The sequence below is a fragment of the Octopus bimaculoides genome, chromosome 6, assembly GCF_046866305.1.
Source record: "Octopus bimaculoides isolate indiv1 chromosome 6, ASM4686630v1, whole genome shotgun sequence".
In the NCBI taxonomy this organism is placed as follows: Eukaryota; Metazoa; Mollusca; class Cephalopoda; order Octopoda; family Octopodidae; genus Octopus; species Octopus bimaculoides.
The window spans coordinates 65807821-65879909 of NC_142933.1; the positions used below are offsets into that span (position 1 = coordinate 65807821).

General features: G+C 36.2%; 3 protein-coding genes across 6 annotated transcripts in view; 2 read left to right on the plus strand and 1 right to left on the minus strand.

Moving 5' to 3' along the window:
• Positions 1-2022, plus strand: part of LOC106882044 (uncharacterized) — a 46271-nt gene extending 44249 nt beyond the window's left edge. For all 3 annotated transcript variants that reach the window (XM_089354014.1, XM_089354010.1, XM_089354015.1), the window contains exon 5: positions 1485-2022. In XM_089354014.1, coding sequence (XP_089210140.1) covers positions 1485-1831 — 347 coding nt within the window. In that variant the 3' untranslated portion in view covers positions 1832-2022. The remainder of the gene's footprint in view (positions 1-1484) is intronic.
• A 22858-nt stretch (positions 2023-24880) lies between these two features.
• On the plus strand, positions 24881-38207 carry LOC106880144 (uncharacterized). Its single transcript, XM_014929979.3, has 4 exons — positions 24881-25021; positions 30829-31235; positions 31891-32021; positions 34617-38207. Exons 2-4 carry the CDS (start codon positions 31214-31216, stop codon positions 35559-35561), a joined length of 1098 nt encoding a protein of 365 aa, XP_014785465.1. The 5' UTR covers positions 24881-25021; positions 30829-31213; the 3' UTR covers positions 35562-38207.
• Positions 38208-50606: 12399 nt separating this feature from the next.
• Positions 50607-72089, minus strand: part of LOC106880143 (NADH dehydrogenase (ubiquinone) complex I, assembly factor 6) — a 31875-nt gene continuing 10392 nt past the window's right edge. For both annotated transcript variants that reach the window (XM_014929977.3, XM_014929978.3), the window contains exons 4-10: positions 70987-71028; positions 66521-66577; positions 65505-65607; positions 62686-62819; positions 55896-55997; positions 52679-52735; positions 50607-50785 (exon numbers count right to left, since the gene is read on the minus strand). In XM_014929977.3, coding sequence (XP_014785463.1) covers positions 50657-50785; positions 52679-52735; positions 55896-55997; positions 62686-62819; positions 65505-65607; positions 66521-66577; positions 70987-71028 — 624 coding nt within the window. In that variant the 3' untranslated portion in view covers positions 50607-50656. The remainder of the gene's footprint in view (positions 50786-52678; positions 52736-55895; positions 55998-62685; positions 62820-65504; positions 65608-66520; positions 66578-70986; positions 71029-72089) is intronic.

Genomic DNA, 72089 nt, shown 5'->3' on the forward strand with positions numbered 1-72089 from the left:
TAGCATGGGTTGGACGTTTTCACTGAGGACTGGTGAACCAGATGGCTACACTAGGCTCCAATCTGATTTCGCAGAGTTTCTACAGCTGGATGCCCTTCCTAACGCCAACCACTCCAAGCGTGTAGTGGGTGCTTTTACGTGCCACCGGCACGACGGCCAGTCAGGCGGTACTGGCAACGGCCACGCTCAAAATGGTGTATTTTACGTGCTACCTGCACAGGATCCAGTCCAGCAGCACTGGCAACAATCTTGCTCGAATGTCTTTACACGTACCACTGGCACAAGTGCCAGGAAGGCAACGCTGGGCACAGGTGCCATCATGATTTCGCTTTCGCTTGCCCCAACAGGTCTTCGCAAGCCGAGTTTCGTGTCCAATGAAACATACATACGTACGTTATACACACATACATATAAATCTCTCGCAACACAATATGAACTGCTATCTGCTAATTTTCCCTCCTGACAAAGGAAACCATTCTTATGCTAATGTCTCTATACATCCATTTATTGGTTCCATATTCATGATTTCTTTCCCATTCCCTATGCTAATTATGAACTTTACAACTATTACATTATTCTCAGCTCCCAGAAATAGCTGTTGAGTTAGAAGACTATGGATTCTTCCCATAGTTTTCTGTATTGTTTATACCCCATGTAAAAATAAATTTATTTGTCAATATATATATATATATATAAATATTTATATGCTTATACATACATGTTTATCTTGTGAATATATTTAGTTTTTGCATCTTTATATGCCCCTACATATATCTATCTGTGTATATGTATGTATATTTGTATATACTAAGCCTAATCTTGTTTATCTGCATCACTATCTCCATATCACCTCACCTGGATTTCTCTTGTAGCCACCCTTTACCCCCATGGACCTAGTCCTTGATAAAGATTTTACAGCTTAAGTTCAAATCATTTGAGCACTCTGATGCGTTTTCTATATTGAGCATCTCTAGATTTCACCTGTTGACTGTGTACTATATATATATTTTATTATATGTATTTATTTTCTCGAACAAAATAAATTGGTTAATAGATACCAGGGTAGCAAAGATCACAAAATAATTGTGGTGTAACTCCTGTTTATGAGGTAGAAACTCCTTGTTATTTTGAGTACTTGAGTATATATAAATTTAATGAATGGAGTAAAACGCATATGTTAACTGCATACTTTTATTAACATATGCGTTTTGCTCCATTCATTAAATATATATATATATATATATATATATATATATACATACATACATACATACATACATACATACATACATACATACATACATATATATATATACATACATACATATATATATGTATGTGTGTATATATATATATATATATATATATATATATATATATATATATATATATATATATATATATATACATATATACATGCATATAGGTATGTATACATATGTATACATACATATATATATATAACTTTTTTTTATTATTTTCAGTGACATCCACCACAGGACGCAATAAAAAGTCTGTTCCTGCTGTTCTTAGTTCAAGCAAACTTTCCAGCAATTCAAATAATACCAGAGGAAAGCTTATCTGCCAGACATGTGGAAAAATTTTCAGATGTCTCTCATCTTTGTCACGGCATAAGTGGCTTCATAGAGAGAAAAGACATCGATGTTTTGTCTGTAAGAGAGCTTTTCACCGCAAAGATCACTTATATCTGCATCTGGATCGGCAACATGCAAAATCTAATGAAATCCCTTGCCCCATATGTGCTATGAAAAGTAATGACCTTCATTCTATTTATGAACACATTAGACAATGTCATCAGAATATTTCATGAATAGTTCAAATTTTAAAGTGTACATGATTTTGTGTATGTGTGAAAAAGTGAGGAAAAAGTGTTTTTATTCATTATTCATATGTAAAATAAAATATAATATTTCATTTTCATTTGAAACAAGTCTGAATATTTTCTGATATATTTTATTACAGTAAAAAAATAAATAAATAAATAAAATTATGAACACATTATTCAAAGTCTACATGTTTATTTTGTAATGTTCAGCTTCCTGAGTGATCAAGAAATTTACTCTATAATCATGTCATTTCTGATTTGATCTTAATATGCGCCACCTTGAAAAACTGTCTTTTACTATAGCTTTTGGGTCAACCCAAGCCTTCTGATTGAAATTTATTTGAGAGAAACTGTATGCTAAATGGCTTGTAATTGTTAAATGGTGGACATAGTTAATTGCCCTTTTTGACACCAGTCCCTGAACCTTGGATATCTTTAGCAGAGTTCACTCTTTTGTAAACATTTGGATTAGGTTTCCTAGATTCTCACTCCAGTTTCAGAAACCCTTCAGAAGAGGTCATGATTACTGTTTTCCCTTTTATATATGTGTATATAGTACATGTAATGTTTGTTGGGGATGTGTCAGTACTGCTCATAGAATAAAGTTATTAGTTCATTAGTATTCTGAAAGTCTCTGATTATTGACACTTTAGCACTTAAAGCAACCATATCAGACTCAAATATTTCTAGCTGTTCTATGTTCAAACCAGCCAGATCCAGCCTCTCACAACTACCCTAAATATAAACAGTTATGCCATCGAAATCTCAAAGCTACAAGATAATGCATGATTAACTCAAAAACAATGTGAATATATAAGTATTACATATGACAGTATAGCTCCCAGTAAGTTATATTTAACATTTTAAATCCACTTTCCATGCTGGTAATAGTTGGATAGGTTGTTATTGTCCTAGTCAGTTCTTTTTCATAGTTATTGCTCTCCTAGATGGATTGGAGGATTACATCTCACATGTATATATGTACATTATATTTTTGACTTTGGTTCTATAGCTGGATCCTCTTCCTAACATCAGCCAGTTTACAGAGTGTACTGGGTGTATTTTATCATAGCAATAGCACAACTGAGGTTGTAATGTCCTCAACAAGACAAGCCTAAAAGATCCTCTCAATCTTACATTTTTCTCTTCTTATTCTATGTCCTCTTTATAGAGTATATTGAGTACATTTTATCATGGCACCAGCACTAACAAGGCTGCTCTAAGCTCCACACAACAAAAGGGTCCTCATTGCTCAATGTTGTCACCTTTTTTCCCAGAATAGAATGGGTAGAAAAGAAGGCAATCACAAAAGATGAAATAGGGTGAAATGGAGAAAGAGGTATGAATACATAGGGAAAACTGAATTTTGTCCATTGCATGGAATAGGAGAGAGAAGATGAATGAGGATGAGCTGAAGAAAAGAATCACATATGGAAGGGGAAACAGTGTTTGGATTGATAATATAAAAAGAGAGGGAGAATTGGGAGAAACAGTAATGCAGTACTATAATGGTTGTAATGGTTGCCCATGCAGGAAACTTCCCTCTTCTTGCCACCAGTATTGTCCAAATGAAAGAAAACGGCTGATACTGCATGGTATCAATGGATTGCAGGCAAACTCAGAATGTATATCTTCAAAAGTCACCTACTTTCTAAACTGGATGAAAATGGCAGAAATTTCACATTTCTAACACATCGAAGAAGTTGAAATGTTTTTATTTGAAGGGATGCAAATAATCTTGTGAGAATTATTACTCTGCCTCTTTTATAACAACTAGGTCAATAACCATGAAGATGGCAAGAGTAGAAATGATGACTTTTTCATTAAAAACTTGAAAATATAAATTCAAGCAAATGTTAGTGAACTATCTAAGCATGTTTGGATGAAATAAAAAATGAATACTGTCTAAGTTTGATGAAAATGACTAAATTTCATATTTCAGACATATATATGTATATTTGTTGTGAAGTGTAGCTGCTAGAATAAGAATAGCCTGGGCAAAGTTTAGAGAGCTCTTACCCATGCTGGCGACAAAGGGACTCTCACTCAGAGTAATAGGCAGACTGTATGGCGCATGTGTACGAACAGCCATGCTACATGGCAGTGAAACATGGGCTGTAACTGCTGAGGACATACGTAAGCTCGCAAGGAATGAAGCCAGTATGCTCCGTTGGATGTGTAATGTCAATGTGAATACCCGTCAGAGTGTAAGTATCTTGAGAGAAAAGCTGAACATTAGAAGCATCAGATGTGGTGTACAAGAGAGACGATTGCGCTGGTATGGACATGTGGTGAGAATGGATGAGGATAGCTGCCTGAAAAAGTGCCACACCCTAACAGTTGAGGGAACCCGTGGAAGAGGTAGGCCCAGGAAGATCTGGGCTGAGGTGGTGAGGCAAGACCTTCGTACATTGGGCCTCACCGAGGCGATGACTACTGACCGAGACCTTTGGAAGTGTGCTGTGCGTGAGAAGACCCGGCAAGCCAAGTAAGATCGTTGCCAGTGCCCCTGGATTGGCTCTTGTGCGGGTGGCACATAAGATGTACCATTTTGAGCGTGGCCATTGCCAGTACCGCCTGACTGGCTCCCGTAGGATTTTCGAGCGAGATCGTTGCCAGTGCCCCTGGACTGGCTTGTGCGGGTGGCACATAAAAGACACCATTTCGAGCGTGGCCGTTGCCAGTATCGCCTGACTGGCCTTCATGCAGGTGACACGTAAAAGCACCTACTACACTCTCTGAGTGGTTGGCGTTAGGAAGGGCATCCAGCTGTAGAAACTCTGTCAAATTTAGATTGGAGCCTGGTGTTGCCATCCGATTTCACCAGTCCTCAGTCAAATCGTCCAACCCATGCTAGCATGGAAAGCGGACGTTAAACGATGATAATGATGATGATGATAACCAAGGTTAATTCTGATCAAGCATCTGTGATAAAAGGCTTTCCACTAGTAATCATTTGGTCTATTTATATATATATTGGGAACTAGATTGTTCAATGTGTCTTTTTTCAGATGGTAGAGTATAATGTGAAGGATATTTGGTTGATGTATTTTTCAGGTTGTGTGACCATATACAAGCTCCCTAATTATGCTTGTGTGTTTTATATATAAAAATATATATATCAATACGTAAGTATGATCCAGGGATCCAAGTGTAGGAAGTTAGTAAGCTTCAAGCAATTAGGTGGCTAGCATAGATGACAAAAAGTGGACAATATGCAAGAAATATACTTATTAAGATCATAAGTTACATACTTCTCATATTGAAGTTAAACGGAATTTCAATAAGCTGATTGTCTCCATGCAACTCATGATTTAGCAACTCACACCGCTAAAAATGTGAATAAAATCCCCCAAAAATAGAGAATACAACAGGTAGAATATCCACTAAAAATCGTTTCATACCTAGTTGAAGTTTGTTATGTAAGTAATAATGAACATAATGCAGCTTAGCTGATCCTCAGGCTGTAGCTAGCTCACATAAAGTTTACACTGTTCCAGGAAGTAAACAAATGGATCTACAAGCTGTCCACTGAAAAAATGTCCAGTCAAAAAAAAAACATAAATAAATAACAAGGTAAAATAATACATAAAAAATAGAACCAAATGACCAATGAAAATGTTAGTGCAAAGGATGCCTTAGATAGAAATAAACTTCGGATAATTATAAAATGATTGTAGCCAATATTCTACCTTACACACACACACACACACACACACACATATTAATATTTGCAGAAGCAACAGAGTGACTCAAGGTCTGAGAGTTTTGTGCATTTGCACTTATCAAACTACTTTGATAAGTGTGAATCTCCCAGACCATGAGTCACTCTGTTGCTTCTGCTAAATATTAATAACAATATACGTCTACTCATATTCTGAGTTCAGTTTTTCCTGTTTGCACCAACATACCTATATAAATATATATTCTTTTATTTGTTTCAGTCATTTGACTGCAGCCATACTGGAACACTGCCTTTAGTCAAAGAAATCGACCCCAGGACTTATTCTTTGTAAGTCTAGTACTTATTCTATCGGTCTCTTTTGCTGAACCACTGAGTTACGGGAACATAAACACACCAACATCGGTTGTCAAGCAATGGTGGGGGGGACAAACACAGACACACAAACATGTACAAACACACACACACACACACACACATGCACACATATATGTAAGTATGTATGTATTACACACACACATACACATATATGTAAGTATGTATGTATGTATGTGTGTACCGATCTATCTATCTATATATATATATATATATACACGTACATTAATGTTTTTTTTTTTTGTAAGATTCCTGGCGTGAATTTGTGTGTTGAAACAGGTATTGTTATACTTGGGGATCGTCATATTTTACCAATTAAACACATGCACTTATATGTTTGGTCTTCACTACAGCTTTCTTATTATTATTTTAGTTTCTCTGTCATAGTTCTTTTATCATACATCCTGTGACATCTTTAGCGAGCAAGAGGAGACATGTGGGATAGAAAGTCAATGAAGAAGTCATAAGGGATATGATGAAAGAACTTTGAAAAAGAAACTGAAATAATAATAAAGCTCAAGTGATATATTGTGCTTATTTAATTGGCAAAATATGACCATCCTCAAGTACAATAATGTATATGTGTCTGTGTGTTTGGAATTAAAAAAATTCACTTGGGTTTCATTCAACTATGTGCAACTTAAGAAAGTATTGGGTCATCCCATAAATAATGCGGTTTTTTCAATTGCATGAACTAAAAGTCAGAGGGGGATGGGATAAACTACCTGCATCCACTTGCTATAAAAACAGGTAGTAATTTTACCTTGTATTTATTCTTAGTGCAAGTTTTGTAGAGTGCAGTTTGATTTTAGCAGTTAATTTTTCAAATCTATAATGGAAGTAACAAAGGAGCATGTTTTGCTTTAAGAGTTCAATAAAGACAACAACGCAATGGAAAGTGCAAGGAATATTAATGCAGTATACAAGTATTGGACAATAATAAGGTAAGTCAGTGTTAATGATGGTTCCAGAAATTCTAAGCCGGAAACTACAGCCTAGAAGATGTTTTGTCCAGGAAGATCTGTAGAGCTTGACAAGAATGTCCTGCAAACCCTGGTGGAACAAGTTCCCATCATAACTGCTGAAGAACTAGCAGTGAAGCTTGGATTTGGTCATTCAACCATTCATCGACACCTGCACACCATCAGAAAAGTCAGCAAATTGGGTCACAAACTTTCTGAGTCTAATCGCGCGCAGCGAGTGAATGTCTGTTCTTCTTTGCTGTCACATCTAACGAATGAAATTTTTGTGGACTGAATAGTGACTGGTGATGAGAAATGGGTTCTCTATAAAAATGTCAAGTGTCAAAAACAGTGGATAGGGAAAGGAGAAACGCTGCCAACCTAGGCTAAAGAAGGTTTTCACCCACCTAAGGTGTTGTAATCTGTTTGGTGGGATATGAAAGGTTTAGTCCGCTTTGAACTTTTAAACCCAAACTAAACAATAACAAAGGAGATCTACTGTGAGCAGCTTGATCAGCTTAAGTCAGCGATAGAAGAAAAACGACCATCTTTGGTTTCAAGACCGAAGGTGTTCTTCCATCAGGATTATGCTCAGCCACATAAAGTGAGAATGACATTCCAAAGGCTGGAGTAGTTTGAATGAGAACCAATGCCCCACCCACCATATTTGCCAGACATTACCCTATCTAATTATCAGTCTACAAAATCATTTGGACAGAAAATATATGAATTCTGTAGATAAGATCAGAAAGGAGTATTTTTCATCATAGACAGGTGAATTTTGGAAGAGGGGCCTTACAAGTCTACTAGATAGATGGAAGAGCAATGTAGAAAATGAAGGAGAGTATATTCTAGATTAAAAAAGAACTTTATCTTAATTTTGAAAAATAAGATTAAAAAGTGTTAAAAAACTGCATTATTTATGGGATGACCCAATATTTTTACCAAGCAACTCAGATATGTATTTTTTACTCAAACTTTAGGGGCAAAATTGGGTAGACAGAACCAGTTACAGTTTATAAGTTTGTTGGTTGGATTGTACCTAGAATCTGAATGCCCTGCCTTGTCACACAATATCGTGCTGAGTTTCCCTGAGAATTACATTAAGAGTACACACATCAATGAAATAGACTACCACTTCATGTGCTAATTCAATAAATTAGGCCATTCAGCTTATCGAACAACTTGATGTCAAACATTGAAATTGATGGGAAAGCCATAATCATTTCTATACGTAAACATCAGCCATAAGAAGAAAGGTGAATGAATAATCTAATCACTCTCTCATGCACACACACACACACACACACATTCATACATACACACATGATATGTATATGCATACGTACAATATATATATATATGTATATATATATATATATATATATATATATACACAACACACATACATTACAAATGTATATATATATGTGTGTGTTTGTATATATATATATATGTGTGTGTGTGTGTGTGTGTATATATATATATATATATATATATAATACAATAATATGAGTATATGCATATACACGTACATATATGTACATACCTACATCTACATGTACATATAGATGCATATCTGGGTACAGGACGTTGCAAAGAAACGTGGACAAAATGATAAACGGAATACAGAAAACACACAGGCCACGATGGGTTTAGTTCACTGGTGATCTAAACGAATAGGTATGCTGAGTAAGTGTTATAATTGGTCATCTGTTAGGTTCCAAGCTCACAGCTGAGGCTGGAACTAGGGATCTGTATTAGGCTTCCCTGTTAGCAGATATATATTAGAGGAAAAGACAACAAAACCCATATAGATAGATAGATAGGTATGTAGATAGATAGATAGATAGATAGACAGACAGACAGATAGATAGATACATACATACATACGTACATAGAGAGAAAGAAAGAGAGAGATGCACTCTTACTCACTCTTTCTTATGGCTGATTCATATGTGTGTGTATTAATTTATAATGTACACAGACACACAAACAAGCTCATACCTAAAGATGTATGTACACACATACAAATACAAACATAAGTATGTATAAATGTTTACATGTGTAGTTGTAGCAAAAGCAATGTATTTGTATGTTTCTGTAATCCATTCCATTGTGACTGACAATGAAGTCTCTATTTTGTTTCCATGGCTTGTTAAACTCTATGTATGTATGTATGTATGTATTAATCTGTTATTGATTTTGGTCTCACATACTAGATTGTCAACTTCTTTGGATCCCTTACACTCCCTTCCTCTCTCTCCTCCCTTCCTCTCTCTCCTCCCTTCCTCTCTCTCCTCCCTTCCTCTCTCTCCTCCCTTCCTCTCTCTCCTCCCTTCCTCTCTCTCCTCCCTTCTTCTCTCTCCTCCCTTCCTCTCTCTCCTCCCTTCCTCTCTCTCCTCCCTTCCTCTCTCTCTCTCCTCCCTTCCTCTCTCTCCTCCCTCCTCTCTCACTCTCTCTCTCTTCTTCTTCTTCTTCTTCTTCTTCTTCTTCCCTATCCCTTCCTTCTCACTCAATCTCTTATTCATCAGATAAGAGAATATCTTAATATTTAGGAGAAATTGGTGCTATATAAATGACCGGAATTTGTTGCATCAAACAATAAATAGATCCTCTACCAGTTCTGATAATAATATTCCAGTTGTTTAACCTACCCAACTACTTATTTATTGAATTATAGTGCAAGTGGCTGAGTATTCCATAGTGGTATCCTAACATAATCCTTATGCAGAATTGATGTACTACTGTGTAAAAAAGTGTACACATACAGGGGTTGGACAAAATAATGGAAACACCTTAAAATTTCAAACAAATTTATTTTAATATGGGGTATGACAGCCTTTGGCAGTAATAACAGCTTGAATTCTATGAGGTATGGACTCGTACAAAGTTTGAATTGTTTCCAAAGGAATTTTTGTCCATTCTTCAGTTAAAACAGTCTCCAGTTCTTGTAGTGATGATGGTGGAGGATATCGACTCCTTACTTGTTTTTCTAAAATGCACCATAAATGTTCAATAATATTGAGATCTGGGGACTGTGGTGGTCAGATAAGATGTTCAACTTCACTAGAATGTTCCTCATGCCATTCAGTAACAACTTTAGCTTTGTGAATTGGTACATTATCACCCTGAAAGATTGTTTCCTTCCAGAAATAGTTCTGCAGCCATAGAATGAATTTGATCAGATAAAATGCTTAAATAATCTTGACTATTAATTCTGCCATGAAAGGAAACCATTGGGCAGGCGGATTTCCAAGATATAGCCCCCAAGATCATCACAGATCTTCCTCCATGTTTAACAGTTGGAAGAAGACAGTCTGGGTCAAATGCTTCTTTTGGCTGTCTCCTCACGTATACTCGACCAGTGGTCAGAAATAAGGTAAAGGATGGCTCGTCTGAGAAAATAACATTCTTCCACTGCTCTAGGGACCAATTCTGTAGATTTTTACTTCACTCTGAATGCTTTGCAACGATTGCAGCCCTCCCATAAAATCCAGCTTTGTGCAGCTCCCAGTGAACAGTTTTTGTGGAAACTGGGTTCTCAATGTGGTCATTAAGCTCTGCAGTAATTTTGGGAGCTGCACTTTTGTGACCCTTTCTAACAATTCGCATAAGAGTCCAACGGTCCTTATTTTAAAGTTTTGATTTTCTTCCGGGGTTTTGTTTCAACGAGGAGGTTTTTCTCTCTTTCTCAAAGGCTGTCATTACTTTTGAGACATTACTTCTTGATACACCAAATATTTTGGCTGTTTTCGTTACACTAACGCCTGCCATACGAGCACTAACAATTTGACCTCTTTGAAAGTCCAATAGATCTGTCATTTCAATGAATTTTAATTACCTTTTTCTGATGATATCTGGAAAGAAACAGCAATATTAGCAAAAGACCATAAAAATAAACAAGCTTTTGATGGTTTTATAGATATTTCAAAATTATGATGTCAGGTGTTTCCATTATTTTGTCCAACCCCTGTACATATATATATATATATATATATATATATATATATATATATCCATCTGTCATTATTTTTATATATATATGATGGCTGTCCACTCGTAACCAAAGAAGACCATTGCTGACTTTCAGGAACATTGTGTGCTCTAGGACTAATTTATATTTTGCATCTTTGGCTCTGTTGGTGGCTAATGAGCCCTGCTCTTCACAAGCATACATGACTGCAAACATTGCAAACCAATCTTTCCTCATTCACTACACCAGCAGTGTGCTTTCAAGCAGCACACATAAGTTCTTCATGCAGAATACGTGCTCTCTCAGAAGTGTTGACCCCCTTCCTTAACCCACTTCCTCCATCTGTGATGATGACAGGCATTGCTCTCCCAGTCAATCTCCTGCATATCACAGGCCTTTAATGAGGACTTGACACAGTCCTTAAATCGCAGCCTTGGTTTCTGCCAGGGTCTCTTTCCATTCACAACTTCCCCATATAGCATCTGTTTAGGGATCCTTCCATCCTTCATTCTAATAAGGTGTCCAGTCCAATGTAACTGGTGCTTGTGCACCATCACCTCAATACTCAAGATATCAGCTGTCCTAAGGACCTGTGTGTCTGGAGTTTTTAAGGTCCAGCCAACATTCAGAATGTGTCTGAGACATCTCTGATGAAAGCGTTCAAGGACCCTTACATGATGTTTGTAAAGGGTCCACATGCACGGTACACAGAAATTTTTGTTTACTTTGTGATGCCATGCTGGGACCAGACATGAGACTGAAGAGACTGGAAGGAATCAGTTGCTCTCTGTAGCCTGAAACATTTTGTCATCCAGGGAGTAAGAACGGCTGAGTGTGCTGCCCAGGTAGACAAACTTGTCTACCACTTTCAGAATTGTTCCTTCAACCAAGATAGCTGGTTCCACATATAGATTTTCTGGTGCAGGCTGGAACATTACAACAGTCTTGTCCAGGATAATGCTGAGTCCAAATGTCTTGCAAGAAGCAGAAATACAATTCATAAGTATTTGCATGTCATCCACTGTATGAGTGACTAAGTCACAGCCATCTGCATAAAGGAGGTCACAAATAAGAGACTGGAAAACTTTTGAATTGGCAGTAAATCAGCACAGATTAAAGAGGCGATCAGATCAATACCTGACATATATTCCCAAAGAGCTAACCTTCGCAAAAGCATGAGTAAAGGCAGCAGCAAAGTACAAAGAAAAGAGAATTTGGGCAAGGATGTCACCCTGCTTGACACTATTCTCTACAGGAATGGGTCCTGTCATGCCACCACTGACATTGACCCAAGCCTCCATCCCATCATAAAATGATTTAATTATAGATACAAAGTGATCTGGACATTCATGTTTGCCAAGTATTTTCATAGCAAGGCCCTATTCACAGTATCAAAGGCCTTTTATTTTCTTTTATTCTTTTACCTGCTTCAGTCATTAGGCTGCAGCCATGCTGGGGCACAGCCATGCTGGGGTACAGCCTTACTGGGGCACAGCCTTGAAGAATTTTAGTCAAACAAATCAACCCCAGTACTTATTTTGTTAAACCGGGTACTTATTTTATTGATACTTTTGCCAAACTACTTAGTTGTAGGGATGTGAATACACTAATACCAATAAAAGAGGACAAACACACACACATACAGACACACACACAGACGCGTGCACACACACACATGTACACACACACAGTCACACACACACACACAGACACACACACACACACACACACACACACACACACACACACACACACACACACACACACACCCAACACATATGACAGGCTTTTTTCAGTTTCCATTTACAAAATCCAAAGAGATATTCACATCAACAGGACAGCTTACCTCTTTGACAGTACATACTTTTCTGTCTGTCTGTCTCTGTGCGTATGAGTGTGTATAAAATTATATATAATAGAATAAAGGTTTGAACATGCAGACAGCTGGTATTTGGTCAGATGCTGACATTTATATATTTACATATCAACACAACTTGATGGCAGAAAAGAATGTTTCAGATTTTTAGATCACAAGAGATCAGTAAAAGATTGTTTGAGGAATGTTCATAATGGTTGTGATATATGATGGTATTCTCCCAGAATAGCTACAAGGTAAGTCTATATTATTATTATATCAAGATAGTTGGTTAAGTCAGGTCATTATGGGTAAAATCCTAAGCTTGATGAGAAGGAGGAAGGTGTATGAGTGTGTGTATCTATAGCTATATATCTTTATATATATAAATACACACACACACACACACACACACACATATATATATGTAATATATATTGGTAATCTAAAGAAAATAAAGGAAATTTTTGAAAGCAGGAAGGCTGTCAGGACAGCTTATAGAATCGTGTAAATACCATTTAGAAGATGCTAAAAAAAGTGGCCAGTAAGCCTCCACAGGGAAATGAACTCTGCACCTCTCAAATTCCAGCTTTTCTATTGAATCTAATTGCAATTAGATTAATAATATTAAACTACCTATAAATCTCATTACCTTTTGGATACACCCTTTTTATATACATCACTACTGACTTTCTCCCTATTAACACCTTCCCTATATATTGCATAAATGTAATTCTGTTTCCCTAAATAAATTGCACTTCATATTCATGGCTCCAACGAAGCCATAGGATGTTATTCAGGCACCTAACTATGGGTCCACTGCTTCTTATAGCAGAAACAGCCTTAAGCTAACAAAGTTCATAACAACCATCTTTCATTCTGAAGCATACTTATATTGAGTTCTGCACCAGGTTACTAGTCTCACAATGCCTAATTGAAATATTAAAATATATATATATATATATATATATATATATATATATATATATATCTTTATTATATAAAATAGACTTGCGTGTGTGTTTAATTTTCATGCAAAAACGGCTGTGCAAATTGCTTCCATACTTGGGATGCATGAACAATTTGACCTCAGATACATATTAGGCTCTTCAGTTTATTTTTTATTAAAAATAAATAATATTGCTTTATATATATGATTCACTTCTTTAAAAATGTTTCGCAATGTCAGCTTCCAGTATCGACATAACACTGGCGAAATTTTCCGTTTTCATTTGCGAAATCTCTCACTCTCTGTTTTAATGTTTTCATTTCAAGTTTTTAATTCGCTATTTGCAAACAACTATGATAAATTACTGAAAGCAATATATACTAAGTTCACAAATTTCACTTGAACCTGCACATTTCATTAATTTCTGTAAAAAGTTTTTATTTATTTACTTTTTGAGTGCTGTGTTTAGCTCTATGTATTTGTTGTCAGTCACATACACATGTGTTTTTTGTATGTATGTTTGTATACATTTATGTATGTTTGTATACATTTATGTATGTGTGTGTGTGTTTTTGTGTACATGTATGTGTGTGTGTGAGAGAGAGAGAGAGAGAGAAAGAGAGAGAGAGAGAAAGAGAGAGAGAGAGAAAGAGAGAGAGAGAGAAAGAGAGAGAGAGAGTGAAGGGATGTGTTATCATGTCAACATAAATACATATACATATATATTTTTGTATGTATGTGTGCATTGTGTGATAGAGAGTGAATGGATGTGTTGTCATGCATACGTACATACATAAATACATATCCATACATCTTTTTTTATATGTATGTGTGTGTGCACTTGTGTGTGTCTGTGTGTGTGTGAGAGAGAGAGAGAGAGATTGATATCTATGTGGCACACACTTTCTCTCTCTCACACGCACACACACGCACGCACACACACACACACACACACACACACATACATACAAAAAGATGTATGTATATTTATTTATACTAAACAGTGTCAATTTGGCAGTCCCCTATAGCTTTGGATGAAACATTGTGAGGACATGTCTGAGGACTTAAAGTATGCAGTTTAACAGGCAAACCCAGATATCAATATTCAGTTCTCTGAAACAATTTTTAAACAAGCACTGATTGAAATTGAGGATCAAGTTTTGGGCACGAGAGGCAAAAATTTGCAAGAGTCTGGCTTTGGACTCCCCAAAATAAACCATCAAATTAATGATTTAACTTCAAGAGACATAGCAAGAGAGACAAATTATGATATCAGAATTGGCTGCATTTATGAATGAAAATGAACCTAAACTTCTTCCAGAACAATGCTGTGCATATGATAAAATTATTTCGTCAGTCAGAGAAAAAAAAAATGGAGGCATTTTCTTTCTTGATGCTTCTGGTGGCACAGGTAAAACATTTGTAACATCATTGCTTCTCTCCAAAGTAAGGCAACAAAAAAGAATTGCAGTTGCTGTAGCATCATCTGGCATTCCTGCCACCATTCTCCCAGGAGGACAAACAGCTCATTCTGCTTTTAAATTACTGCTAAACCTGGTCACGAATGACAGTCCAATTAGTAACATGACCAAAGGTTTAGGTTCAGCAGAGGTGTTGCGTCAATGCCACCTGATCATTTGAGATGAATGCACCATGTTACATAGAGGTGCAATGGAAGCTCTTCGTAAAACCTTACAAGACATAAGAGACAACAATAAATCTATGGGAGGAGTTACATTAGTTTTATCAGGAGACCTCAGACAGACATTACCAGTCATTCCAAGATGAACAAGATCCGATGAAATAAAAGCATCATTTGAGCATCATTTAAAAGCATCATTTGAGCGCGATCGATGCCAAGGCCGCTGACTGGCTCCTGTGCCGGTGGCACATAAAAGACACCATTCGAGTGTGGTCGTTGCCAGTGCCATCAGACTGGTTCCTGTGCAGGTGGCACATAAAAGGCATCATTTGAGCATGGTTGATGCCAGTACTGCCTCACTGGCCCTCGTGCCGGTGGCACATAAAAGCACCCACTACACTTTTGGAGTGGTTGGTGTTAGGAAGTGCATCCAGCTGTAGAAACTTTGCCAGATCAGATTGTAGCCTTCTGGCTTGCCAGCCTTCAGTCAAACCATCCAACCCATGCCAGCATGGAAAGTAGATGTTAAATAACGATGATGATGATGATGATGAATTCAAAATTGATTTCTCAATTGAAGAATATATCGTATCCCAAATGAAGAATAAACTGAATTTCTATACAACATATTTTGTTTTTTTCTTCCAATATATAAGGAACAATTTCATCCCCAGGCAACACCAGGTGTCTCTGCTAGTATATTATGTATGTGTGCATGTGTGTGTATACATATATTGATATAGATGTACATACATTTAAATATATATACACATATACAATTATATATAAAATGATATCATATACATATATATATATATATATATATATATATCTTTTATCTTTTGCTTGATTCATTTATTGGACTGTGGTCATGTTGGAGCATTCCTTTAGGGGTTTAATCAAACTAATTGACACATCTAATTTTTTTCCTTCTAAGCCTTCTGCTGGTCTCTTTTACCAAATTGCTAAGTTACAGGGTTATAAACACCAGTTGCTAAGAGGGCTGGGGAAAAATGCATATGCAAATACATGCACTTATAGATATGTAGACGTATATATATATGATGGGTTTCTTTCAGCTTCCATTTTCCAAATTCCCTAACAAAGCTTTGGTCAGCCTGGAGCTATAGAAGACACATGCCCAAGGTGCCATGCAGTGGGACTGAACCCAGAACCATGTGGCTGGAAAGCAAACATTTTACCACAAAGCCTTCTTAATGCCAACCAATTTACAGAGTGTAGTGAGTGCTTTTTCCCATTGTACTGGCACTAGTGATGTCACCAAGTAACTTGCCAGTCAAAACTCCTCAGTTGAGTGGAGGTGCAGCATTGAGTTGGGCAGCTCAGTGTCATGTGTTGAAAAACTAAATTATGATAGAGAGACAGGAACAGGTGTCTTGCTGTAGAGGAGTTACATGGATACCTCAGTTGGAAAGGGAGAAAGGATGGTAGCAATAAGGTGTCAAGGCATACCCTCAGGAAGGTGGATGTAGAAAAGAATAGTAACAGATCAAGAATTGTTGAATGGGTAAGTTCACAAAAGTGTGAAAGGTGGTTAGAGAGAGGGACTGAGATGAATGCAGTGAATGGTGAACAGAAGTAGAAGCATGATCAATGGTGGAAGGTAGCAGTTCATAAAGGGGGTGTAGAGAACAAGAGTACAGGAAAACAATAGCTAGGTAAGAAATAGGATGATGATGTGATGTGGAGGAAAGATGGATGCACAGTGACTGAGACTGAGGTCAGAGGTACATAGGAGTGGATATAGTTAGTGACAAACAAAGGTGGAGTGTTGCTAATGGCAGATATGAGAGTGTTCAAGGAAAAGGGATGTTCAGAGGAAAATAAAATAAGGGATGATGTTGAGAATAGAGGTTGGATGACAATGGAAGTGGTTTGAAGTAGAAGGATAGCACATAGCATAAAAAAAATGGATGAAATATATGCAGCTCTGCTCTCATATAATAAGAGCAACTGACTAAATAGCACCTGCAGTTAGAAAAGTGATGGAGGAATGGGTATTAAGAACATGAGTCGAGGGAAAGGCTTAAGATTGTACAGATTGAGTGAAGAGCATAGACATAAATGATATGTTACTAGGACTTCATTTTTACTGAGATGAACAGGTCTTCTCAAGCACTGCAAATTGCTACTCATCTCAGTCTTTTATGATCTCAGACTGATTAGCCTCCTCATTAGCTTGAAGCTACAATTTCAACAGCAAATAACAGATCTCTATGAAATGTGAAGCTTCAAAAACCTTTCAAAATCTATTTGATTGTATTAGCAAGGAACTGGCATCCAGCTCATCAACTAGAAGTTATAAACCCCGAAGTTAAAGGATGAGTAAAAAGGTAAATACAAAAGTGAAAATTTGATTGACTTTTAGAAATGCAACCCAGACTTTATTTATATATTTTATTAATCTTTTGCTGGAGAATGGATTTCAGTATTTGGGACAATTTATATATCTTTTTTTAAATTTCAAAGATGAAGTATATTAAATGGGTTATTAGGTCAGTATTAACTAATTGCCCTTTGCAATCAGTTTTGATTACAAGTACTACAAAATTTTAACTACCCTTTGACAACATTCTAACCTCTCCTCTCAAAAATAGAATTTATAGATTTATTGATTAATGATACATAAAAATTAGATATATACTCGTATAAACAAAGAAACATTAAAGCAAATTATACTTCCACAGTTTTGTGTGTTCATGGTTACACATTTTGCCTTGATTCACATGACATCAAAAATTTATACCATCTGGGCTGCCTTCGAAAGCATTTGCCAATCCCATACCTACCAAACCTCAGTGACACTGAAAGCATCAAGTTTTGGTGGGAAAATAATTCTCTGATTAGATCATTTTAAATAATGAACTAACAAGACTGATCTCTTTTTCTGACCAGAGAGAAAAACATGGAAGTTTAACTATGATATTCACACATGCTTGTATGTTCACCAGGTATATGTCTCTCTCTCTCTCTCTCCAATTTATGTGTGTGTGTATGTGTGTGTTTGTGTGTGTGTGTGTGTGTGTGTGTGTGTGTGTGTGTATGTGTGTGTGTATGCGTGTGTGTGTGTGTGTATGTGTGTGTTACATACATATAATTTTTAAAGAGAGAGAGACGGAGAAAGAGAGAAAGACATGTCCCTGGTGAACATACAAGCATGTGTGAATATCATAGATAAACTTCCATGTTCTTCTCCATGCTTGACTGATGTTTTTTTTTTTTCCTGAAGTAGATATATATTCAGTTCTAACACCAGGTTATTTAGTATCACTATGCTGAAACAAAATAATGACATGCATACACACACGCATGCACGCACGCACACACACGCACATACACAGAGTACATACATACATACAGATTGAAATCATCACTGGAACTGTAAAAATCTGTAGAACTTTCCAGAAGTTTATCATTTAAGTAATATATAAACATGTCTAGATGTGCAAGTATATGCATGAGAAGGCATGCATAAAACGAAACATACAAATCTGCACGTATACATACATGCAAAAATACACTGTTGATGTTGCTGAAATTCTAGGTTAGAAACCAACTCTTTCACTATTATCAAAGAATATTGAAAAAAACTACATACATACATACACACACACACACACACACATATGCACACACATATACATATATGTATATATGTATATATATATATATATATATTCATTTAAAATATAGAGATGCCTGTAATAGGACATCTAACCCGCTAGAAATAGTAGCAAGACTACATACCACAAAAAGTAGGGATAATTTCGAAAGGGAATGAAAAATAAATTTACCAATCTATATTCTGTACCATGGTTTCAAGTCAATTTTAGTAAGATAAAAATTATATATCTCACAAAGGTCGGACTATCATCGGCAGAATGACCGAATCTCGAATGTTGTCTGGTCATTCTGCCGATGATAGTCCGACCTTTGTGAGATATATAATTTTTATCTTACTAAAATTGACTTGAAACCATGGTACAGAATATAGATTGGTAAATGTTTTTATTTTTCATTCCCTTTCGAAATTATCCCTACTTTTTGTGGTATGTAGTCTTGCTACTATTTCTAGCGGGTTAGATGCCCTATTACAGGCATCTCTGTATTTTAAATGAATAATACATAGTCTATTGACTGTTTTTTACCCTCGCTAGACCACTGGTGGTAAATAAAATTTCTAAAATTTTTTTGCTACCCTGTATTTTATTAATAATGATAAAAAAATTTTTATATATATATATATATATATATATATATATGTACATATAATTACACACATCATCATCATCATCATCATCATATATATATATATATATATATATATATATATATATATATATGGATATGTGTGTATGTATGTGTGTTTGTGTGTGAATGTATACATACATGATGACTGCAAATCAATCTCAAGCATGCCATCACTTGATAATAGTTGTTTTAAACATTAGCAGCAGAGATGTGGCTTTTCAGTCCTGCTAGGAATCTACACCCTTTTGCCCAAGTGTGACAACAATGATTGCCTCTTGCAGCAGGTGTTCAGAGAACTCATTGCTCATACTGACACATGCTTTCATTCCATCATGGAACTTTTCATTGTTTTTGGGGGTTTTTTTCAGTCACAGCCAACTGTGGTATGAAACATACATGAAGGGGTGCTGAAAAGTTCTTGGCTTTAAGGATATCACAGAAGATCTGGTTGGAGGCCCAACTGTCTGAATTCTTTTACTGGGTTAAGAAAAACTGAAGGACTACTGCAATAAGTGTGTGAATCGATGGGGGGAATATATAAAATCATAATTAACTGATCCTCCTGTATTTTCTTTTACCCAAAGCCAGGAACTTTTCAGTACCCCCTCATAATAGAGTTGTTAATGGAGATGTTAAAAATCAAGCAATGCCTGTGCTTGAAGCATTTTAAAGTGAGGAAACACTTTGCACATGGCTAATCCCATTCTCTAGACAACATATGTACTTGCACAAGAAGAACTAGTCTACATCATTAAATGCAAACAAAGTGTTACATCAGAGTTTTCTTTTCCAAGAGAGACATCTAAACAAAAAGTAGTGGGTCTCTCACTACCCTGAACCTAAGCTATTAGTTGTCCATCATCCGTACTGAGTAGTAGCATAGGTGGGGGGAAGTCAAAGGGTGGTCTATCCAGGTGACACTACTACTACTGAGGTCATCTGCCTTTTGATGAGTTTTGTTTCTTGTCCTACAGGGCTCCCATGAAAACCATCCTTCACACCAAACAGGCTTGGTGTAGTTGATGCCTTGGTCACCAAGCTCAACCATGTGTCAGGCTGTATTGGGCTACATGTTTCCAGTAGTACTAAACAGTGACCAGGTATACAGTTTCCTTCCTTCCTGCCATCCTTCCTTCCATCTGTCCACTCATGCATGCATGGATATATCCTATCTTATCTAAACTAACTATTGCTTAACCAGCCTCTCACACCATCTCTGATGAAGGGATATAATAAATATCCTAGAAACAGCTGTAATACCTTCTATTTATAAATGTTCTATATTATACACACCCTTGGTTTTTTTTTTTATCTCATTACGAAAAGTAAATCCTTATATATATATATATATATATATATATATATATATATATATATATATATATATTTGGCAGGAATGGCAACAAAAGAAAGAAAGAGACCTCAATATTATGCAAATAGAGGAATGCATCTGTAAAAATATGTGACACTTATTCAGTAGCCATGATAAAACTTATGTTTATGGTTGCTTATTTTCCTTTGTTTTTGTTTCCATAATGGTTGTTTTTCAAATAGAATCTCCGGTGGCTGGATAACTGAAGAGATGGTTGGAGCGGAACACCACCCGGGCATCGGAAACTCGGAGTTTTATCATGGCTACTGAATAAGTGTCACATATTTTTACAGATATATATATATATATATATACACACACAAACAATTAAAGGTTACAAACTTCTTTCAGGGATAGCAAAATCCTAAGAAAGTAACTGGCTAGTTATTGATACAAAGAATATTGAACGTTATATTTAATATTCAACTGCAAGGTAACCATGGTTTATAAATATTTATATATCATAATAATAAGGTGAGAAAATAGAGAGGTAATTAATAAATTAATATTTATTAATTAAAAAATTGACAAACATTCCTTACAGCTGTTTCAATCCAGACCCTCAGAAAATTAATTAATTAAATTAAAAATTATTTGAAAGTTGAATCTCTTCAGAGGTAGATAAAGATATACAAAATAGGTGTTCAATTCCTGCATGTTGAGTTAAAGGCTGCAAACCATTAACAATATACATATACATGCATACATACATGTGTGTTATGTATAAGTTCATCTGAGATAGAATTTTGTCGGTTAATAAGCTGAATTAAATAAAAAATACAAATTCATATTCAGTTTAAATACACATGTAGTTACATGTATGCGCCTGTGTGTAAGTATGTATGTCATAGAGGCAAGCATGCTTGACCAAATCAAAATGATTGTCCCATAATTGTGAGGTTTGAGGTTTGATTTCACTTTGTAGCATCATTATTAGGTGTCTTATATCATAGCTTTGGATCAATGCAATATTTGAGAATGAAGCCAGCATTGGATACATTGTCATATCTGTATTGATATCATCAAATTCTTAGAAAGTTTAGTGTATGTGTGTGTGTGTGTGTGTAAATAGACACAAGGTTGTAAACTTTTATATATTTATTTCATATTAACATTCAAATATAATATAGTTTAATATAAGATAATAACATACAGAATTTAAAATGAATTTAGATGTATGTATATGATACATATAAAATACAAAGCCACATCAAAAATCCAAATCCAAAATCTGGAGAAAAAAATGGAAAAAGAAGAACAAGGAAAGAATAAGAAAGAAAAAAAGGAGAGTAAAAAAATAAAGAAAAAGGAAAACATCAATCCAAAACAAAGTGCCTCATTTGGTCGCAAACTACAAGGTTCAATGGAACCTACTGAAGCAGTCCAACATACTCGTGGCATTACCACAGGTGATGGCGAAGATAAGGCATTGAAACAGCCAAGCACTCTTACAGGCATCACCTGACATCTTGGTAAGGTAAGCCACCAACAATGTCGAGAACTTGCCCAACCCCACCAAACGTCTCAAATGCAACAGGCTGGAATAGATAGTTCACTGACAGGTCCTGATACATAAAGATTTTGTTCTGTTCAGCAATGGAAGCAGTGACCCTCCCATTCACCACAGCATCCAGGATGTGGTGGGAAGAAGTGGAGTCATAGACTGTGATGTCCCAGTTGAATCACTTATTTCTTACTTAGGGATAAATGGTAAGGCCATCTGGTCTCTTCCCATCACTTCTGGATAATTCTGCTGGCTCCAGAACTGAGGAGATATTAACCTGAGCCAGGGCCTGCTTAATGATTAAGTTTAGCTTGGTGTAATGAGCGAAACAACCAGCATTTAGGTGACAAGACAAACCATGAAGACCTATGAAGTTGAGGGGCCTACCACAGCAACATTTCAGTCTCTGATAGATGTTGTCTCCCACTCTGAGTGTGATGGAGATGCAGAGCTCATCTAGACTGAGTAGACCACCAATGTTGGCTGCAGGCAAGGCATCAACCCAGTCCCCCAAGAATTTTACACTAGTAGAAAGTAGGCAACATCTTGGAAATTGATCAGATTGATCAAGGAGTTGAAAGTTGCACTTGAGCGCAGATTGTCCTATACTCTCTGCCTCCATCTATCTTCAATTGTAACAGGAACTAACAAACTCAGTTCTCTCCATTGTAAGAGAGCTTTATCCATCTTCCTGTTGGAACTAGTCTATGTTGGAGAGGAGAAGATGTTACCTTCTAAAGGGGAGCAAGCATGGATGGGAGAAAGAAAACAAGGAAGAAATAGAGACAAGCACTTATGTAGACTTGGGTCCTCAAACCATTTGGGTAAAGCCTGTCACAGGACTCTAGAGTCTGACATTTGAGTTAGAAAAATGACAAGAATCTATAAGAAGGACTAACTCTGAGAAAATACAATAACTTAGAAATTGTCAAGTAATTCCTAAGTATAAAAAGCCTTGGTGGGGCTCAATTATCTCAAGGTTTTTTTAAAAGTTGTTCAATTACCTCAAGGCTTTATAAAAGTTAGCCATCTTGAATTGAAAGATTGACTTGAAAGCTCAGTCAGTAACTGGGGCTTCAAGAGAGCAACATGCTGATAAAGGAGGAACTGCAAGTGAGGGGAAAGAGTCTGTAAACAGGTTTACAGTCTGCTGATGTGAAGCTGGATAGTTGAGGAGCCAGAGCTCGCATTTGGAACTGTTAACACTAAGGCTCCTATGACCAAGTTCCTGAATCATTGTCCTTGCAGTTGCAAGGACTTTATCAGGAGGGATCCCCAAACAAGCAACATCAAGATACCAGACATTCAAGTCCAGGCCAGCTTCCATCTGGGTAACATCATTAATACCCAGTGCAAACGGAGCAGGTCTAAATGGGTCACCCTGTTGGACAGCAGAGGCAGATGAGATGGTTACCAAAGGAGAGGTAGGAGGGCTCCCAGTAAGCTTGCCAAGCAAAATGATAGAGCTGTAGGACATTCTCCTTTACTGCAGTGTGGATGAATCCCCAGGATTAGTACAGATGTTTACATCAGTTTAAGTACTTGACTGACACTCACCATTTTGGCAGCTTAGGGATAAATGGCAAAGTCGACCTAAGTGCTGTTTGAACTTAAAACATAAATAATCACAGACACGCATGCTTGTGTGTGTGTGTGTGTGTGTGTGTGTATGTATATATTTCTGTATGTATGAATGTTATATATATATATATATATCATGTATGTGTGTGTGGGGAGAATGTATACAATTGGTACTTTCCTATCACTGACAGCAATTTTTTTACTAAAGGATTTGTAAATAAACTATTAAGCAATTTCATATATACATATATATACTATGTGTATGTGTGTGTGCGTATATATATGTATATATATATATATATATATATATATATATATATATATATATATATATACATATATATATACATATATATATATATATATATGGCGTACACGACATGGGAATTCAGCCGGGGCATCGGTTCAGGGCCTGGAGCCCTAAGGACGGGTCCGGGCATTCAAGAAGGGTCCTTCTGAATATTTGACAAGAAGTGGAGAGGCCCCACCCGCTTCCAGGATAAAGCCCAACGGCAACTTCGGCCTACTCAGAAAAATTTCACTTTCTCATATATATTATATATAATGTGCTACGATACGATATGATGTAACTTTGGAGACGGTTGCTGTCCGCTTGGACCGAGAAGGCTTATGACGAAAGACACTTAAGTATTACCATCCGTTTTTTTATTATTATTATTACTTAAGAGAATAGTGTACCCTTGTCAATCTTTACCAATGTTTAAATTATATTTTTTATTATTTGTTTGTTTTTGCTTAAGATGTTAAAATATGGTTTGAGGGAGATTTGACGATGATCATGAATGTGACAATGTGACTGAGATAGACAAAAAGTAAAGTGAGAGAGAAAGAGTAAAAGAAAGAGAGTGAGAGACAAAAAAACTGAGTGACAGACAGAGACTTGTGTAATTGGACAGAAATGACGTCAAAATTTTAAAATAACTCACGATTGCACCACATCCGTGTTTGTATTTTTACTGTTTAGAAGTATAAGAACTACCGAAGGTAACACACGTTTTTCCATTTTCTCCCCGTTTTTCATTATTATTTTCTTATTATTTTGGGGGTTTCGATCTAATTGGATTAGCATTTTAGCAATATTGTTTAATGACACATAACTTCACCCGCCCCGAAAAAGAAAACTTTTTTTTTTTCGTATTGTTATTGAATTTACTGATATGTTTCCAAACACTTGAAATTATATACTTCGTTCATTCGCCTATATTTTCCTCATTTTCCTTCTCTTTCATGCCATTTAGTCTATACTCCGTTTACTCGATGTAGTAATTCTAAATTGTCATTTCAAAAAAAAAAAAAAAAAAGATCGCCATGTGTGTATATATATGTATGGAGAGAATTGGATGTATGAAAAATTTATTTGTATGTTAAAAAATGTTGAAAAATTTCTTTTTAAAACATTACAATGCAAATAAATTGATTATAAGTTATAAAGCTCGAAAAGAATTTTAAAATGAATCTACATATGCTTCTCTGCTATCCCCTAGTTAAATAGAAATTATAAGTATTTGGTCATGATTTTTTATAGCATTTAACCAAATGCTTAGAATTTCTAATTAACTAGGGAATATCACAGAAACATATGTAGGTATTTTCTTTTTAATTCTTTTTGAGCTTTACAACTTATGATCAATTTATTTGTATTGTAATGTTTTAAAAAGAAATTTTTCATCATTTTTTTAGCACAAATAAATTTTTCATACATCCAATTCTCTCCATTTTCTTAACTTCAATATTAACAATATATATAATTACAATAATCCGTAACACATACAAGTGACTTTCGCATTATATGATAGAGATTAACCAGTGGAATTTCTTGGATTACATGATCCCTAAGGAGGTTATAACTCCCTCGAATTGATTATATATATATATATATATATATATATATATATATATATATATATATATATATGAGCAGGTGGTCACGGTTGTTACAGCGTTTGATGATTAGATCAGACCATAACTCTGTGTGTGTGTGTGTGTACTTATTTTGTGAAAAGGTTTTGTTAACCATTTTTGAGAAATATAGAAACATGCAGTTTTTTTTTTATTCACTTGTTTATTTAAACACCGAAATCACTAATCCGCCTCCCGGCCGCCCGATCAACATCTAACTTCGTCTAAAACCTATGTTAGTTGTTCCTCAAAGGCTTCAAATAATGGAACAGTGTCATTAACCAAATCGTAAATGCGCGACGAATTTCTTTTGACGCATTTCAGTACTCACCAAAAGTGTAAGTGGGTGTAATTGTTATGACTTTTCCATGCTGTCATTGTAACAGCTTCAACACACGATCTCTCAAGCAAGTTGTGTAAAAAATACAACTCCAAAATTATAGATAATAATCGTTTTTATTAAGTACATTTATTTCTTGTTTCACCACCCACTTTTTTTGTTGTTGTCATTGCCCGCATCGTCTTGCTTGCTCGCTCACCGACAGCGAAAACCGGTCAACTTACTGTTGTGTATATTGTACAGTTGTAGAACGGGGGCATTTTATCTTGCCGTCGCTCTATATAAGCTATCCCGTGCGTGAAGAACTACACACACACACGAATTATTAGCTGTGAAGCAACATAAGTAACTGAAGTGTTCCAAAACATTTGTCAAGCCAAAATTTCACAAGTTCTTTTTTTGTCTGAAACTCTGTTTTTTTGAGTCTCTTATATAGCTTCACAGTTTATACACACACACACACACACACACACACACACACACACATACATATATAGATTCACTCGCACATGCATGCGCACACATGTATGTATATATATATGTATGGGTCGAAACGTTAAAGACTTTCACTTCCCGAGCGTTAAACTAATACATCTGTTTGTGCCCTACACCACCTGTCTTCGTCTTTTGCCTTTTTTTGTGAATCCCCCCCCCTATATATATATATATGTATATATATATATATATATATATATAATGTGCCGGCGGCACGTAAAAAGCACCATCCGATCGTGGTCGATACCAGCTTCTCTGGCCCCTGTGCCGGTGGCACGTAAAAAGCACGCACTACACTCTCGGAGTGGTTGGCGTTAGGAAGGGCATCCATCTGTAGTAACACTGCTAGATCAGATTGGGGCCTGGTGCAGCCTCCTGGGGGAAGCCAGACCCCAGTCGAACCGTCAAACCCATGCCAGCATGGAAAACGGACGTTAAACGATGATGATGATGTTATATATATATATATATATATATATATATATATATATATATGTGTGTGTGTGTATATATATGTGTGTGTGTATATATATGTGTGTGTGTATATATATGTGTGTGTGTATATATGTATGTATATGTGTATATATATGTATGTGTATATATATATATGTATGTATATATGTGTGTATATATATGTATGTATATATGTGTGTATATATATGTATGTATATATATGTGTGTGTGTGTATATATATGTGTGTATGTATATATATATATATATATATATATATATATACACATATACACACACATACATATATACACACATATATATTATGCGCACCCACGCGTAGTTCATAATCTAATTTGCATGGAATTTTTTCCCTTCTGACGTAGATATTACAAAACCGTATTAATTGCGTTGTATGAAATATCATGTCGCCACTGTTATATCTTAGATTCATATTCCACCCGAGTCGAGGTGGCCTTTCATCGATGAATACGTACGGTATTGATTATATCGGCTATTACATTTATTCTTATGCAACAAATTGCTTGTGTCGACACGATGTTCGTAGAGAAGAGACGGAGGAGGGGAGATGTTTAACGCATTAACGAACCTTATAACATTTTCTGCTGTACGAGTGTCCAGCGAAATCACTATCATCTTGCTTTCAACACAGAATTAAATAGTGAAGTATCGAGTTAAGAAATGTGTTGTTTGCTTTTATTAGTACCCGTGTACCAACCAACACCACCGACCTATTTCTCCATTACGTCACTCGAGAACGCATCGTTGTTCCGTAGATTACGAAAGTGGGTGTGCTATCGGCATTCGTTAGCGAGTTGACTCGGTTTCGATTCTTGGTTGGACTTATTTGACTTCACGTTGTTAGTGCCTTTTGGAAAGGCATGAACACCACAGTTCGACCATACTTATACATAAAAACAAAATCAGCTATATTACATCATAAAGATCGCAGCAGTTGTTGTTTAGTCTTATTTTAACTGAACAGACGTGATCGAAAATGTTCTAACCATGCTCCCCCCCCCCACTCCGACCGAAAATCTGGCTGCTATTTATAGCAGGTCGAGCAACCTCATAATCTTCGTCAGAGTTGTTTGATTACAGGTTGAGTTGTCCTTATTATCCCAGACATTCTAACCGTGACCATCCTGCCTTTTCAGACAAATTTCAGACTACATTATATCCACTATTGCATATTTTTTTTCAGATGACGGTGAAGTATGATCAGAGAGATGTAGCTGTTGTTATTGCTTATAGTTTATTTTGCGAGCCATCTCTGTTATTTATACCTAGGTCAGCCCTAATGAAACAGACTTCCAACCAAAGACTTTCCAGTGGTGATCGTCCCCATCTTTTTTTCAGACTGTGCTATCCAGAACCATATTATATGACATTGGCTTCCTTATTTTTTTTTTCTCGAAAGGCTGTAGGGTGTACTTTGGGAGAGATTTGATTATTATTTCTAGCGTACTGAGCTGTTGTATGAAAGCTTTCTTGATAGCTTATGTCAATACTGCTGTGATGATGATTATAAAGATTGTGTAGATTACTGAATATGATGAATTTAAAGATTTCAAACTGGACTGATATAAGGCAGATTGAGGCAGTGACCTGTTATCTATCTTGACACTTCTGGTGCTTGCTACACACAACTGAAGAAAAGAAAACTGATTGTCATTTAGTCCCATGTCAAATGTGGTGTTGCAGATCTATGAATCAAATGCATTCCAGCCATGACCATCGTGCCTTTTTATATACCATGCACTACATTGTCAAATGTGTTCTTTGTTTAAAATGGTAAGATGTGATTTGAGGGAATTCAACTGTTTTTTCTAGCAAGTGAAGTGACCACAAAGTAGTTTGTTTGTTGGCTTCTCTTTATCTCTAGGTCAATCTTGATCTCAAGTAGATCTATGATCAAAGCCTTTCCAGTTGTGACCATCTCATCTTTTTGGTTTGTGCTGGGAACACAGGACTACATTATCCAGCATACTTATTCTTTAAGATGGTATAATGTGATTTGAGGGAACTTGGCTGTTATTTCTAGCAGGTTGATCAACTGCATGGAAGCTCCCTCATTGAATTGAGTGACAAGCAGTTAAGCTCTTGGCAAATTGAATTCTTGGTTCAGCGGCAATTTTGGATAAGAGATACAATTAATATCAATCAAATAATTATTGGTAATATCATTGAAACAAATGGAAACAATATAGGGTAGCAGCAACTTTTTAGTCTCCCCACCAAAAAAAACACACACACACACACTGCAAAACTAGGTCTGATAGCATGATAAAATGTATCCAGTCCATGATATAGAGCGATTAGTGATAAGAGGGGTATTTAAACTAAAACCATGTGAAAAATAACAATGAAAATTATGATAGAATTAGCTGGTATTTCTCAGTTGATGTGCATACCATATACAGAAGGATGGTTAGTAGTGACAAGATACTAGTAGACTTGTCCAAATCATACCAGGATGGAGAAAAAACAGATGAACTGATATTGGTTTAATAAGCTATGATTTAAAAAAGTAATTGCCTTTGTGCCTAGTTAGAAAAAATGAATAACTATTTAACAATCACAAACATTAGTTGTTCCTTCCTCATTCTATTAATTATAAAGACTGTTCTACATGTCAAAAGAAATGAATAGTTACTAGTCAGTAAAGAAACCTGTACAGCATCATTCAACCTGCTAGAAATAAGTCAAATCTACCTCAATATTCAAGAATCTTGAAAAGAGGACATGGTGGAATTTTAGCTTAAGTACCCTATATAATCCCTCATAACGTTTTTATGTTTTGGAATTTTTAGAAATTTTTTGTTAATTTGTGTTCTGCACTTGGGAATTCAAGTGATTATAAAAAAAAAAACAGGCTTAAAAAAAAAAATTTGAACTCTCTTCTCTTCCCCCCACCACATAAATCCTAAAGTTCCACTATTTTTCGAATTTTTCTTTTTTTAAATCAGAGTTGAAAATATGGACAGTCTGAATTGTTTTCCTAAATCCCAGCAATGGCCCACCCTAGGTGCATCATCATTCCATTAAATGTATTTATGACAAGAAAAATATAGAAAAACATCAAGTGTCAGAGTAACAACAAAATTAGGAAGGTATCAGGTGGTCGTGAGTTGTGCTAAAAATAACAGCTAAATCGCCCTTAAATCACACAAAAAATCTTTTTTTCATTTATCATGAATTCCTGTGTGTAGAACACAAATTTGCAAAAATTTCCTGAAAATTCCCCAAAATAAAAGTGTTATGAGGGATTATATGGGGTGCTTAAACCAGAATTCGGTTGAGCATACTTACGTATTGAAGATGATATAGTCCTACATACACTATACCTAAAAAGAGTATGACTGAATGATTAAAGCTTAAGTGCTTTTGATATGAGACATGTTCAATCATAGGCTGACAAATTGATTTGGTTTTTATAGAAAAGGAAAATGGTGCATTAGGTATATGGATATCACAACTTCCCTTTTGTTATGATGACTTTATGCTTTGTCAAAATAAAAAGAAAACAAAAATATATTTAAACACTGTTCTAAATTTTAATTTAATTTTTTGTTTTTTCTTCAGGGCAGGGGAAGACGTGTTGCACTAGGCACTTGTGTCTAGCCTTGTTGTTTAGGGCAACAGTAGGCAGTCTGTTTGGATCAGGTTAGCTAACATCAGTTAGTCACCAGATACAACAGTCTGAACAACCCCTTCAGGTTGAAAGGAACAAAAGTGAAAAAAGAAGGAAGCAAAATAGCTGCAAGTAATACTTTTGTTATTGACAACACGGAACTATTTACTAATTTAATCATGCAGTCACAAGACAACACTCATCTTGAATGCCAAGACCAATCCACAAATCTTCAAACTGACGTTGTTGATGATATATTCCAGATATTTGATACCTCCCCAACAGCTGAAACCCCAGTGATTGACACATCTTATTTAACCACGTACAGTATCGAAGATGAATGGCCTATTTAACAGAGGTAAGTGTAACCTATCAAAATTGCTTGAGATGATTGACTCCTCTCATTTGTAGTTCCTTTTTTGTTTTTTCATATTATTGACAGACAAATTGATTGATTGATTGTTACGATTTATAAAGCCATTTTATTCAATTACTAGTTCCAATCATTGGACTCACAACTGTATTAAGATTTGTAGACTCCTTGACTACAAGTACTGTGAGATCCCTAGTAATATCTTCAATAACTTTACACTTAGGCGTTGGATGCCCTACAACACTTTATACCCATGCCTAAATGTGGCACTGATTGGTCTACAGTCAAACTGCAACACCATCATCAAGTGTGTAGTTGATCAGATCAACCCCAGTTCTTATTTCAGTCTTATACTTACTTTATTAAAATATATTTGTCAAACTGTTAAGATATGGGATGTGAGCATAAGCATACATGCACTCTCACTCACACACACACACACACACGACAAACCTCTGCATATTTTCCGTCTCCAAATTCCACCCACAAAATATTGGTCTATGTGAAGCTATAGTAGAAGACACTTGCATAAAGGGCTTAGTACTGATATTAATTCCATGCTTAGAAAGAAAACTTGATAATCGCACAACCAAGTCTGTGCCTATTTTTGTTCATGTTTTATGTGTTTTTTCCCCACCAGGTTCAAGCCCAAATACAAAACTCAGATCTTTTGATGTTGAAGAGAATCTCTTAACAGAACAGTTCCCTTCAGACCTGGACAGCTTGTTACTTTCAAATGACATATCCAAACTCCTTCTACCACTGGATGCTGTAAGTGAGAAAAAATTATTTAAACTCTTCATGTTGGAAAGGTTACATATTTGCTAGTGATTTAGTAATCATTTGGAGTTGATAAAAAATGTTTCATAATTATGAGAAGCAATTTGTTGTTCATTTGCAAAATTAAAGATCATTTTAAAATCTGTGTTAGAAAATTATAAAAAAGTTTTATTTACTTTTATAAAAATACCAGTCATCATAATCAGGACCAGCTGATAAAAATCCCTTAAATCACACCCTACTGTCAGAAACAAAAAAGTGAAACACATTGGATAACATAGTCTCAGATACACATTTACTGCAAAAAAGCGAAAAATATGGAATGGTTGTGGCTGAAGTGTCTTTCATCATTACATTATGCTTCCTTCTTTTTAAGCAATATGGCATGATTTGTGTGAAATTTTGTTGTTATTTCTAGAATGGTGAGAACTGTATAAACCTACTGTGTTATATGTATTATGAAATTATTGCATACAGTGCTCAGGTGCTTTTTTGTTAATTATCTCTTTTTAATAAGATCTGCTTTTATAAAAAGAGTGTATGTATGTGTTTATGTGAGTGGACGAGTGGATATGTGTGTTGGCAGTAATATAGAATGTTACATATAGGTAATATTGTTGTGAAAGCAATCAACTTCAACTGGTGTATCATTTCATGTCAACACCAAAGCCCCATGGTTGGGCAGGGATTTGAGCTCTACTGTACTATGGTAGCCCCTTGTATCAGGCACTGATCAGCAGTGGGTCATATTGACTCTGATCCTTAATGAGTACTCTAGTTTACTGACCTTACAAGAATTAAAGGCAAATTTATCCTTTGCATAATTTGAACTCAAAATGTAAAGAGACAGAACAAATACTGCAAGCCATTTTATCTGATGTGCTAAGGAGTCTTCCAATCAACCATCCTCATTGGTTCAATATATGTTCAGTTGATATGGCTGGTGAATGCTGACAGTTTGCTCATATTATAAAAAAGTATTATGGTGAGTGCCTAGACTACAGTTGAGAGAATATATATTCCTGAGCCTCCTCAACTAAAGGATAAAATAATTTTTTAAAGTATTGACAAGAGATCATCAGTCACAACTTCCTTAACTAAAAGGTGAAATAATTTTTTAAAATAGTAATATAAAATTAGTTATTAACAATAAAAGATAGATCTAGGATATTGGATTTTAAGGTGGACACAAGGTATTTTATCTGACTCCCTACTTTACCATTCACCATTCTTCTAAGGCAAAGTTAATATTGAGTAGAAAAGGTATCTTGTTTTACAGTTAAAGAAACAGAATCCAAGAAAACTAATGAAAATCTGTTTTGGCAAAAATTGCATTTATTGGTAGATAAGTAAAATTACTTCAGTTTTTATACTGTTGTGAGGGGAAGTTTCTAATATTTTGATCAAAGTTTTTCTTATGATATAGAGGCGGAATTTTTTTTGTTGGTTAGCGAATGTGCACCTTAAAAACATACAGTATTTAATATCCCTGGCCCTTTGAGATCAAATCTTGCCTGGGTTTTACTTTACTGCTCATCACTCTGAGCTTGAGATAATGAGTACCAGTCAACTGCTGAGGATTGATTTAATCATCTCCACCCTCCTATTAAAATTTGTGGCCTTGAGTCAATGTGTGGAATATTCAGCTATGAGAAATAAATATATAAACAAATTTTTGTACCTTTTGTTTAGTTTGTATTCTTTGAGACCTAATTTCATTCAATAGGTTATAAATAGACATGAGGAAATAGCTTTGAATTTTATATAACAGACTTGTTCATTACTGTGATTGCAAAGTCATGTAATGCTATGTGGGCACATTTATAATATTTTACAAGTGGTTTTTATGAACAAAGTAGTGAGTGTTAAATACCATTATATTTTTACTCTTACTGATTTCAGTTACCTGATTGTGGCACTCGATATAATTTCCACTCTATCTGTGGTTCTAATAAGTTATTCTATATCATCACCACCACTACCACCACCATAATCATCATCATCATCTTTCCATTTTTTCCAAACTGACATGGGTTGGCTGGGTCTCATAACCTGTTATTTTCCATGTCATCCAACACATGCATCAGTAGAGAAACTGGCCAACTTTGTTGTTGCATATTTCTTATAGTGTAGCCTGATTACATGTTATTCTTGTAACTGAACTAGAGACTTCATTTGCAGTCCTTATTTTAAGTTACTGCCCTCCCAAGTTAGGTAACCTGCAATGCAACTTGTGGAGTGCATGTCTTATTTGAATGTTGTGGTTTCTGGGACCAGAAGCCCTTCTACTCAACAACTATTTCACAGCATGTATTTTGTGCACTGACTCTAGAGAACTTGTCCAATGTAACTAGATAAAAGAGTCTCCACTATTTTGTATCAGTTGTTACTTGAAGGTGCTACCTTCCTAGAGTGTTATAATGTGATGCAGTATGCAAAGTCTGTGTCTTGTTGGTACATATTTTTTTTGGCTGAGTCAGTTATAATGAAAATAACATTCCTTATTTTATTTATATAATTTTTTATGACATCTTTGTCATCCTTTAATATCAATCAAAATATTGTTTTTTTTTAATATTTTTGTAGGATTCTTCCCAAAAGTATTTGGATGAGAATATTGCACAAGGTGTAGGTTCTACAGAAACTTCTTTTGATTCAGATCTCCTACTTGATTCGCAAACATCTCTCTTGGAATCAGAGCCACTGTATGAGCATTACTCTGAATTAGATAAGATGCTGGAAATTTTGTCACCTTTAGATGATCAAAAGCTGGAGTTTTACCAGGAGACAAACCAGAAACTAAGTGATACATCTGAAATTGACCCTCTCCTAGAAGTTTACTCTGAACCAATTGGTTATATTGCTTTCCCTGATGCAGAAGAAAAGCTGAAAATTTACCCAACAGTAGATGAGAAACCAAGTCTTTATACAGGGTTAAATCAGAATATAAAGACTTGCCCTATGATAGATCAGAATTCAAAGACTTATCCTCCAACAAATGAAATTCTTGAGGTTTTTCCTGAACAAGGTAAGAAACAAATTACCTCAACCCATCAAAACTCACAAAAAGTATGCCTGAAACAGGTGCCTGAGAATAAAGTTACATTTAAGAGGCAGAGCTACACTCTACCTCATTCATTATTACTGAATAACAGTCATGTAGTAGGTACATCATCATCATCATCATCCACAACAACAACTGTTGAAAACCACAACTGTAGTCCTAATAAGAAGCTTCGTCTAGCAGGTGAAATCTCCAATACAGCCCAAATATCTGTAAGCAATAGACAAATGACAACATCATCTCTCACAGCTGGTGAAATGTCTGCAATTGAGAAATATAATGAAAGGAGAAGACGAAATAATATAGCATCACGCAAATCAAGAGAGAATCGTAAGAAAAAGAATCAAAGTGATTTGAAGGAACTGGAAGAACTTGGTATAAAAAATGAAAATTTGAAGCTGAAAGTCAAAGATCTTGAGGAATGTTTGGAAAAGACAAAAGCAGAATTAGTAAAAGCATTGATGTAAATATCTGGAAGGACTTGAAAGTAAATAATGATTTTACTTACTAAAACGTTGTTGATGTTTTAGATATACTGAATGTTTTTGTGTATCAGTTGGGAGAAGGTTAAACATCACAAATTTTCATTTCTTTCATATAACTATGTAAGAATTTGATATCATGTTATTATTACTGATTGCATTCTAGTGCTTATACAAAAATTGTGACCATCATGAATAATGCACCTATAAAATATTTATGTTACCCAAAGCAGTGAGCTGGCAGAGTTGTTAGCATGTCAGGCAAAAATGCTTAGTGGCATTTCATCCAGCTTTACATTCTGAGTTCGACTTTACCTTTCATCCTTTCAGGGTCGATAAAATAAGTACCAGTTGAACACTGGGGTTGATGACATCAACTTACCCTTTCCCCCAAAATTACAGGCCTTGTACCAAAATTTGAAACTAATATTTATGTCACTGGAGTAGGTGGCCTGTAACATGATTTTGTATAATTTTTTTTCAATTCTGTTTTTGACATTTTTTAAAACTTTATTTTAACTTTAAATATGAAATAACTATAACAAGTAAGATAGCTCCAATTTTGAGAAATTATAATTATAAATGTATATAATTTCAGCAGGGAGTTAAAGATGGTATAAAAGTTTTTAAATTTTAAATTTAACTTCATACATTATTAGGCTGGAAATTTTAGTAATTACATTATTTCTTGTAATGTAACCCTATAAAGTTGACCAGAACTTTATTTATTTTTTGTTTGAGTCACTAGCATTTAAAATTATTTTAATTTCAACATAAAATAAAATCTAGAAAAGAGTGTAATCTTATTTTTGAAAAATCATGATTAGCTGCACATATGTTTAAATAAGTTAAAAAAACAGTGTTGAATATTCAAAATTATAAATGTAATCCTTCTTTAGAATTTTGTATTTGCATTTCTAGCTACAATTTTAAAGATCAATAATTGACCATTAGATATGGATTTTAACTGCTGATTGTTAAACTGCTTATTTTCTGAACTTCAGCTTTTATTCATTTTATTCTTTTATACATTTCAGCCCTACGGCTGTGGTAATGCTGGAGCATTTTTTTATTTTAGTGTTTTTTGTTCAGTTAACCATCCCCTCCAACTTCATGAGAATTTAAGAATAAATTCTTTCAATTTATCAAAGTTGGTTGTAAGAACAGTTACTGAAGTAACTAGTTCTTTGTTGATGCCATTTTTATGAGCTTTTTTTAAAACCAATTCCATTATATTCACGTGATAAATATTTAAGAAAAAGATTACCTTTTCAAAATTCTAATCATGAAAGTTAAAAAAAAAAAAAAACTTGTGAAGGAAATGTTTTCTTCTTATTGTTAAAGAAAAACTGCAATATGTTTGTTACTTTTAATATGAGATATTTCTTGTTATCCTTTAATATGAATGTGGGCAGTGAACTTGCAAAATCATTAGAGCAACAGAAAAAAAAAAATGGTTTGTGATATTTGTCCCACTCTTTATATTCTGAGTTCAAATTTCACCATGATAAACTTTGCCTTTCATCCTTTTGGAGTTGATAAAGTATTGATAATACCAGTAAAATACTGAGGTTGATATAATCGACTAACTCACTCCTTTTAAGATTGTTGGCCTTGTGCCTAAACCAGAAACAATTATCCTTTGATATGGGTGCAATTTTTTTATTTAAGAAACTCTTTCACTCTCTGTCACATTTATTCACAGAGGATAATTTCAGAATGCACGACATAACACACACACATACTGTTTGAAATGTTGCCAAGAAACTCTTTCACCTAGAGAGTAAAATGCATCTTTCACTATCTGTATACAAAATGAATTTAATTCTTATTTATTAATTTAACTCATTCTTTATCAAATACACCTAATTGATATATTAGCACTGCTGCATTTCCAAAGACTGGAAGAACCTGGAACTCTTGTTCTATATTCCCGGTTATTAATGTCTGTTATAATTCCTTCCAGTTATTGCTATTTTTGATTTTTTTTTTTAACTTCAACTTCGATAAAACCTTTTTTTTTTTTTCATTTATATTTTGTACCAGAATATGTGGAAGACATTCTAATTGAGTGGTGTCAATTATCTAAAACAAAACTATATTTATTGATTTAGAAATTGTATAATAAGCAACTGAGTTATTAAGGCAACCAAGAAAAAAATTCTTTGGGTTGAAAGAGTTCAGAATATTAAAAGATGAAGCTAATGATTCCATCCAAAGAAAACAAAAAAAAATACAAAATATTTTCTCCGTTTTTTGGAGGACTTTTGTAAATAATTGAAAAAATAATAATAATAAAAAAATAAAAGTACTTGTTTATATTGGTTGGGGATGAAATTTTAATTTAAAACAAGAAAAAACACTAACTACCTGATTAAGTTTTATATTTTTCATGATTTAAGTCTTTCTGAATTTTTAATTATTTTAAATTTTAGTTCTGAATTTTTACATTTCAGATTAAGGTTAACCAAAATACTGTCAGATTAAAAATAATCTAAAATAATGATGATGACAATAATAATAATCACAAAATTATGAATTTTTTTCATTCAATTCAAATTGCAAAGTCTTTACTTTAAAATGAATACATTTAATGCAAATAAAGTTAACAGTTTAAAATTCTGATAGAAATTTATTATTCTAGTATTTAGTATTTCTGTTTTGAGATAAAAAAATGTTGGAAATAATATCAGTTATATGATACTGTTTACATTATATATATATATATATATATATATAAAATAAAGTTTTTTCAAGTAAGTTTTGATTGTTGTATTTTTATTCTACCATCATTCTTATCATAATTTTATTTATTTATTTTTTTCCAGTTATAATTCACATATTATAACTGGATATGTGAATTAAATTTGGGATAAATTAAAAATAAAAAGAACAAATTCAAGCCATGGCTGTGTTTTTAAGAAATTTGTTTTGCAACCACGTGGTTTTGGTTTCAATCTCATGTTGCAGTACTTTGGTCAAGCATCTTCTTGGGGAAGGAGAGTCTTCCTCGTGTGGACCCAGCTATCAAAGTTGACAGCAGTTTGATAGATAAAGCAATTAAGCATATGAAGACAAAGAAAGTCCCTGGTCCATCAGGAGTTACTACCAAGATGCTTAAAATATCTGGTGGAGTGGGACACAACTTAATCACCTGTATAATCAGATTGTCCAGGAAGGTATCATACTCAATGACTGGTATTGAAGCATTATAGTCAACTGCTACAAAGGAAAGTTACAGAAAGGATCATAGCTCAACTAATTATGAAAGAATTAGCCTGAATGAGATGCAGTTTAGTTTTGTGCCATAGAGAAGCACTGCTGATGCTACCATTTTTTGTAAGACAACTGTAGGGGAAGCATTTAACCAAAAATAAACCTCCATACTTCCCATTTGTCAACTTAGAGAAAATCTTTGACAGGGTCCCTTGCTCTCTCATCTGGTAGTTACTATGGAAGCTAGAGATACTTGAATGGCTGGTGAGAGCTGTCCAAGCCATGTACAGGAGTGCAGTAAGATGAGTAGAGCAATGAATTTACTTAGCAGGTAGGAGTTCATCAGGGCTCAATTCTCAGCCCCATCATATTTATCATAGTCCTCTAAGTCATGATGGAAGAGTTTAAGACTGGTTACCTATGGAAGCTTCTCTATGCTGATGACCTTATTCTTAAAGCTGAATCTATAGTAGAATTAGAGAAGAAATTTCAGATGTGGAAGCAGAAGTAGGAAAACTGACAAATTGCTAATCCTTTCAGGAAGATGGTTTTGCTCAATGTGTAGAAAAAGATGTAAGTAGAAATTCTGTACATTGTACCAGCGCAAGATATGGACACATTAGAGGTACAGTGAGAGGTTAAAAGAGAAAATAGTATATGTGGCACATGTGCAAAAACAGTAAATACTAAGAAGACACAGGAAATAGGTTTTCTCATATGCTTTAGGGAATCTTTAGAGGTAGTAGACAGTTTGTGATACCTTGGTGACCTAATTAGCACTGGAGGAAGGTACTCTGAAAGTGTAGTTGCTAGAATAAGAACTGGCTAGAGAAGGTGCAGAAAACTATTACCTCTGCTGGCAATAAAGGGCATCTCTGAAAGAAATGTGAGCTGTGAATACAGAAGACGTAAAGGCTTGAAAGAATGAAGCTAGCATGTTCTGCTAGGTATACAATATATGACAAAATGTAAATGTAGTAAAAGAAAAATTGGCATAAAATGTATCAGAAGTAGTGGACAAGCGAGAAAGCTGCACTGGTATGGTCATGTGGTGTGTATCAATGAGGACAGCTGCTTAAAAGAAGTGCGAAATGTGGATGGAAACCATGGAAGAGGAAAACTTGGAACAAAGTGGTGAAAAATAACCTTCAGATGCTGAACATCAGAGAAGAGATGACAAAGAATTGAAATGATTGGCAATTTGCTGTGCTTGAGCAGACAGTCCACCTAAGTAAAACTGAGCTCCTAAAAGGCATTCATTTATGTCTATGTCCTTGACAAAATTCTCATCAAGAACCCTTCTTCCTCCACCCATGTTCACCACACACTGCATTCCTCTCTTCTCTTGCAAACTTACCTGCTCACTCACCCTATCCAATCTTCTTTATCACTTTATATACTACCACACCATGTAACTTAAAGGTTTGTCTTAACACATCCTCACCATCTTGTCTTTCTCCCTCTTTTTTCAATTGGAACAGCCATATATCTCCTCTACAGCAAAACTTCTTTTATAGTCCCTCTATCATATACTAACTTTTCATCACCTGGCACAAAGCCACCTCTCAATAATTATTCCTCTACCTCCTAGTTGAGGGTTCTTCTGTTGCAAGTTACTTGGTGACCTTGCTGGTGATGGAGGCCACATCAAAAGTACCCTGTAAAGTGGTTAGTGTTAGGAAGGGCATCCAGTCAAAGAAACAATGCCAAAGCAGACAGTAGAGCTTGGTACAGTCATCAGACTTGCCAGCTCCTATCGAACAGTCCAACCCATGCCAGCATGGAAGGCAGATGTTAAATGATACTGGCTACAGGCATGTAGATGTAGCTATAAGCACAGACATGACTGTATGATTAAGAAATTTGCTTTCCAGCCACATGGTTTGAGGTTCAGTTTCAGTGCATGGCACATTGAGAGTGGGTGGGTGTTCTACTATAGCTCCAGGCCAACTGAAGCCTTGTAAGTGGATCTGGATCTGGTTGATGGAAACTGAAAGAAGCCCATCATGTACATATATTTATAGGTGTGTGTATCTGTGTCTCTTTGTCTTAATATGGCATGACAGTTGTGAATGACTTGCTGATATGCAAGTAGAGCCATTCATTTCCAATATTCTGTGTAAACATATCTGGCCATGGAGAAATATTACCATCTTTGGAAACAGGTGGGGGTTGGCAACAGGAAGGAGATCTGGCCGTAGAAAATCTGTCTGACACCTGCAAGCATTGAAAACTGGATGTTAAAATGATGATGATGATACATAAACACACATCTATCTATCTTATATATATTTATTTATATATGTGAAGGCGCATGGCTTAGTGGTTAAGGTGTTGCACTCACAATTGCGAGATTGTGGGTTAGATTCCCAGACTGGACATTGTGTTGTGTTCTTGAGCAAAGCACTTCATTTCACGTTGTTCTGCAGTCATTTCAACATCTGACATGTGGAACCTGTACAGGTAATGTTGGCCTGATGGAGGGAGTGAGCTTATGTCTCCACAAACATTTGATCACTGTAATCAAATCATCTGTGTGGTTGTTTGGCAAGAAATTGTCAAACCCTCATACGTCATCTAACAACGGGAGAGTCCATCATATATATTTATATATGTATATGTATATATATATATATATGTATATATATGTATATATATATATATATATATATATATATATGTATATATATATATATATATATATATATGTATATATATATATATATATATATATATATATATGTATATATATATATATATATATATATGTATATATATATGTATATATATATATATGTATATATATATGTATATATATATATATATATATATATATGTATATATATATATATATATATATATATGTATATATATATATATATATATATATATGTATATATATATATATATATATATATGTATATATATATATATATATATATATATATATGTATATATATATATATATATATATATATATATGTATATATATATATATATATATATATATGTATATATATATATATATATATATATATATATATATATATATATGTATATATATGTATATATATATATATATATATATATATATATATGTATATATATGTATATATATATATATATATATATATATATATATATATACACACACACATGTATGGTTGATGAATGAGTGATGTGGCTTTAGTTCTATTGAAGACATGATGACCTAATTCTGGTACCATAATAAAATGCACCCAGTACATTCTGTAAAATGGTTGATTATAAGATGAGCATCCAGCTATAGAATCCAGGCCAATAGTCAAATGTACAAGCCACATGTGGTCTTCCAGTTCATCTAAAGAGGGTGGTAACTCCCAATAAGAACTGATCTGGTCCCAGCTACAACCTGTCCAATCCTTGCCAAGAGGGTAAACATGTAAAATGAATGAAACATATGAGTCAGAGAAAGATGTAAAATTAGTGTGAAATTTGAAAAAGATGGCAAATTAGCTGAATCATTAGAATGCTGGACAATATGACTTGGCCTTATTTGTACCAGCTGTTTATGTTCCAAGTTCAAATCCTATCATCAAAGTCATCTATTTCTTTCATCTTTCCAGGTATTTTGATAAAATAAAGTACCAGTCCAGAGTAGAACTGTTTAGATCTTCAAACAAAGTGATTTGTTGTATTTGTTTAGATTCTTTATATTCTGAATATCCAGGTAGGTATGGTGAACTTGTCGATATCTGATCAACAAGATGGCATCTTGTGAAAAATATCTGGAAAACCATCTTTGTATTCTTCCACCTCTTCTAAGTTGTACAGACACTCCCTTGTTCTTTTTGCCTTGGGGTATACACTGGGTCAGTGATTGATCTGTTTCAAGTTAGACATATCACCACTAATATTTCAGTAGTATTTGGTTATTATTAAGTGTTAAAAAGCTACATCAAATAGAAAGAACATAAAAAGATACACAAGATAAAAGAGCATTGCATGCTACTGATATGCTTAACCCTTTAGTGTTTGCATTATTCTGCCAAAATTAATGCTTTTTCATTGTTTTGAACTAATCATACATTATCTTGTAGCTATGAGATTTTGATGAGGTAGCTGTTAATTTTTAAAACAATATTGTAGGGTTGGTGTAAGAGACCAGATCTGGCCAGTTTGAACATAAAACAGGCAGAATACTTTTGGCCGGTTTAAATGCTAAAGGGTTAAATTACTATATTTATCTAACTTTAATTTGATATTTTTCTAAATAATGTAATTGAGTGTTTCTGAAATGTCTAGTCCTTGGAGAATTATACTAAAATAGCCAAAAAGAAATTTACTTTGATTGAACTCCAGATACAGTAACTGCACATGATGTGACATAAAAGTCCTTTGGCTTTTCACATGGTCATTTTTACACTTTTTACTCACATGGCTGTGATCAACAATCAATGATCATTCACAAAAAAACAAATTACATGCTAATTAAAACTATTTCTTTTTGCACTTTTCATTTGAGCTCAAACATTAAATTTTAGTCATAATTTGTTTTCTCTTAAAATTCAATCACACTCTCCAATTTTGGTTTATGGTAAGATATCAGTTTATTGAATTTGAAATTTTAAACTGCAAAAATGAAAATAAATTACCTCCCTCCCTATAAAATCCATCTTAAAATTCCAATTCCTGATTAAAAGTCTTTGTTCTTTGACTATTCATACTACTTCCTTTCATGAAAGCACTTAACCCATTTCCTACCAGTGATCTCATATGAGATCACTTAAAAATTACAAATTTCGTAATTATCTGTCAATATTTACACATATCTAACCTTTTTGCTATATCTTCTAGGTATATTTCTCTGATATTCAAATGAGGTTTGCTAATTTTTCACCCAATATCTCGCTTATTTCTATATAAAATGTTATTTTGAAATATTATTTTGATCACTCCAGCGTGTTTCTAAGGCTGTTTTATGCTAGAAATCAAAGTTTCATAAAAAAATTCCAGTTAATAGAATTATGGGAGGTAATGGGTTAATCTAGTGGTTAGGTTATTGACTTATGATTTGAAGGCCACAGATTTAATTCTTGGACTATATGCATTCTTTGGCAAAGTACTTAATTTCATGTTGTTTCAATTGGTTCAGCTGAAAAGAAGCTCCATCTGTTGCAGAGTTGTGCCAAACAGACTATTAACCCCAAATCTTACAAATGCAAGATGTCATTGGTCCTTGAAGGCTAAGGTACACTCGATGATGATGACTACTTCATTTGCATCAGTGCAAATGGTATATCTGAAGTAAATAATTTCTAGCAATTGTTATTGTGGAGTCTCAGTCGTCAGCCAAACAACAAGGCATAACTCACAAAACTCTTATTTTGTATACATACCAAGAATCTGTTTAACTGAGGGCCACACAGGGAACTCCTAGATTCAGTAGTTAATTATACAGAGTGCAGAGATATAGTTTGGACATGTAGACTCTCCACTGTTCAATTAGTCTCTATACATTTATTTAGCCCCAGGTCAACTCTGATTGAGCAGATCTATAATCAAAGGTATTCCACCTATGGCTATCCTGGTTTTCCTCCCATGTTCATTGAATCCAAAACCTTATTACATGTCCTTTTTATAAATTGTCGAGTGAATTGAGTAAGATTTGGCTGCTATTTTTAGCAGGCCAAGTGACCAGGCAGAGGCACTCTCATTGGCTTGCTTGCTATATATCTGATTCTTGTGCTGACTACAGTGGAGGTAAGTAGAGTGGACTCAGCTGGAGTGCGAGAGCTGCTTGTTCTTCAGCAAACACCATTGATGGTGTGAAAATGAGCAACATGTTTGGATGGAAGACAGTGAAGCTATTGATGCTGCAGCTATTTCTGTAAGCATGTGTACTAATGTTTATCTTGTCTGAACAAGAGAGAGTATTTTGAGGATGTTGTTCTAGTAGTAGTCCGAAGTGTTATATATGTTTCTGGAGGAGATATTTCATGTAGTAGTGGGGACTGAAGAATGAAGTTTGAAACAGCAACAAACCAATTCCAATTACATGTCTCATTTTGTTCTATATAATTAATATATGGGTGTGGTTTACACATCTGGTGAAGTGCACTGTTCTTTGTATTGTGGTTCACTGCAGAGATTGGGTGCCCAAAAAGGGTTAGCACCATCCATGGTATATCTAATTCAGAGTTACCAAATTGGGTGACACTACTTTTCAGGATTGCATGTCACTATTATTTTAATCAAGGGTACTTACTACATTGAAATTTTAATTTTAAGCGCTAATATATGCATAAAATAAATGAAAAAAGTTATTCCAAAATTCTGACGACCTTTTTTTTCAATATTTAATTCTGTACATCGCACCTAACACTCTACACACATATATGTATATATATATATTGGGAGGAAGAGAGCCTGCCGTATGTCGACCCAATAGAGGGACCAGCTATCCGAGTTGATAGTACCAGGGTAAATAAAGCAATTAAGAGTATGAAGACAGGGAAAGCCCCCGGCCCATCAGGAATCACTGCAGAGATGCTCAAAATATCTGGCAGTGTTGGCTACATCCTAGCCACCCGTATTACGAACCAGGTGTTACACAAAGGAGTCATACCCAATGACTGGTGTAGCAGCACCATAGTCAACTGCTACAAAGGTAAAGGTGACGCTTTAGATACAAATAATTACAGAGGCATCAAGCTGTTAGATCAGGTTATGAAAGTTACAGAGAGGGTCATAGCCCAACTAATTAGGGAGCGAATCAATTTAGATGAGATGCAGTTTGGGTTCGTGCCAGGTAAAAGCACTACTGATGCCATATTTCTAGTAAGACAGCTGCAGGAGAAATACCTAGCCAAGGATAAACCTCTGTACCTGGCTTTCGTTGACATGGGGAAAGCCTTTGACAGGGTCCCCTGATCCCTTATCTGGTGGTCAATGAGGAAACTTGGGATAGAAGAATGGTTAGTGAGAGCTGTGCGAGCCATGTACAGAGATGCTGCCAGTAAGGTGAGGGTTGGAAATGAGTACAGCAATGAATTACGGGTAGAGGTAGGGGTCCACCAAGGTTCCGTCCTCAGCCCCCTCCTATTTATCATAGTCCTCCAGGCAATCACAGAGGAGTTCAAGACAGGTTGCCCCTGGGAGCTCCTCTATGCTGATGACCTTGCCCTAATTGCGGAGTCACTATCAAAACTAGAGAAGTTTCAGGTGTGGAAGCAAGGTCTAGAATTGAAGGGCCTTAGAGTCAACCTAGCTAAAACCAAAATCCTAATAAGTAGGAAGGTAGATAAAACACAAACCCCTTCAGGTAGATGGCCCTGCTCAGTATGTAGAAAAGGAGTAGGTAGTAACTCTATAAGATGTACCCGGTGCAAGCTATGGACACATAAGAGGTGCAGCAACATCAAAGGCAGGTTAACTAGGAAGTTAGTTTTTGTATGTGGCAGATGTTCAGGTGCAATAAAGACTGTAAACAAACAGGAAACAACTTCTATCTCATTCCAGGGTAAAAAACTAGAGGTAGTCGATAGCTTCCGCTATCTGGGCGACCAAGTTAGTAGTTGGGGTGGGTGCGCTGAAAGTGTAGCTGCTAGAATAAGAATAGCCTGGGCAAAGTTTAGAGAGCTCTTACCTCTGCTGGCAACAAAGGGACTCTCACTCAGAGTAAAAGGCAGACTGTATGATGCATGTGTACGAACAGCCATGCTACATGGCAGTGAAACATGGGCTGTAACTGCTGAGGACATGCGTAAGCTCGCAAGGAATGAAGCCAGTATGCTCCGTTGGATGTGTAATGTGAATGTGAATACCCGTCAGAGTGTAAGTATCTTGAGAGAAAAGCTGAACATTAGAAGCATCAGTTGTGGTGTGCAAGAGAGACGATTGCGCTGGTATGGACATGTGGTGAGAATGGATGAGGATAGCTGCGTGAAAAAGTGCCACACCCGTTGAGGGAACCCGTGGAAGAGGTAGGCCCAGGAAGACCTGGGCTGAGGTGGTGAGGCAAGACTTTCGTACATTGGGCCTCACCGAGGCGATGACTACTGACCGAGACCTTTGGAAATGTGCTGTGCGTGAGAAGACCCGGCAAGCCAAGTAAGATCGTTGCCAGTGCCCCTGGACTGGCTCTTGTGTGGGTGGCACATAAGATGCACCATTTTGAGCGTGGCTGTTGCCAGTACCGCCTGACTGGCCTTCGTAGGATTTTCGAGCGAGATCGTTGCCAGTGCCCCTGGACTGGCTTGTGTGGGTGGCACATAAAAGACACCATTTCGAGCGTGGCCGTTGCCAGTATCGCCTGACTGGCCTTCGTGCAGGTGACACGTAAAAGCACCTACTACACTCTCTGAGTGGTTGGCGTTAGGAAGGGCATCCAGCTGTAGAAACTCTGCCAAATTTAGATTGGAGCCTGGTGTTGCCATCCGGTTTCACCAGTCCTCAGTCAAATCGTCCAACCATGCTAGCATGGAAAGTGGACGTTAAACGATGATGATGATGATAATGATATATATATATATATATGTATGTTGCATCTGGGAGATTCATTCTCTTTTAGTGCCTTATTATTTAACACACTCACTGGTTCAATTTCCACTCATTTACATATTTATTTTTTCTAAAATTTTCGTTGCATTTTGCAACCTTTTCAATAGTCAATGACTCTGTCCATTTATCAGAGCTGCATTCTTTTTGTTTGTTTGTTTGTTTGTGTGTGTCAGTGTGTATGTGTATACACATATGTGTATTTATGCAAATAGTAAGTAAATGAGTGGAAATCAAACTGGTGAGTGTGTCAAACAAGGCACAAAAAGAGAAATGCTTTTATGTTAGGGAAGGATGAATTCAGCTACCCATGTTTCTATGTTATCGGATGTTATAGCGCCATCAATTGCTAAATTGCATCCAGGAGTGTCAAAAAACAGTGTTATCTTTCAACAGGACAACGCTCCATGTCATACAGCGGAGAATACTCGTTAATGGTTTGAGACACAGGGTATTGTTTCCATGGACTGGCCAGCTCAAAGTCTCGATCTAAATCCGATCGAACACCTATGGGGAACTCTTGGCGAAGCTATCAGAAACACAACGATTAAAAATAAAGAGTATTTGTAGCAAATATTAAGAGGAGAATGGAGTAAAATTGCGCCCAGCACCTGCAAAAACCTAGCTGATTCAATACCTAACCATATAAAAGCAGTAACTGATGCTAAAGAAGGGTCAACCAGATATTAAAACTAATGTATATTGTGAAATATACCATAATGTACCATATGCATGAGTTTCATTCACATTGAGATAGCAGAGCCCCAAAATATTGGGGTGGCCTAATACTATTGGCCAAGGCTGTATATATAAATATATGTATCTGTATTTGTCCATCTGTATGTAAATGCACGAACATGAAACTACTTGTCTAAGTATTAATCTTCCTTTCTCCTTCTATTTTCTTTTTCCTCTAAGCATTATGACAGCAAAAGCTGATTAGGTCATTTTATCTAAACTGGAACGAAAGATTTACATGTTCATGTTTGAATTTTTTACGTTTCTATAATATTATTTGCTTTTATTCATTCCCAACCTGATGGGCATATAACAAGCCAGCGGAAACTAAAAATCTCTAGTGAGACTTCTTTATCAATGTACCTGAAGAGACCCAGGCTGATATGTCGAAACATATGTAGTACCTAATAAAAGTCTAATACAAAACCCATTGCCTACTATTAATTAATATATATATATATATATATATATATATATATATATATATATAAGGTTGACTCAAAATGGTGCATCTCATGTGCCACCCGCACAAGAGCCAGTCCAGGGGCACTGGCAACGATCTTACTTGGCTTGCCGGGTCTTCTCACGCACAGCACATTTCCAAAGGTCTCGGTCAGTAGTCATCGCCTCGGTGAGGCCCAATGTACGGAGGTCTTGCCTCACCACCTCAGCCCAGGTCTTCCTGGGCCTACCTCTTCCACGGGTTGACTCTAAGGCCCTTATATATATATATATATATATATATATATATATATATATATATATAAGGGCCTTAGAGTCAACCTAGCTAAAACCAAAATCCTAATAAGTAGGAAGGTAGATAAAACACAAACCCCTTCAGGTAGATGGCCCTGCTCAGTATGTAGAAAAGGAGTAGGTAGTAACTCTATAAGATGTACCCAGTGCAAGCTATGGACACATAAGAGGTGCAGCAACATCAAAGGCAGGTTAACTAGCAAGTTAGTTTTTGTTTGTGGCAGATGTTCAGGTGCAATAAAGACTGTAAACAAACAGGAAACAACTTCTATCTCATTCCAGGGTGAAAAACTAGAGGTAGTCGATAGCTTCCGCTATCTGGGCGACCAAGTTAGTAGTGGGGGTGGGTGCGCTGAAAGTGTAGCTGCTAGAATAAGAATAGCCTGGGCAAAGTTTAGAGAGCTCTTACCCCTGCTGGCAACAAAGGGACTCTCACTCAGAGTAAAAGGCAGACTGTATGACGCATGCGTACGAACAGCCATGCTACATGGCAGTGAAACATGGGCTGTAACTGCTGAGGACATACGTAAGCTCGCAAGGAATGAAGCCAGTATGCTCCGTTGGATGTGTAATGTCAATGTGAATACCCGTCAGAGTGTAAGTATCTTGAGAGAAAAGCTGAACATTAGAAGCATCAGTTGTGGTGTGCAAGAGAAACAATTGCGCTGGTATGGACATGTGGTGAGAATGGATGAGGATAGCTGCATGAAAAAGTGCCACACCCTAACAGTTGAGGGAACCCGTGGAAGAGGTAGGCCCAGGAAGACCTGGGCTGAGGTGGTGAGGCAAGACCTTCATACATTGGGCCTCACCGAGGCGATGACTACTGACCGAGACCTTTGGAAATGTGCTGTGCGTGAGAAGACCCGGCAAGCCAAGTAAGATCGTTGCCAGTGCCCCTGGACTGGCTCTTGTGCGGGTGGCACATGAGATGCACCATTTTGAGTGTGGCCGTTGCCAGTACCGCCTGACTGGCTCCCGTAGGATTTTCGAGTGAGATCGCTGCCAGTGCCCCTGGACTGGCTTGTGCGGGTGGCACATAAAAGACACCATTTCGAGCGTGGCCGTTTTCGTGCGGGTGACACGTAAAAGCACCCACTACACTCTTTGAGTGGTTGGCGTTAGGAAGGGCATCCAGCTGTAGAAACTCTGCCAAATTAGATTGGAGCCTGGTGTTGCCATCCGGTTTCACCAGTCCTAAGTCAAATCGTCCAACCCATGCTAGCATGGAAAGCGGACGTTAAACGATGATGATGATGATGATGATGATGATATATGTTTAAATAAACAAAATTGAACACACGTACACAAGGTATGTGTGTTGTTAGTTCGTGGATCGGCTGTGGTTTTTAAGCGTAAGAGAATATATTCTTTATGAGGCTGGTGTAAAAAACTCTTGAAATAAGTCACACTCAAGTGAGACAACTCCCTTCTTGGAGCAACAAACCCATGAATTAACAACACATATACCTTGTGTATGTGTGTTTCATTTTGTTTTTTTTTCTGTGGCATGAACCAGGACATGCCAGCAGATGGTGTTTAAACCATTTAGCATGTAGTCATAATTGGCAATATGGCTTACAGCGGGCCTTGTTCAGTATGTGGCGTTGATAAATTACAACAATGACAAAACATTGATGTCTCTTTCTTTGCAGAGTTACTAACTGTAAATGAACCATCATCCATGTGAACACACTTATCTTCAACAACATCACAATTTTCCCTGGCACACTGTCTGGTCTTCCCAACCACAGACAAATGGATTCAAGATTAAAACATAGGAAATATGAAATAATTTTATATTTTTCACAGATTATCAATATATATATCATTTAATATTTAGCCCTTTTAGTTTGTAGCCATAACTTTACTGGTAATAAATTATCTCTCCGTTGCAGGTGAGGGTGAAATACATGAAAGTCAACTTTCTGGAGTTTGTTGAGATACTCTTCGCATATGACCTGAAACACAATGAAAAAATGCAACATAAGAATGTACCCTACATTCAAGGGAAACGAGTATTACATAAAATATACATTAGTGAAATGTCATAAAAATGCCCTATAATATCATGATACAACAGAAATATATGTTGTTCATATAACAGAGATATGGGGTATAGGAATGTACTGTACTGTAATAGCATGTTACAAGGGTGAACTGTAGTACTGTTTAAATATAGTATACTATGGCGGAGTAGGAATTCCTTGCTTGGAGGATACAAAATATGTCTGCATTCAAATTTAAAACTGCTTACAGATGAAAGTCTTTAAAAGCCCAAATGAAAAAAAAAAAAGTTTTAAAAACAAAACAGAAGTTGCTTAGCAAGTATCTATTTATCATAATGCTAGTCATATAACATTAACATTTGATACCAACCAACCCACTTAAGACTACCTCTGGTTCTTTGTACTGAGTGTGATGTAATTGGCTAGCTCCCTCTCCTTAAAATTACTGGCCTTGCATTAAATTAGAAAGAATTATTATTATGTTCTACTGGCACTCCATTGGTTATGATGATGAGGATTCCAGTCAATCCAATCAATGGAACAGTCTGCTCATGAAATTAACATGTAAGTGGTTGAGCACTCCACAGACACATGTACTCTTAACATAGTTCTCAGTGGGATTTGGTGTGACAAGGCTGGCCCTTTGAAATACAGGTACAACTCATCATTGTTGCCAGCTGAGTGAACTGGAGCAACATGAAATAAAGTGCTCAAGAATACAATGTGCTACCAGGAATTGAATTCATACCCATATGATCATAAGCCAAATAACTTAACTACTACGCCACATGCCCTCATATTATTATTATTATTTAAGATATCATTAGCTCTTATAGACTTAACCCTTCTCTTAAACTTGTTGGCCTTGTGCCTATATTTAAAGGCAGCAAACTGGCAGAATTGTTAGAGTGCCAAACAAAATGTTTAGTGACATTTTGTTCGTCTATGTTCTGTTTCCAGATTCAGCCAAGGTGGACTTTGCCTGTCATCTTTCCAAGGTCAATACATTGTACCAGTTGAACATTGGGGTCGTTGTGCCAAAATTTGAAACCGTTATTATTATTTTGGTTTGTCTTAGGTTTGGTCTTATTCCTGGTAGGGATTTTGTGGATAGTGGGTTACTACCTGTAACCTTAGGTATCCACAAGTTTTCAGCAGTCTTTCAAGTACTTAGAACCCTCCTGATAATCCTTGCTGTCCCTAAGAAACAAACTTTCTGTAGGAGCTCTACTTGGCATTCTATTTCAATCTCCCTCAGCCATTTGTCTATATCTTGGTTTACTGTTCACCAATTATTATAAGCATGACCTTTACTGTTCACATGCTCCAAATTCTTCCTATTCCAAATTTTAGGGGATTGTATTTTTTTGTGTTTTTTCCTCTTTCTTTATGATCCTGGAATTAAATGGGCACAATGGCTCGATAAGTTAGAAACTTTGCTTTTCTTTATCTATGATTGTAATATCTGGTCTATTGTTTTCTAATTTCTTGTTCATTTGAATAGGAAAGTCCCACAAAATCTTACATTTCTCCAACTCTAGTACTCTTTTGACTCGATGATTGTACCATGTGTTTCCAGCTTCAAATTCCCATTTCTGGCACAGTTTCCACGGTAAAACTTTTACAACCTGGTCATGCCTCCATTTCTTATATTCTTCCTGTGCTAACTTGGGGTATTCTTCCACAATGTGTACCACTATCTCATTCCAAGTTCCACAGGCTCTACATTTTTCTGACACATTCTCTCCATTATAATTATTATTATTATCATTATTATCATTATTATCACTATTATTATGATGATGATGATGAAAATAGAATGAAAAATCAAGGAGCAAAACTTACAGTTGATAAAAAGACTGGCAACATTTCCTTAGTAATATGCTGTTTCAAATCTCGAGCCTGGGAAGAAATTAAGAATTAATTTTATCAGAATGCAATGCAAAATTAGAGCAGGGCTTTGCTTCAATTTCAAAGAATGAAAATGATGAAAGTTAAATCTTCTATTGGATAAGATAGCAATCAATTGTTGGTCATATTTTCAGACAATCTGGTACCTATTCCAGACAGCTAGGTTAACTGTAACTATGGAGAATGAAGTACTTTATCAATAAACACAATGAAGTGTTAGAAGCAGATTTGAATTTAAAAACTTATGAGCAAGTAGTTAAGGTAAAGATATGGTTGTGTGGTTGAGAAGTTAGCTTCACAAACTACATGTTTCTTTGTTCAATGCCATTGTGTGGCACTTAGGGCAAGTGTCTTGTACCATGGGCAAGTGTCTTGTATCACAGCCCTGTGAATAAAACAAGGTCAACAGAGAGTACATGGAAGCCTGTTTTGGATGGAAGACTTAATTCATCTCTTGATTTAATACAACTATCTGACTCATGAATACCTTTAGTAGAGTTCAATCTATGGCAAGCTGTTAGACCAGATCTCCAGACTGAGAAAAACTCGATATCTTGATGGAGTAGAAGAAACACTGACATTTTCATACCTAGTAGAGCCAATCTCTCTTCAGATTTGAACACAGCTCAAATTCAGCCACAGGAAGAGAGTTTGTGAGAAAGGGAGTGTGAAAAAGAATCAAGACACAGGTCCTTTATCAACCTTGAAAGACGGACGATGAAGATGACGACATCTATCTGTCTGTCTGTCTGTCTATCTATCTATCTTTCTTTCTTTCCTATATATATATATATATATATATAAAATTAATCAAAGGACATACTTAGTGTGTCTACCTGCTGGAAATAACAGTTAAAACTCTTATCTAAATTGCTAAACTCTGAACTCTACACAGTTTTTCTCTCTCTGTTCTTTTCCTTCTCTCTCCATTTTTAACCCCTTATTCCTTTCTGTCGAAGAGCGTAGACTCGAAACGTAAAGCCTTTTCCATTTTTCCTGAGCGTTAAACTAATACAACTGCTTGTTGTTCCTACACCTGTCTTTGTCTTTTGTTTTTCTATAAATTTGAACTATATAAGGAACATTGTGGATAGCCGACATCAAAACCAATTTGAGAGATATGGTATCCACCAGGATAACTTATCCCTCAGACAGACAGACAGACAGAAAGGAAAGATAGATAGGTGCAGATGTAGCTGTGTGGTAAGAAGTTTGCTTCCCAACCACATGGTTCTGGGTTCAGTCTCATTGCATGGTACCTAGTGTGCGTGTGTATGTGTGTTTGTATCTGTGCTTGTCCCCCACCACCACTTCATAACTGGTGTTGAAGTGTTTACATCCCCATAACTTAGCAGTTCGACAAAGAGACTGATAGAATAAGTATTAGGGTTAAAAAGATAATAATAAGCACAGGGGTCGATTTGTTTGACGAAAATTTGACCTCAGCCAGATAAAGCTTTCTATCTGCCTTCTGTTCCAATGACTCAATATTTATATCTGTCAGGCTGAGTGAAAAGTAAGCAACGTTTTGAAACATGAAATTCATCACAATATATTTCAACAATGTGGAAATTTCATTTATCAAAGTAAGTACCATTACAATCGACACACTTTTGCCAATGAGTTACAAGTTTGTTTATTCCAGTAACATAAAAATCTGGATTTCTGGAGTTGGTGAACTCTTTGAATGTACTTTCAGCATCGGTTTGATTTTTGAAGTACTTCTCTCGCAGGAAACCATCAAGGTGCTTGAAAAAGTGGTAGTCGGTAGGAGAAAGGTCTGGAGAATAAATTGAGTGGGGAAGAACTTTGAAGCCAAGTTCCTTCAACTTCTGGAGAGTCATTAGTGAAATGTGTGGTCGAGTATTGTCATGAAGAATGATTGGCCCTCTTCTGTTGACCAGTCTGGGACGGAAGAATAGCAGTTTTTCATTTATTTTGGCAATTTCATGGCAAAATGTTTCTGCAGTAATGGTTTTTCCAGGTTTTAAGAAGTTATAGTGGAGGAGTCCAACCTTCTTTTTGAAGAGCTTGGGTTTAGGGAAGGTTTTTAGTGCTTCATATTTTATTATTATACAGAATCCACTTTTCATCGCAAGTTACAATACGCTCAAGAAATGGATCGGTCTGGTTACAGAGAAGAAGCAACAAGCAAATTTCATATCTGCGCATTTTCTTATTTTTATTCAAATCATGTGGTACCCATTTGTTGAGCTTTCTCAATGATGGTCTTTAATTGACCATCATTGATGACAGATGGGCATCCACTATGCTTGCGATTGTCAAGGCTCAGGTCTCCACTGCAAAATTGTTTAAACCATTTTTGGGCTAACCACTCGCTGGTCATTTCCTCACCAAATGTTTTGTTAATACTGCAAGTGGTTTCAGCAGCTTTACGTCCTTTTTTGAAATTGAACAGCAAAATTGCTCAAATATCGCGCTTTGGCAATTCCATTTCAGATGATTGTAACAATAGTGAAAAAAATACAGTACAAATTCTTCATGGTTCAAAATGTTACTTACATTTTACTCAACTTGTTAGATAATTAAATACATTTATGTTTACAAATAGGAGAAAAAGAGTATGTATTGATTAGAGTATATATATATATATTTTATATTTCAAGCTGAAACATTTCAAAAGTTACACAGGGTTCTTGAATTCTGTGTATAACACTTAAACTTAACATGTGTCACATACAAAACTTGAGACCACTGAGGATTGACTTGTGAAGAGTTTTCAGTCTCAAAGACAAAAACTATATATACTTAAAGGAACTTGATGAGGCAAAGTTTCTATGACAAGATGCCCTTCCTGTCACCAACCCTCAGTTGTTTACAAGTAAGGTAATATTCTCTCCATTGTCAGACATGTTTTCATGAAAGACTGAAAACAAACACACCACTTACATGTAAGTGACACTTGTTTACAACAAATATCATATGATGTCAACACAAGGAGAGACACACACACAAACATACATACATATACAATGTCTTTTTTTTCAATTTCCAACTACCAAGGATTTGGTCAAGCCAGAACTATAAAAGAAAACACTTGCCCAAGGTGCCATGCAGTGGTACTGAACCCACAACCACATAGTTGGGAAGCATGCTTCTTAACCACGCAACTATGCTTATATATATTTACCAATTTGAGATGTTGATGAGCAGCGCAAGCAATGTCATAGATAACATCTTTTACTTTTTGATCATCTCTTCCACGTACAATAGCTTCTTCTGACACTTGATGCTGACAAAAAATAAAATAAAATATATTATATAAACAAAACTGTCATGAAAATATTTGTCCTCACTTTAGTTATTGTTGCTGTATAACCCAAGGTCAGGCTTGAGCAAGCAGGTTTACGATGAAAGATGTCTCAGCCATGACCAGCTAGCCTTTATCAAAATTCTGTTTTGGCACAACTTTACGATTCAACATCTCCTTCCCTTTTCTAAGATGACAGGATGTAATTTGAGGGAGATTTGGCTGATATTTCTAGCAGGCTGAGTGACTACCTGAAGCCTCCTTTGTTAGCTTGTTTGCATTAAAGTTAACATAAGTTACAAAAAGAAGACAACTGATACGACATCCATTAGATTTTTTTAAACATGATCCAGCATGGTCTTGAGGATATGAACAAAATAGTATGGTGACAGGTGGGTAGGGGTCTCAATATAGAGAGTTAAAACAACTTGAATTCATTTAAGGTATCCACATAATTAATAGTGAAAATCTTCTTGCAGGACTGTCTTAAAATCTAAAAGCAACATCTAACAACATCAATAATAACAGCCCATCATTTCACGGTTGATAAAATAAGTACCAGTTGAACACTGGGGTTGATGTAATTGACTTACCCCTTCCCCTAAATTGCAGGTCTTGTGCCAAATTTTAAACCAATATTACAAGCATTTGTAAGGTGGCAAGTTGGCACAATTGCTACCACAACAGCAAAAATGCTTAGCAGCATTTCTACTGACTTTATGTTCTGTGTTCAAATTCTGCCAAGGTCAACTTAGCCTTTCATCCTTTCAAGGGTTGATAAAATAAGTACCAGTTGAACACTGGGGTCATAGTAATTAACTAATCTCTTCCACCAAAATTGCTCACCTTGTGCCAAAATTTGAAATCAATATTATAAGCAATTGTTAAATAATTTGGTGGATCTGATCACCTGTTCCCTTTCTGTGACACTGTACCATTATTAGAAATTATTATTACTAATAGTAAGGCAGCAGTGAGATAGCAGAATCATTTGTGCACCTAGCAAAATGCTTAGCAGCATTTCATACATCATTACATTCTGAGTTCAAATTGTGGCAAGGTCTGCTTTGCCTTGCATACTTTCAGGGTTGATAAAATCAGTACCAGTTGAATACTGGGGTTGATAAAATCAGTACCAGTTGAATACTGGAGTCAATATAATCAATTAGACCCCAAAACCAAAATTCCAGGCCATGTGCCTATTGTAGTAAGGATTATTACTAATTTTACCATGTCAAAACAGAGTTCACTGGTGCTGGTGTCATGTAAAAAGCACTCACTCCACTCTGTAAGGTGGTTGGTATTAGGAAGAGCATCCAGCTGTAAAAACCATGCCAAAACAGACAGTGAAGCCTGGTGCAGATTTCTGCCAAGCCAGCTCCTGTCAAATCATCAAACCCATGCTAGTATGGAAAATGGACATTAAATAATGAGGATGATGATGATTAGTAGGGCTGTGGTGGTGGTTGAGAAAGGGTGGTAACCATAATATGGAATGACACAATCCCAAATGCTATAATCACAAATATTGAAATTCCTAAAGTTCAGAATACCAAAAGGTTGAAATCTTTGAATTAATCTTGCATATGGATGTGGACAGCTGTGTGAAGAGGTACTGATCTTTACCAGTGGAAGGAAGCTGTGGAAGAGGGAGACCCAGGAAGACATGGGGTAAGGTGGTGAAGCACGATCTTCAAATGCTGGGCCTCACAGAGGCAATGACTTGCGACTGAGACATTTGGTGATATACCATGCTAGCAAAAGACCTGTCAAGCCAAGTGATATCATAGTTGTGGTTGTTGTTTGTGTCACATAACTGGTATCTGTGCTGGTGGCACATAAAAAACACCTTTTGAGCATTGGGCCTCACGAGGCAATGTGGCCAATGCTGGCATCACAGAACTAGCAACCGTGCCAGTGGCACATAAAAAGCTGGGCCTCATGGAGGCAATGACAAATGACCAAACCTTTGGCAATATGCTGTGCTTGAGAAGGAAGATCTGCCAACCCAGGTGAAATTGTAGTTATAACAGATACTGGTGTCATGTAACTGGCACATAAAAGCATCCATTACACTCTTGGAGTGGTTGGCGTTAGGAAGGGCATCCAGCTACAGAAACCCTGCCAAGTCAGACTGGAACTTGGTGCAGCCCTTCAGCTTACCAGCCCTGGTTAAACTGTCCAACCCATGCCAGCATGGACAATGGACATTAAATGATGATGATGATGATGATTATGAAGTTCTTATCTCAAGTAAGTGTGTTCATTTGTTTATCAAATAAATCCCCATTCAAAATTGTAAAGAAATGTTCTTTAAGAATTCTTTTTGGATTGTGATCATGCTGGGGTACTGCTGAAACAAACCAATCCAGTACTTATAGGTCATGGGTTAGTGGGGGTCATGGTGCACCCTGCCCCTTGTAATTTACTTTAATGAGTATTTTCATGTAGCCCTGGGTCTAACAAGTCAGAAAATTGATGTTGCCAGAAAAAAAGAAAAAAAACTGGGATGCAAGATACCCCCATAAACTTTTCAACCATGCCCACTTTTACAGCTTCGAGTTTACTGCTTCTCAGTATCATTCGACATCCATCTTGTCCCTCAGTATTCCATTCAGATTTTGACAACTTTGATGTGTTTGTCCATGATCTGTATGGAGTTAGAAGTGTCCATCGAGCGCATGGGATTGTGCTTCAGGAGTTCAATCCAGATCAAAGTGGAAATATTGGAGGAACACAGCCAGCTATGCAGCGTACATGAACAGGGCAGAGATCACTGAAGTTAGTGCCTGAGCAAGCCCTTCCAGAGTGTTACATGGGAAAATGCAAATCTCCACAATTTGAGGTAGTCGACAAGTTGATTGATGATGGTGAGAGAGAGATTGCGAGTGAACTGCAGAAAAATCTTCTCTGGATCATTGTTCACCTACACAGTACTGGTAGAAAGCAGTGAGTGCCCGGCTGGAGGGGATATGTTTCACTAACTGGAGATGCTCCTGTACAACTGATAACCATTGAGTATTATCCGATCATACCTCACCCAACCACAGACATTAGAGTCATACAGGAATGCCTAAAGTGCTCAGAAGAAGCTTCATGAGAAGTTGGACAGCATTTTGTCATCATTACATTTGATCTGGGTGTGTGTATGAAAGCGTTTTTGCTAGTATGAAGACCACATCATCATGACTGGAACATCTGGGTCTTTGATGGGTATCATGTGCTGATGCCACATTAAAAGCATTGGTGCTGGTACCACATAAAAAACATCTAGTACACCATTTTGTGGAATGGTTGGCATAAGAAATGGCATCCAGCCATAGAAACCATACCAAACAGACAATGGAGCCTGGTGTGGCACCTAGCTTTACCAGCACTGGTCAAACCATTCAACCCATGCCAGCATGGAAAACAGATGTTAAATGATAATGATGACAGCATACCTGAAACTTTCAGCCATAGTCAATTGTTCGAGGAAGGATAAGTTCCACCAGATTGACTTTTTCTTCATGTATTATGTAAAGACAAAGTCTTCACGGGTGATGCAATGACTCAGTAAGGATTACTGAGTCCGTTTTGCTTCTTATTCTTGCATAAACACTTAGAGTTGTGATAAGCCTCCTCCATTTGCAGTCATTAGCCTGAAGAAAGATGTACTCTATGAGGCTGACTCTCTATGAGATGGGCCCTTCTGTGATACTTCAACAACTCCTTCAGGGTTTTTGAGACTTATCCAAATACTGGTGAGTAGGAAAATAGTTATAAATAATTAAAAAAAGAGCCATCAACACAGAACCACCATGCTAACCTAATGGAAGTATATCTGTCATGTTCTCTTAACACTTCTGAAAAAAGAGTATTTTACCTAAAATATTATGATTAATTAAATATTTCTAAAAATAAAACATCAATACAGAACCATCATGGCAGCCTAATGGAAGTATATCTCTCAGGTTTTCTAAACACTTTTGAAAAAGAATATTTTACCCAAAATATTATGATTAATAAAATATTTCTATTTCTAAAATACTATTTCAATACCTTTGTTTTTTGTTATTATTGAATGCTTAATGTTTCAACTATATTGCTGTTGTTATAGCCCTCTATAATTATGTCTACATCTTTCTTTAAAAAATCAATACAATACAATAGAAATAGCCTTTTACTTCAAACAGATACTATTGATTCCTACTCATCTACTGAATCATGTAATACCTGTTTTCTCTGTACATGTTAATTATTTATACAGCATTTATTAAATAGATTACAGCTCCTGTCTTGTGTAAATTACTACTTTACAAATCAATGTTTTTTTTTTCCATTTAAAAGATAATTTCTTTTTTTGCTGTTGTTATTTTGTAACAGTTATAATAACTGTTACCACAAATACAAATAAGGCCTCTTAAGAAGTTTTAACTAGTTGACCTTAAGAGGTCACCGAGACCTTGCTGTCAATTTTGGCCTTTCTCATAGACACTCATCTGGCTATGTTTTATACTCTCTTTTGTTTATACATTATAATTTTCTATAATCTCATGGTTAAAATAGATAAAATAAAATAAAATATATAAAAATAAAAGAGATAAAACTTCTGGCAAGATGAGTGTGCAAACTGGATGTATTTCACACTTGTGCTCTGAACATTATTGAAAAAAGGTATTTTACCTGAAATATCAGGACTAATTAAATATTTCTAAGGTAACTCTTGGAGTGGTTGGCATTAGGAAGGGCATCCAGCTGTAGAAACCATGCCAAATCATATTGGAACCTGGTACAGCTTCCTAGCTTACAAATTGTCAGTCAAACCATCCAACCCATGCCAACATGGAAAACGGACGTTAAATGATAATGAAGATAATGAATGTAACATTTCAATATCTTTTTTAATGTTATTATTGAATACTTCATGTCCCAACAATATCGATGTTACCATAGCAATACATTCAGATCTTAGCTGAAGGTCAGGAGCCACTCAGCCTGCAAGAAATAGCAAACATTTCTCCCTCAACCACACATAATCACCTTAAAAATATCAAAAGCGTTCCACAGTTTAGTCCTAGATCTATGAAAAGGTTGGATAGTCACGACAGGAGTGCCTTTAACACTAAGTCTTCTAAATCAGAAATGATTTTGGTGTAAGCAACAACAATTATTATACTTATACTGTTAATGTCCTAAAAAAGCCGTGAACATTGCTAAGTGTCATTTCCTTTTTTCCTGTAAAATTGTAGTCTGGTCATTGACTCAATATTACGTTAACTGGAAGCAGTGCCACCAATAAGAATAGAAATGAGTTTCTAGCAACAAATACAGCCAGGTTTCAATGACACATTGTATCCATTTTATGTGACTAAAGCTTTTAATGAAAGCATGAAAACTACATAACTTCATTCCTTAAACCAATGTTCTTGGACCTGTATAAGAAATCCTTAGAGAGGTAGAAATATTAGACAGCCAGGCTAAATCCCTTAGAGTATTTAGTTTCATCCCTCTACATTCTGAGTTTAAATTCAACAGAGATCATATTTGTTTTTCAATCCCTAAAAGCACAGGTGCTTTTATGAGACACCAACTACCCGAGTCTGCAAGACTAGGATCTCTTGGCTGAAAGAACGATGTAGAGGCTTGTATGCATGAACAGCCATGATTTTACTTAGTTTGGCATGTCTTCTCAAGCACAGCAAAATGCCAGAAATCTCAGTCTCTTGTCAGCTCCTCTGTGAGGCCTAGTGTCTGAAGATCTTTTCTCATCTCTTCATCCCATGTCTGCCTCTTCCACATGCTACCTCCTTAATAATAATAGATAAATAAAACCCAAGTGTATTCTCTCCTCTTTCAATATGCGGAAGTGTAAGAAATAATTATGACAGTGAATTTTCAGAATGTAAGATTTGTAGAGCAATAGATTAAATTAGCTAACAGTGGTTCATTACAGTGTTCTATATTCTGAGTCAACTGGCCTACCTGAGTTAACTATGTCTTTCATTCTTCATGGGTTGAAACACTTGTTTTTTACCTCTTAGGTTGGTAGGGTGGCAGAAAAACTGAGATACAATATTAAATAATTAAATACACTGCATTTGCAGTATTTCAAAACATTTCTTTATGTTCAGATTTCAAGTTCAGCAGAAGTTGATTTTACTTTTCAGTCCTAACAGGCTAACCTTCTCATTACCATATTTCTAATAAAACAATTGTTGTTGTTTATCTCCAAATCAGTCATGATAAAGCAGACTCTGTTAAAGGCATCAAAGATGCCAGGTGGTAATGCTAAACCCAGAACATCGAACTCTATCTCTCTTCCTTCAAAACGTTGGCCTTTATTATTATTATATTAAAATATATTTCCTCCAGAACAATACTAGGCTATCCAGAAATAAAAGCAGGATAGGGTCACAAATGGGATGTCTTTTCAGGATGAAAAAAATATTTTAGACCCAAACAACTACTAACTTTCAACAAGGATCAACTGAAATGCACACAACACAGGAGTTGTCCTTAATCTGCGACTAGAGTGGTAAGTATTCAACTATTCAAAGAGAACATTAACCTCATCAATCTTACTGGAGTTGGAGGGTTCACAAAAGCCATTGGCACAACACTTTCTTTCAGATCAAACCATATAAGGTAAAAGACAAAAAACAAAAAAAAGACACTGATAATAACATACCTTGATGAGGACATCTAATGGAAGATATATTTTTCGCTTTGAAGCATGATATGGTACTCCACGCAGTTGAGTGATGATTCCATATGCCTTGCCAATATGACTGCTTACATGATCAGCATGAACACTTTTGATTCCTATAAAATAACAGGGTAACAGAAAAATTATTTTGTCACAGACCTTTACTTTATAACATTTCAAATGGCATCAGTCATAAGACAGTGTCAGTGCAAGTCAAGAAGAATAAATATTACAGGATACATTTATTTGATACAATATATATATCATCATCATCGTTTAACGTCCGCTTTCCATGCTACAAATATATATATATACACACACACACAAGGGGATACTGAAAAGTTCCTGGTTTTAAGGGTATCATGAAAGGGTAGAGCTGTTACCTTTACAGGGGAAGCAGGACAACTATATATTTAAATATATAATCATCATCATTTAATGCCCGTTGTCCATGCTGGCATGGGTTAACCTATTGATCTGCAGCACCAACTTTAGGAAGCCAGCCAGCCACCTGATAACCTATCAATCAGGTGACTCTGCTAGCCTGATTGATTTCATTCTCACCAGACAGAGGGATGCATGGTTGCACTTAAATACAAAGACCCTCCCCGGTGAAGAATGTACCCTCCCAGCATAGACTAGTTATTAGTGACTTTAGTCTTGATGCCAAAAAGCAGACCAATCTGGAAAAGAAGGACTTGGAAGCTTAAGAGACCTTCACATGGTCAGAGATTTAGGGATATCCTCACTGAGAAATTTGATGAGATGGAGGAGGCGCTGCAGTCCTGTGACACAGAAGGCAGCTGGGAATTCCTGTGAGACTGCTTGCTGAGTGCCACAGACCAAATCTGTGGCTGGTGCAAAGTCCCTTCCAGACCTAGGGTAACATGGTGGTGGAACAATACTGTAGACAGGGCCGTTAAAGCAAAGAAACAGGCCTGGAAGATTTGGGGTAGTAGGGGACTGTATCAGATAGCCAGAAGGGAAGCTAGGAGACAGGTATATATAGCCAAGGGAGTAACAGAAAAAAAAAAGTTTGCCAATGTTCAGTGATGTGAGGACCAAAGAACTGAAGTATTTTGGATTGCAAGATAGTGTGTGAGAGAAAACCATGATGTTGTATGAGAGAAATGTGTCTGCATGGATGATGGTGCCTTTGCGTTTAATGATTCTGCAAAGAAAGAGGCTTGGAGATGCATTATGAAAGACTGCTAAATGTGGAGAATGAATGGGAGGTGGAGGGTTTGCCAAAGGTGGACCCAATTGAGAGACCAGCTACCTGAATCAACAGTACCCTGGTAGATAAAGCAATTAAGGATATGAAGACAGAGAAAGCACCTGGCCCATCAGGAATCACCACTGGGATGCTTAAAATATTGGGCAATATGGGTTATGGTCTTGTCACCCACATCGTAAATCAGGTAATTCATGAAGTAGTCATACCCAATGATTGGTGTAGCAGTATCATAGTCAACTGCTACAAAGGTAAAGGTGATGCTTTAGATAGAAATAACTACAGGGGTACCAAATTATTGGATCAGGTGATGAAAGTTACAGAGAAGGTCATAGCCCAACTAATTAGGGAGAGAGTTAGCCTAGATGAGATGCTGGCTGGTTTTGTGCCAGGCAGAAGCACCACTGATGCTATATTTCTGGTAAAGCAACTGCAGGAGAAATATCTAACCAAAGATAAACCTCTGCACTTGGCTTTTGTTGACTTGCAGAAAGCCTTTAACAGGGTCCCCCGATCCCTTATCTGGTGGACAATGCTGAAACTGGGGATAGACAAATGGTTGGTAAGAGCTGTACAAGCCCTGTACAGGGATGCTGTCAGTAAGGTGGGGGTTGGCAGTGAGTATAGTGAAGAATTCTGGGTAGAAGTAGGTGTTCACCAAGGTTCTGTCCTCAGCCCCTTCTTATTCATTATTGTCCGCCAGGCAATAACAGAGGAATTCAAGACAGGTTGCTCCTGGGAGCTCCTCTATGTTGATGACCTTGCTCTAATAGCTGAATCACTACCAGAACTAGAGACGAAGTTTAGGATGTGGAAGCAAGGTCTAGAATTGAAGGGCCTTAGAGTTAACCTAACAAAAACCAAAATCTTAGTAAGTAGGAAGGCTGACAAATCAAAAACCCCTTCAGGTAGATGGCCCTGCTTGATCTGTAGAAAAGGCATGGGTAGAAACTCCATACGATGTACCCGGTGTAAGCTATGGATACACAAAAGATGCAGCAATATTAAAGGAAGGTCAACCAGGAAGATAGTTTTTGTGTGTGGCAGATGCACAGGGGCAATAAACACTGAAGATGTACAGAAAACAGATTCCAACACATGCCAGGGGAAAAATTTTAATTTTACACAGGAGAAGAGGATCTGTGCACATGACCGTTGCAGACTGTTCTCCTAGACAAGAGAAACTGATGTAACTAATGCCCAAGCAGACAATCTCAATGTCTACAGTGAGAGGACAAGAGGTCAGATCTGAATGCTTGCAACAAAGTGAACTCTATTAAAAGTATTTAAGAACCAGCTGGTGGTGTTAAAGAGGATGCCATATTAGGGTCTTTCATTTGCAGCCATGTATGAAAACTAATCATTTAAGAAAAAGGAAATGGGAGCTGAAAGAATGATTATGCTCTTCTTAGAGATTTTTTAACATGTAATAAATTGGCCACAAAATCAAAACGCTAACTCTTCTTTATGTTTATTCACTACAATTCTATTAGTTGTGATAATTTAATCACAAGTTATGTATGAGAGAAACAGAGAGAATGCAAGAAATAAACAAACAATTACTCACCCAAACATTCCAAAAGCAAATAGTGCATAGAAGAAGCAGTTTTTTCAGCATAGTCCTCCATATTCTTTATACTTGTAAATGGATTCTCTTTGAGACTGGTGAACTGAAGTGGAAACAATATGATAAAAAAAATGAAAGGACAAACTTTTCAAAACTACATATTACATTAAATAACAATCTTTAAATAAAAGCCAGACTCAAAAGAAATTTGTGCTTGTGTGAATAAGTAAAAATAATTTAATAAGGATCACAAATTTGGATAAATTTTGTATGCTGTGAGGAGACAAGAATCCAGATATTTCAAGTGAAGGTATTTATTGCTGAGAGAATACTTTCTCTCTCCAATGAAGGGCTCTTTCCCAAAAGGATATAAAATTATCTAAATTTGTGATTTTTACAAGCAATTTTAATAATAATTAGCTGATAGTGTTTTGTCAGGAAAAAAATCTTAACCATTCATTAAATTGAGATTGAAATAAGTTATTTGCTCGAGTTGCTAGTTAATTGTTTCAGTGATACAAAATAGCATATTCATATTTATCTCTTTGTTAAATTATGAAGTTATTGAGATTTTTTTTCTTATTTCAAAGATAGGTGCAGGTGTGGCTATATGGGAAAATGTTTACTTCCAACCACATAGTTCCAGGATCAGTCTCACTGATTGGCACCTTGGGCAAGTGTCTTCTACTACAGCCCCAGATCAACCAAAGCCCTGTTAGTGGATTTGGTAGAAGGAAACATAAAGAAGCCTGTTGTGTTTGTGTGTATGTTCACTCTGTAAAGTGGTTAGCATTAGGAAGGGCATCCCGTCATAAAAACCATGCCAAAGCAGACAGTGGAGTTTGGTGCATTTCTCTAGCTTGCCTGCTCCTGTCAAACCGCCCACCCCACGCCAGCATGGAAGACAGACATAAAATGATGAAGATCAATATAATCAACTAAAACCCTTGAAGAGAGTGATCCAGCCTCATCACAATAGACAAACTAAAAACCAGTAAAAGAATGAAAACAATTACCCGTGCATCAATGAGTCGTAGTAGCCAGTGTTTGGACAAATTGTGTTTTTGAACAGCCTGAAACAATTAAAGAAAGATAAAGACAATTAGAAAATTTGTTATCTTTTATATTAGGGAAAAAGTAAAGTAAAATATGCAGCTAAATGTTGTACAAGTGTAGGAGGATAGATATTTTATTCGTTTGTTTAAATATTGTTATTTAGTGCAAGTTAGCCTTGATCCGATAGTCCTATGATCAAAGACCTTCTGGATATGTCTACACACTTTTATTTACAAACATTAATTTTTTTATGATGTATGTATGTGTGTATATATATATATATATATATATATGTAAATATATAAAAATAAAAAGATAAAGAGAGCAATGGTAAGGTTGGAGAAGTATTTTATAGCCTGGCTTTGCCCAGGATTAAGTTAGGATTATTAAGCTAATCAAATTCTTTATTTCAAACCAAACTAAGTAACATCGACGTCAAATTTGAGCGAAATCCATTAAAATTGGTAAACTTTCGGCTGAAAATGAGTTTCAGACAACTTGATTGGATAATCCCATAAGGAATCGGTTTATCGATTTTTTTCCACTCATTGATTTTTTTTTCCTCCCCCCGTTTTTGGAGAACTTACAGCATTCAAAGATCCCATGAGTCCTAAGTAATGCTGGCATCAAGTTTGAACAAAATACATCAAAATTGGTAAAAGTTATGGTTGAAAATGGGGTGTAGCCAATTTTATTGGGAAATCCTAGAAGGAATTGGTTTATCAAATTTTATTTTATCCTGATTAAATGGAAAACCCCATAAGGAATTAGTTTATTGATTTTTCACCCCAAATAGGACTTAATCGAACACAATATTGCTGATTCAAAAACATCTATATTTATACTTTAAAGTTGGTTTTCACACCCAACCCAGTTCTGCAGAATCAGTGTCGCGATGGGAGCACATGGGTTGGGAGTTTGATTGGCAGAGGTGATCAGGTTGCACATGCCAGCCCCTTGAAAACACCACCCCCATCATCTAACCCCCTTTGGCCATGGGTTGGGAACTCTTCCAGCAAGGAAAATAGAATGCCCAAAAGGGCTCCCGATTCTCTGTATCAGAAGTGGTTATGTTCAGATCACAACTAAATCTTAAGTATATATATATATATATATAATATATATATGGGCAACACACACACACACATACATACGTACACCTATTGCATACATGATTTTTGTACACATACATGTTCGTGTGTGTATGTGTTGCCTGTATATCAACAAAACACTTTTTTCCTCGATGGAAAAAAAAAAACAACAAAAGTCTTAACAAAAACTTACTCATTGTTAGAAGGGGACTTAACTCTTGTTTGTAAACAATGATGATTTCTCTGACTTGAAAATTGTTAAAAGTCTTGGTTGAAAATTTACTTTTACTGCTATTTGCTGATGCCTTTGGGAAAAATAAGTTGATGAAGATACAGCTAGGGTCATGATGAATGTCCTTCTAAAATTGGAGCGACATGTGTGCTAATTTGTGGACGTGCATAAATTACATTCACGCACACACACATCCTGCGTTTTATATATACAGATATATATATATATATATATATATATACACATGTCCAACCCATGTCCAACCCATGCTAGCATGGAAAGCGGACGTTAAACGATGATAATGATGATATATGTATATTATTGCATGTAATGACAGGCAGCTAAAAGGGTTGGCATTGACAAGAGCTTCCAGTTGTAAAAAAACTGTCTCTCTAAGCTCAAAAAGTTTTGCCCAATCCTTGCCAACACATCAGATGTAAAGCAATGAAGAAGGTATCTAAAACTAAATTGTATGTGTTCTTTCGTTTTTAAGGGTAGTAAATGGGATTTGGCTGCTATTTCTAACAAGTCAAAATATATGAAGGCTCCTCGTTGGCTTGATAAGGGTTGGTCTCGGGTTAGTCAATGGTAAAAATAACAACCCCTTAGAGTGTTTGCCTTAGTTGTATATGAGAGTTAGAGAGAAACCAGATCCTTTATATTTAAATAATATAAATAATTTACTGTCCTTACTTTAATGTTCAGTTTTCAATGCTTGAGGCTGATTTTCTACAGCCAGATCCCCTTCCTGTCACCAACCCTGCTGATTCTAAGTCAAGTAATATGTCTCCATGTCCAGACATGTTTACTTGAGGTAGTAGATAGTTTCTGCTATTTGGGGGACCAAATAAGTAATGGAGGTAGATGCTCTGAAAGTATTGTTTCTAGAATAAGAATTGGATGGAGGAAGTTCAGAGAGTTTTTACCTCTGTTGGCAATAAAAGGACTCTCTCTCAGAATGAAAGGTAAATTGTATGATGCTTGCGTGCTATAGTATATGGTAGTGAAACATGGGCTCTGACTGCAGGGAACATGCGTAGACTGGAGAGGAATGAAGGTAGTATGCTCCATTGGATTTGCAACATCAGTGTGCATGACCAACAAAGCATGATTGTGTTAAGAGAAAAGTTAGACATAAGAGGGATTAAATGTGGCATGCAGGAGAGGAGAATGCGTTGATTTGGACATGTGATGCATATGAGTGAAGATAGCTGTATACACAAGTGCCTGTGGAAGAGGGAGACCCAGGAAGACATGGGGTGAAGTGGTGAGGATCTATCTGGGGATGTTAGGGCTCATGGAGGAAATGATAATGGATTGAGATGTTTGGCAATAAGAGGTTCTAGAAAAGAGACAGCCATATCAGTGAAACTGAGTGCTAGGAGAGTTGTATCCCACACACGCATAACAACAAACTTTTCACACACCCTACCCCAAAAAACCGAACTACATCTCCTCTTCTAAACTGCATCTTTCTCTTCCTCACATTTCCACTTCATAAACAATGATGTCTTCCAATCCCCTTTCCTGCCCTCACTGCACTGCTCACTGGCTGTATTCACTGTTTTTCACCCCACACCCATTTTCTACCCAGGTTTTTGCCAGTCAATGCAATCCCCACTACCTACTTGCACCTTGTTGGCATCACCTTTCTTCTCTTGCTACCCATCCTCTGGATGGGTAGCCATGTATCTCCTCTACAGCAACACACCTGCTTTCGCCCTCATTCTTGTCTTGTGAGTTACTTGGTGACTCTGCCAGTGCAGATGCCACGTAAAAAGCATCCAGTCCACACAGTAAAGTGGTTGGCATTTGGAAGGGCATTCATCTGTAAACATTATGCCAAAACTAATCTCACCTGTGCTAATGCCATGTAAAAAGCATTGAGTCCACTCTGTAGAGTGGTTGATGTTAGGAAGAGTATTCAGCCATAAAAACCCTGCCAAAACAGACACAGTAGCCTAGGGTAGTTTTTCTACCTGGCTAGCTCCTGTTAACTGTCCTACCCATGCATGCATAGAAGATGGACGTTAAACGATGATGATGATGATTGGCAATGAATGACATTGCTTGTATGAAAGTGGCAATCATTTACAACTATCATACCGTGTCAAGACAGAGAGGTACAAATAAACACACACAAACCTCCCTCGCATCACACCTGGCCTCTTAGATAAAAGACAGAACACATTGTATAATGTAGTCCTAGATTCATTATGCAATGCAAAATAGAAGAAAAAAAGTCAAATGGTTATGCATGGAACATTTTTGGTCATAAGTCTGCTGAATCAAGGATAACGAGTTAAATAACAACAATAACATAAATATATATATTTATCCTTCATTCCAGAATTTCATTATCCACTGCATCCTTCTGTAGGGTTTGAACTGAAGGAGATTTGACTAGTAATTTTTAATATATTGAGTGACTACCCATAGAAGCTTGGTAGTTAGTTCATCAAATTGTAATTTGGTATGTGATTTAGTTCCAAATGAAAATCTGGCTGGGATAAAATAGAGATTATTTTGAATAAGTATAAAATCAATATTTTACATGAGAGGCAAAATTCTTGTTGTGTTGTGTAGCAGTTGACCCTCTCTGATCTAGCAGACCATTGATCAAAGGCTTTTTAACAGATAGTAATATGTGATTTAACCTTCATGATACCAACTTGCCTGAGACAGCTCCTGATTCTTTATCAATTTATGTTCCAAACAATATTTTAATAATAACAAAGTTATTTTCTTAAATCCTTCATTATTTTCAAAATTAATTGAAACAGAGGCAATGTAATTCAACAGAAATACAGGAAAGAAAAAGTTAAAAGAGATTTGGCTGCTATTTCTAGCAAGTTGAGCAGTCACAAGGACACTGGCATTGTCAGTGCTGGAGCCGCGTAAAAAGCATCTAGTCTGCTCTGTGAAATGGTTGGCATTAGGAAGGGTATCCAGCCATGAAAACCATACCAAAGCAGACAGTGGTGCTTGGTGCAGTCCTCTGGCTTGTCAGTTCCTGTCAAACTGTCTGACCTATGCCAACATGGAAGAAGATCATTACAAGATGATGATGACGATGATGAAAATAAATCATATATTTACTTACTCTTGCAAGTTCCTGTCCAACAGGTAAATGAGGCAATTTCCCCTGTAAATAATAAATATTTAATAATTTTTATGTTAGTATAATGACTTCTAACATAGCCATAAGGCTACAAATGATATGAAAGTGCTGTATTGCTGATTAGATCAACCAACCTCTAGTATTTGGATGGTACTTTAATTTACAACCCCCATTCCTAGCAAAGAAGGAAAATCAAAGGTGTCCATAGTGGGATTAAAGCTTAGAACATAAATAAATGCAGCCCTCATTATTTTAGCAAAATAAACAATAGTAAGTTTTAGAGGTGTGTGTGTGTGTGTGTGTGTGTGTGTCGGTACACGTGTGGTGTCATGTAAAAACGTCCTTGTGGCGACATATAAAAGTGCCTGTGCAGTGCCACGTAAAAGCAACCAACACACTCTGTAAAATGGTTGGCATCAGGAAAGGCAATCAGCCATAGAAACCATGCCAAATCAGACGGGAGTCTGGTGCAGCTCCCCACTTCTGGTCAAACTATCCAACTAATGCCAGCATGGACGACGGACATCAAATGATGATGATGACAATGATGATATATATCCATCCATCCATCTTCTCCACCCATTATGCCTGGGAGAGTCATGAGGGTAGAGTCCTCAGGGTCCCTATTAGAAGCATCCACCATCAGACTTTCTGACTGGATTCCCAAGTACGACCAACTAAAGTTTGGCTTGAAGAATCCATCTTGCATTTCTTTCCTGTGGCATTCTAGTCACATGTCCACAGTACTGGAGTTGTGATCTCACAATATATGTGTGTTTAGGACTGCAAGAGTGCTGTGTGGTGCCATGTAAAAAGCAATGGTGCTGGCACCACGTAATAGGATCCATGCTGGCACCATGTAATAGGATCCATGCTGGCACCACGTAATAGGATCCATGCTGGCACCATGTGAAAATACCCATGTTAATGCCACATAAAAAGTACCCAGCACACTCTGTTAAGTGGCTGGCGTCAGGAAGAGCATCTAGTTGCAGAAACGAAGCCAAATTAGACTGGAACCTGGTGCAGATCTCCAGCATGTCAGCTCTGGTCAAACTGTCCAACCCATGCTAGCATGGAAAATG

What these genes read in the sequence shown, in the direction of transcription:
- LOC106880144 (XM_014929979.3), top strand. Translation starts at nt 31,214, where the DNA reads ATGAATGGCCTATTTAACAGAG. An exon ending in GAATGGCCTATTTAACAGAG is followed by an intron (nt 31,236 to 31,890) that starts GTAAGTGTAACC and finishes TTTCCCCACCAG; the next exon opens with GTTCAAGCCCAAATACAAAA. An exon ending in TCCTTCTACCACTGGATGCT is followed by an intron (nt 32,022 to 34,616) that starts GTAAGTGAGAAA and finishes ATATTTTTGTAG; the next exon opens with GATTCTTCCCAAAAGTATTT.